At 53.5% G+C, this 70,620-nt stretch overlaps 7 protein-coding genes across 8 annotated transcripts; 2 read left to right on the top strand and 5 right to left on the bottom strand.

Moving 5' to 3' along the window:
- Positions 1-21,757: 21,757 nt before the first annotated feature.
- On the bottom strand, positions 21,758-32,811 carry IUM83_01951 (uncharacterized protein; the record flags this gene model as incomplete). The annotated part of the gene is made up of 4 exons (XM_067925845.1): positions 21,758-22,245; positions 32,447-32,498; positions 32,564-32,645; positions 32,705-32,811. The coding sequence occupies 4 exons, from the start codon at positions 32,809-32,811 to the stop codon at positions 21,758-21,760; spliced, it is 729 nt and encodes a 242-aa protein (XP_067801145.1).
- On the top strand, positions 25,563-27,095 carry IUM83_01952 (Major Facilitator Superfamily (MFS); the record flags this gene model as incomplete). Its single annotated transcript, XM_067925846.1, has 1 exon — positions 25,563-27,095. One exon carries the CDS (start codon positions 25,563-25,565, stop codon positions 27,093-27,095), a length of 1,533 nt encoding a protein of 510 aa, XP_067801144.1.
- Positions 32,812-41,353: 8,542 nt separating the features above from the next.
- Positions 41,354-43,005, bottom strand: IUM83_01950 (uncharacterized protein; the record flags this gene model as incomplete). Its single annotated transcript, XM_067925844.1, has 2 exons — positions 41,354-42,228; positions 42,312-43,005. 2 exons carry the CDS (start codon positions 43,003-43,005, stop codon positions 41,354-41,356), a joined length of 1,569 nt encoding a protein of 522 aa, XP_067801146.1.
- Positions 43,006-43,235: 230 nt separating this feature from the next.
- On the bottom strand, positions 43,236-44,693 carry IUM83_01949 (RxLR-like protein; the record flags this gene model as incomplete). Its single annotated transcript, XM_067925843.1, has 3 exons — positions 43,236-43,781; positions 44,065-44,105; positions 44,195-44,693. 3 exons carry the CDS (start codon positions 44,691-44,693, stop codon positions 43,236-43,238), a joined length of 1,086 nt encoding a protein of 361 aa, XP_067800859.1.
- Positions 44,694-45,207: 514 nt separating this feature from the next.
- IUM83_01948 (RxLR-like protein) lies at positions 45,208-46,868 on the bottom strand (the record flags this gene model as incomplete). The annotated part of the gene is made up of 2 exons (XM_067925842.1): positions 45,208-46,079; positions 46,157-46,868. 2 exons carry the CDS (start codon positions 46,866-46,868, stop codon positions 45,208-45,210), a joined length of 1,584 nt encoding a protein of 527 aa, XP_067800858.1.
- A 2,450-nt stretch (positions 46,869-49,318) lies between these two features.
- On the top strand, positions 49,319-56,927 carry IUM83_01947 (uncharacterized protein; the record flags this gene model as incomplete). Of its 2 annotated transcripts, XM_067925840.1 has the most annotated exons (5): positions 49,319-49,337; positions 49,406-49,458; positions 49,576-49,683; positions 49,773-49,791; positions 56,764-56,927. In XM_067925840.1, the coding sequence occupies 5 exons, from the start codon at positions 49,319-49,321 to the stop codon at positions 56,925-56,927; spliced, it is 363 nt and encodes a 120-aa protein (XP_067800867.1). The 2 variants fall into 2 exon arrangements, with proteins under 2 accessions (XP_067800867.1, XP_067800868.1); XM_067925841.1 differs by lacking the exon at positions 56,764-56,927 and having other exon boundaries at positions 49,576-49,687; positions 49,773-49,840.
- Positions 56,928-59,457: 2,530 nt separating this feature from the next.
- Positions 59,458-60,570, bottom strand: IUM83_01946 (pectin methylesterase; the record flags this gene model as incomplete). The annotated part of the gene is made up of 2 exons (XM_067925839.1): positions 59,458-59,955; positions 60,031-60,570. The coding sequence occupies 2 exons, from the start codon at positions 60,568-60,570 to the stop codon at positions 59,458-59,460; spliced, it is 1,038 nt and encodes a 345-aa protein (XP_067800866.1).
- Between the last annotated feature and the right edge of the window lie 10,050 nt (positions 60,571-70,620).

Raw genomic sequence — 70,620 nt, 5'->3', positions numbered from 1 at the left:
GTGCGCGAGCGTGGCCCCCAACGCGGATGGAAACCCAGTTGTTCTGGACTTATGTACGAGCATTCTTAGTGGTCGATGGGGTAAGTCAGTCCAACTTCACCCCGGATGGGAGGAGTAGACAGTGAGGAAATCGCCTTTTATCGCTCTTCCAGAACGTAAATAAAGGCACCATGTGCTACCACACCTCTGATGAGACTAACACGCGACATCAGGGGGAAGCGTCCCGAGAGGGACAGCGTGTGGAAGGGTCTGAACGGCAGCAACGAGGTGGATCAACACAGACCAAGCCCGGTCTCCGCCAGCGACAGGAGTTCTTCCCTGTAGTCGCGGGGATGTCCAGGGCCAAACCGTTGCGACAAACCTTCCGCGCGGAGCGTGGCAAGGTAGTGAAACGACTGCGGACAGCGGAACATGCCTCTTCGACAACACGATGTTTGCACTCGAATAATCTCGCCTTCAGCTGTACAACACAAAATGTGAACGGATTCGGCAGCAGCGCACACAATCTTGATGCGTGGCTCTGCAGCCTGCGGAGACAACCCAATCATGGTCGAAATGATTTACTACAAGAAACCCATGTGAACATAGAGGCCATTCTCAAGTATCAGCGACTATATGCCACGGGGAGGGACTTCCGAACTGGGTGCGGCACAGTTCCCCTCTCATATTGGTCTCCTTCGACTGAAAAGAAAGTGGTGTTGCCATCTTGGTGGATCCTTGTGGAGCTTTTAAGGATGTCACACCAGCATACGAAAGTTACTGGAGTCCGAATTTTATGGCTGTACGGGGACACTTGCACGGAAGGAGTATCTCGGTGATAAACATGTATGCTCCGCACCGGGTACCCCAGCGAGAAGAATTTTATCGTCGAATAGGTGAGCTAGAACTTCCGCGCGAGTCTCACGTGGCGCTTGGCGGTGACTTTAATTGTACGCTTGACCAACGAGCGGATCGCAGCTACTCGGTAACTGCTAGTCATGCCTCACCGGCCCTACAGGACCTTCTGATGAATTGGAGTTTGGTTGGCCCGATCGAGGAAGCTCGACCAAATGAATGGACGCCGGAGCCGCTACGTCAACACGACGTGGAGACGCACATGTATCACTACACAGTGCCGAACCGTGGCGATAGCATCCTCTCACCTGGACATAGTACACCGCTGCGACCTTGGGTAGCCGGTTGGGAGGTAGTCCACCCCGGGGTGGACTGCGGATCACAGTGGTGCCAGTATCCACTTGCAGCCAGCGGATGATCCTATACGGCGCACCAAGGCAGCCATGATTCATGCTGCCTCGAGGTATACGGAGGACGCGGTCAGATACTGCACCAAGAAGGAATTAGTTTAATTCTTACCAGGATTTCCAAGTCTGACGTTATAGCTGCAGAAAGGGTGGCATGGTGGGATCAACTGAAGACACGAATTGTTAAGCTCACGCTAGAAGAAATTCGGACCCAGCGTCGCCGCGGACGCAATACTTATCGACAAAAATTACGGCAGTTATGCAAGCAACAATAGCGCCTTGAAGAATGAGAAGTTGGGAGGTGTAACGGGGTTACACGCACAAGTGGCTACAAGTCACTTGTGATTTTAACAGATAAAATATCTGTTTAAAGTTTTAGATACTTCCCCACCTTGGTGAACGTCACACCAATCGATACATTGAAGTGGGCCACCACAATGACGGGTCCACACATACCCAAAGATACTATTGGTAGAAAGCAGCATCTTTCTACCAATTAGAGACGTGCATATTGGCAGGGCTCTGACAGCCAGCCGCTGCCAACCCCTTTCATAGATGATAAACCGTTTTAGCAGATTTTGGAGGAAGATCAATTTACAAACAATACAGTTCTCATTTTACCTAATCTAAGTCACTTGGGGTCTTATCAGATTTAAATTATATTTGATTATTCAAATATAATTAACTCAAGGAAGTACTAAGTACTTACGCTTCCTCATACACGTAGTGCAACGTGTAAGCAAACGTAGTGAGTCAAGATAGACCCACTGCATATTTCAACAATCCGTGGAAAATGTGTCTCTTCAAGATAAGGTATCTCGCCAAATGAGTCTCCGTTTCCAGCAATGAAGCGAGTGGTTGACCCAATCACCAAGTGGAGGTCGCAGCGGCGATTGAGGCGTGCAAGGATGGGAAAGCCGCTGGCCCAGATCGCCTGGACAATGGCTGGTACCGCGAATATGCGCCGGAACTTGTACCGATTTTCACTATTCTTTTGAACCAGTGGTATGCGGCAGGCATTTTCCCTCACTCGTTCCAAGAAGCAGACACATTCTGTTTGAAAAAATCCGGTGACCAGCGCAACCCGCTAAATTTTCGCCCGCTTGCCTTGCTAAGCACGGACTACAAACGGATACTGACCTCCAGGGTGAGAGCTACGTTGGCTGAGCGTATCCACCCGAACCAAATGGGTTCGTGCCTGGTCGGACCATACATGAAACCTTGCACTTGTTCGAGGCTGCTCAGGCCGCTGTCATGAGAGATAATGCTCAAGTTGATGCATTGGCGCTGCGGTTTGATTTCATGAAGGCTTATGACTCATTGGCACGGAGCTTCTTATTAAAGGTGTTACGGAACCACGGATATCCCGAGCGGTTTATCGAGACTGTCCACCTACTCCACGACGGCACGATAGTAAGGACCCAAGCCAACGGCTTCCGCTTCAGTACGATCGACGTGACGAGCGGCATCCGGCAAGGTTGTCCACTAGCCCCACTGCTCTTCATCCTGGCACTTGATACCCTCTACAGAGAGCTGGCGGGGCATCCGTATCTGAGAAGGGTCGTGATTCGGTCAACGGCTAGTGAGGTACGGGTGCGCGTCGAGGGCTACGCGGATGACACAACGGTGTAGTTGGCCTCTCCTGAACAGGTTCATGCATTGCTTACAGTCACCGCTGAGTTTGGGGGTGAGAGTGGCCTCCGGATCAACCATGAAAAAGCCACTGTGGTTGCCCTCTGTTCCTCCGGGCCGCACGGTTACCTCCACCATTACGATTTCAAGCTGCGGATCAGCAGGGGCGCTACTTGGGCGTCTATGTGGGCAGCACTCGCAGCCCAGAGCAGACTTGGGTGATCGCGGAGAAACCGCTCATCACGCGGCTCCGCTTGGCCAGCATAAAAACGCTAACCGTAGATCAGAGAACCTTGATCGCATCAGCTGTGATCGTCCCGAAACTGACCTACATAGGGCAACACGTTTGGACAACAACCACTACCATCAACAGGCTGACACGCAAACTTCGGAGTTATGTTTGACATAGTGTCTTCACGGTTGATGTAAGTAATGGCAAGGCTTGGCTGGATGCCGATCTTGCGGCTCTATCCCGAACACATGGAGGGCTAGCACTCCCTGATCTTCGAACCGAACTATTAACAATGGCTGCGGTCACAGTTTCTAACTGGGCGGCTACTGGATCCAGAACTGCGCACATCGTTGGTGACATACTGATGGCGGCCGTGGAGACCACTACCCCGAAGGCGGTGTTGGTGACCCCCAATACAGCGGCTGTATCCAAGAAAACCTTTCGACGCGAATCCACGATGTGGGCAACTGGCAAGGCGACTGTCACTGCAGCTGGACGAGTTATCGACTCCAGCTGCAGTGACAGTCGCCTTGCCAGTGCCGGCCCGGATGGAGATGATATCTGCTATGTTCACCTTGGTCCACCATTTTGGCATGTTTTCCTTGCGGTGGTCTGGTCATCGGCTATAGGCGGACGGAGCCCAGCTAAGAGTGGCAACCTGCATTTCTTTTTTGCGATGCGAGGACGACGCGTTGGGGCATCAATGGCTCGGTGGCTGCCTTACACGAACTTTGCTGATCTCCGACACTACAACGGATACACGTCTTCTATGACGACAGTGGTGTAGCAGAACGCACATATTAGTCCTTGCACACAGACACAACAATCGCCGAGCTCCTCGGCGCTTATTTGGCCTGCGCTAGGTTGTCCCCAGCGGTCCAGTCCTTCCGGGACAGCGGTGGCGGTCCTCGCCGAGACCAGGCAACCAAGCCAGTCGTTCCTCCGGAAGTCAACTGAGCTCACTGACTCCGATTCCTCAAACCCGTGCCGTCCACCAAAGGATGGACAACGGCGCGCGAGCGCTTTAACGGGCCACCGAGAGCAAAGGCTTCTCGGCTAGAAGTGTCACGGCACCTGAGCTATCCGGCGTACCGGCCCGCAGACTCGGCGGGACTTGTCCTCGGCGCGCTCGGCGAGTTCCTTGCCCTACCCGGGCCGACTTGTCTGTTGGCGCTACCTGTCAACACCCTACAAGCTATGCCTCTCGGGTGCTGACGGCAGACATAATTCAGCCCGCGCAGGGACTTACCGGGCAGTGTACGCTTATCTTAGACTTGGAAAATTCAGCTCTGTTTGTTATCTCTCCGGAGAGCCGCTAGAGCTCTTACCTACATTTCCGTGCGTCCTGTACAAATACCAAATGAAATGAAGGGGTTTCGGATATCAACTGACCCCTCACTGAGTCCTTATGTAACTATCTTGAGATCCCGTTGACTTCTTGACTAGTGAGAATTACCGTATCCGCTCTCAAATTTACAACACCGTACCTCACTGACGTTGAAACACTTTCGTCGACTTCGGTACTCGGCGGGAATTACCGTGACAGCTCTCACTCTGAGACACATAACCGCTCTCATTCTGCAACGCCTTCACTCGCCCAGACTGCTGTCACCGGAAATCGGTGTCGGGTCACCTGCCGGTCACCGAAGTTTGTGTGGCACTACACCACAACCACCCCGGTCATGATACGACCCAGCTGGCGAGTGTCTTGACCCAACTGCTGTTTCGCAGCCTGTGTCCCTTTCTGTCAGTCAGCGCTTTCACTCCACGCTCGCATTCACCCGCCAAGTCGTCTCGCATGGTTGCCGTTCGCCGCTCACGCTCCTGCCGGTACGTCGCTTCACCGACGCCTTTCTGATTTGTAATATCCTAGCTGATATAGTTGTTGTGATGCTCCAGACACTCCCATGGCCAGCTCACCTCGCGCCGACTCGGCTGGTGTTGCTACCGGGGTCCGTCGTCCAGGCGACGACCACCCTGACTCTACTCCTGCTTCGGCGAGCCCTCCTCCGACAGCTGCGGCTTCGCGTGGTGCTGGAGCTGCTCCAGTCTTGCCTCCAGCACCCGCGGTTAGCGTCGCCCCCTGCCCCCGGAGAGGACTTGCCGGCTCTGACCACCGCCGTTTCGGCGCCTTCGGGAGTGTCGCTCGCTGAGCTTGATGCTGCCCCGCCGAGTCCCCGCACGGCTTCGGCGTCCTCCGTTGATCTCGAGGAGGGTGAGTGCGAGTCGAAGACGCGTGACCTCCGCCGCGACGACACACCTCCCACCAGCCAGGTGCGTCGACTTCTTATCACATGCATCGCTGACTTGCTGCTAACCTCCGCTTCGTCTTACCGGTCTCGTCCAGCGTAGCGCCAGCGAGAATGGCTTCGGTCATCAGCAGCTCGACCATCTGTGCGCCGCTCATCGGGGTTGCTGCGGGTCCGCACTTCGCCGATGCCAAGCCTTTCGAGTCGGCAGCCGAACTCACTGAGTTCTTCCAAGACCACTCTCCGACTTCGCCGTCGACACCTCGAGTCCCGACAGCTCCGGACACTTACTCGGGCTCAGCGGCAGCTTCGCCGAGTTCGACTTCGCAGTCGGTTCGGCCCCGCTCTATCCTGAGGGTCCGCTCTGGCCAGGAAGGGTTGCCATTCGTCGAGGCCCCCTCCAAGCCGAGCTCCGACGACCGAGCTATGCGGCCCGTTTCTCCGGTCGCCGAAGCCGACTTGGCTGGGGGTGGGTCGCTATGTTCTTCGGTCGCCCACAGCGCCATCTATTCGCCACGCGGGCCCCTTCGCCGAGCCCTGCTCGCAGCCCCGTGCCTACTGGCTCCCGGCGTGATGGCTTGCTCGTCGACGGCGTGTCACCTCTTCCAGCCGCCAACTCCGATAGCTTCCTGCTGAGTTCGTCGCCTCGCCGAGTTCAAGTCGCGTCCATGGGGTCCAGAGTACCGCCTGACGCTGCCGGCCCGCCTCGGCAGACGATCGCTGAGTTGTGGACTCGGCTCATGCAATGGGACCATGCTCGCCGAGTTGAGGAGAGTGATCGAGCCCGCTTAACAGCATATACGCTCCTTCGCCATCCATCCTCGGCTGATGCTGCTCTCCGCCGGGACCTTCTCGCCAAGTCCACGCCTCGAGAGATGCTGGAATTACTCTCCTCGGAGGCTCCTTCGCTCCCGTGCTCGACCCAAGAACTCGCCGACTTGCGGGTCCATGTCGAGTCGCTGACGCGGGCAATCGGGTCTCTGGATCGCCGGATGCAAGTGGCTATCGCCGAGTTAGCTCGGTTGACCCACGAGCTCGCCGCTATTATCCGCGAGCGGGACCAGTGGAAGAGGGGGGGGGGGGGGGCTCAGTATAAAACTGAGTTTGTCTCCACTCTCCGCAAGACCGTGTGCACGCAGGAGTTGCAGCTTAGGGAGGCAACTCGGCAAACAAACCGCCGAGTTGATTCCTCGCAAGTGATGATCAATAACCTCCGCCAGATTATTCGGTAGCGCGATACGGTTCTGGGCCGCCTAGGTTATCAACTGATCGAGCGCGACGTAGCCCACTCAGCTCTCCAAGGCGTGGCTTCCTCTTACTTCGAGCGTGTCCAAGAAGCGGCTCGAGTCGTCTCGTCCGGTGGCGCTGGCCGGGCTTTGCGGTTCGCCAACCAGACAATCGAGCACCAGCGCCGAGTTATCCAGCGGCAGAAGAACATACTCCGCCACCAGGGCCAGATCTCGGTGACAGACCCGACCTTGGCCGTGGCTGCTGCTGCGGGTGTGGACGCCCCAGGACTCTCGCCGAGTGAGTTGGCGCTCAATGCTCGTCTGTGCCGTCTCCTCGAAGATCGCTGGCCGGAGCTCGCTCAGATCCCGACTGGCAAGAACAGGGATACCACCCTCTGAGTCAGCGGTGCTGGTGCGCCGGTCCACACGCCACCTTCGGATCCTTCGCCGAGTCAAGCAACGACCAGCGGATCAGGTGGCTCCGGCAGGTCAGCTGGAGGCTCCTACGAGCTGGATGAAAGCTCGCTGGACCTCGACGTTCCTTCGCTCAAGCCCCGCCGAGCTCCTGAGAGTCGATACCGTCGGGATTACTTGACTCCAGCCACCCGGCCTTCACCGCATCTTCCTCCGGTCTCAGCTGGTGCGTCGGCCGCGCCGAGTCCTTCCCGCGGCACCGTGATTAACCAGGACGGCTCATCTGACTTAGGGACTCGAGGATCCTCCTCTCCGACCGCTGACCTCGCTGTCTCGGCGATATCGGCGGCCACTGCGTCCATCTCGCTGGGTTCGAGTTCCCCCTCTTTGGCGCCTGTGTCGACGGCTAGGGCTCGTTCCGCGAGTTCTTCCTCAGCGTCCGCCGTGCCAGTGCTGGACTTGTCTGGATCGCCGAGTCCTCGCTTGTTGTCCCCTCGGGGACCGAAGTCGGCTGCACGTACTACGCCGTCTCTAGCTCGCCCGAAGTCGGCGGGTTCCAAGCACTCTGCGCCGTCCCGGAAGTCAACTACCACAACAAAGCCTCCAGCTTCCTGGGCCATGACTCCGGCTAAGACCCCGTCCGTCGCCCGCTCCAAGAAGCCCGCACCTCCTTCCAGAGCGCGATCCCTACTCCGGATGTCTGCCCAGAATGCAAGCGCGTTGCAGGCGTTGGCTCTGGAGACCTTGGAAGCTTCGGACGACGAGGTGCTGGGTCGGCCAGACGGCCCGTCGTCTCCTTCCTCGCCGAGTTCGTCGCAGGAAGTCGAGCCTTCGGATGCTACCGAGGAGCTGGCTTCCGACTCAGCTGGATCTCCCGCCGCGCCAGGATAGCCCTCGCCGCATCTTTCTCCAGTTCCCGTCAAGAAGGAGTACGAGGAGCTGGAGGACAAGCCGCCGGCTCCTTCGGCGGCCGTCGCGACAGCCGCTCCCACCGCCGCGGCTCAAGTCTCGAGCGCACCGTGGTCTCCCCCGGCTCCCAGCGGCACCAAGCGCGCTCAACCTGCTTCTCCTCGCGTGGTGGCCAAGAAAGCTCGGTCTTCTAAGCCAGCCGCCGCGACGTCGTCGGCTAAGTCCGCGACCAAGTCGGCGGCCAAGGTGACGGCCAAGTCAGCGGCCAAGACGACAGCTAAGTCAGCGGCTAAGGCAGCAATGTGCTGTAGGAAACATCAGTTTTGTGGAGCACCCAAGTGGAACAGTGTACCAAATCCGCCTAAAAGCGGAATCGACGGTACTACCCGGCTGGATGGGTACACTGTGCCAGTCTGCCAAGCTCGCCGAGCTCACAGGCTTCACGGACGCACTGCGGTCGACTGACGAGGAATCAAGAGCACCGAAGACCAAGCACGGGTGGGGCCACGCAAGGGCAAGCCGCACGTACGGCGGCCGAGTGCGGGGAGTGCTAGGAGACGCTCAGCCGAGTTCAAGGCAGTTTCCATGCCCTGATCTCGGCTAAACAGAGCCACCGGCCGCCCAGACGACGCGGGGCATGGCCAGTAGCCGCACAAAAGGTCCAAACGTGAGCCCGGCGAGCCCAGCAGCGCTCAGCCGAGTCGGCGAGACCTCCCCGTCGAGCTTCGCCGACTTATCCGGACAACTTATCCGGCTCCGCCGAGTTCGAGGCGTTGTAGTGAGGTTGAAGTTCTCCCGGTTGGGCCGAACCGCGAGAGGACTACCCCTCCGCAGGCCAACAAACGCCGACCTAACTCGGCGATTGTTGTGGTTTGTGCTAAGGAATCCACATCTGACGGTATTTGTGTGTTCTGCAACACCACAGCCACGCCCCGGTCGGCCGCTGCGTCGGCCAAACCTCGGCGTCCATCCAAGGCTGCTGCCTCAACGCCAGTGGTTCCGTCAGCTGTGATCGGGTCGGCGCCAGCTACCGCTCAGCTAGCGGATCGGGTTCGTCAGACACGGCGATTCTTGAGGTGCTGGCTTTGCCGCTCACTACCCTGCGGACCCGGGCGGCTCAAATTGTAGCTCCTGAGAACCGCGTTCCCGCTCAGATGAAGATTTGGCGGGATACGCCGTTCTTCCATCATGACTCGGCCCGATGTCGGAACAAGATCCTCCGTCGGTGCGGGGTCAACCTCATGATGGAGAGAGTCGGCGCCAAGCTATGCGTTCGTCCGACACCTTCGTCGCCCGAGGGCATTGCCACCTTCCTCGGCGTGGCGTCGACTCGGAATCCTTGTCAGCTGTTGCGGTCCAAGCTCAGCGATACCGCGTTCTTCCTGTCGCCGGATTTGCTGCGCCGAGTTCGATCCCGGACTTCTACACCCAAGTCAGCTCCGCCCGTCGAGATTGTCGACGAGTGCTGGCTCAAGTGTCGGGGTGAACGGCTTGACTTCGTGAAGGTGTTCATCGCTCTCTACGAATACATGCACTGGCTCGTGGACTCAAGCGTCGTTCTGGGACTACACCCCGACCTGAACCGTGGCCGCCCCATCGCTGAGTTAGCCCTATGCTTCCAGCTGTGGCAGCTGTATAGCCACGAGCGAAAACGCCGTGGTGACGCCCTGCGACCCATTCTCGCCGAGCTGTATGGGACACTGCACTAGGCGGCCGTCGCTTTCGACGCCACGGAAAACCAACCAGATCCTGAATTGGATCCCGAGATTTACTTCGACCCTACGGTCCCGTTCGCGACTCCGGCCAATCTCCCCTTGTTTTCAGAGAAGCCTGACTGGGCGATTGAGTCCGTCGACATCGACCAAGAAGAGCCTTGGCGTGGTTGGTGGCTTCGCGATCCGGCTACGCACCCCTACAATGAGTGCTTCCTGCCGCTGAATCAGGAGTTTCAAGTGTTCGCCTCGGCTGATTTCGCCGCGGAGCAGGTCCAGCCGACTACTGTCGAGGACGTGGACTCAGCTCTACCTGTCTGCTTCCCGAACGCGCCGAGTCCAGCCAATCGCGGGGAGCTCGTCATCGTTGCCAACGTTCACGACGACTCCGACAGTGACCATGACGCCACAGACGATACCGGCGAACTCGCATCTTGTGATTTCTTCCAATAACCCTGCTGAGCGGTAGTATAGTCGCGAATAGCGTATATGAACTCAGCTGAGTCTGTACTCCAGTCATTTCTTCCAATATACATCATGCAATTTCAACAGTCGCTTATCCATTCCGCCGAGCCTGTTTATCACTCGGCGGTGGTCAACATGTGGTGCAGTAACTTAGTCCTCGTCTGCAACCTGCACCATTTACAGACGATTTTCACGCTTGTTGTTCCGCAAGTAATCATACAGCAGGCCTCCGCACGACAGATTTGCAAGGGGTTCCCACGTCGGTTCATCATAGCCGACCCACTTAACTTTAAACAACCGCTGAGCTTGGCTGGTACTCGTCGATCTGGGCATTTCTTCATCCAATATAGCCCCCACTTCGTATCTTTCTGAGTCCTCACCGAGTTCAATGCTGTCTTCGGTAAGTAGTTCCTCATCGTTGGTCCTCGCTGAGTTCATCGACCAGTGGGACTGACGGCCGTTGACCTAAGTCAGTGACTTTCTTCAGCCGAGACATATGCACTACCGGGTAAAACCGGTAGCCGCTCTTGTCTGGCAACTCGAGCTCGTAGGCAACATCCTCGATTTTTCTCTTCACTCGGAAAGCCCATTCCAGCGATAGGCAAGTTTCTTCTTCAGACCTGGCTTCACTCGCTCCATGAACAACCAGACTTGGTCTCCGGCTTTGTGCAATGAAGCCGCGGACTCAGCGACCTCTGCAGTTTCCTCATTAGCCTCTCCAGCTGCCTCCGCCGAGTTGGGAAGGTCTTTCCTTTCTTTCCCTCTGAGTCGAGCGTTATGTTCCTCAGCTCGGCGAGTCTTTTCGGCTAGCTGATATTCCTTTGCGAACTGAAGGGCAATCTCTCGTTGTCGGTTGGCTTCTCGGCGCCACTGGGCGGCATCCGCCGAGTTAGTTGAGTCCTTCCTTATTGTCGAAGTCATCGCTTTGAGAGTCGACTGGGCGTCCCAGCCGTGTACGAGATAGAATGGAGTCTCTCGCCGAGTTGAGTATCGTGGGTTGTTGATAGCGTGCACCGTCTTATAAGCGATGTCATCCCAGTCAGCTTGAAGTGGGTCTTCGACATAAACCCGTATATTCTGGATCATCGTCTTGACGTTGGCCATTGGCTTGCGGCCTGTAACTCAGCGTGGCTCGGGATCTCGACTGCAATAACTCGGCGAACGCCTGGAACACTTCACTCATAAACCGAGGATCTCGGTCAGGTCGGATGAAGGAAGGTGTTCCATACCTCCGGAACACGCATTCTTCGAAAGCCTTGGCTACATCTAATAATGTCGTCTCACTCATCGCCTTGGCGATGACATAACCTGTGAAGTGATCTTGGAAGAGCAGTGACACGGTGTTGCATCGCCGAGTTAGTGGGAGCAGAATAACGAAATACATTGACACCATTTGGAACGGGAACTCGGATGCCACATTGCCAGGTGAGTACCCTCTCAGCTGAGGTTTGCTCTTACTGGTACTGCAGTCTTCGCAGGATTGGATATGTTTAGCCACATCCGCATACAATCCGACCCAGTAGAACACGTCTTTCACTCTATTGAAGGTTCGCACAATGCCTTGGTGCCCTCCTTCGATCGAGTTGTGACAACAGTGGAGTATATCCTTAATCATAGTCGTCGATGCTACCAATCGGAGAGCAAGGTCCGCCGAGTTAGACTCCGCAACGCGTCTCCGTTAACCTTGGCAGTACAGCAACTCATCCTCACTGAGCACGAAATTATCGGAGAGTTTGTTCGCGTTTTGAGCTCAGCGATGTGTGAGCCCGCCGAGTTCTCCTCGTAGAAACGCCTTCAAATCGGCCCATTTCGGCTCCTCATCCTGGGCCTTCAAAATGCGTCGACACCGTACTGCCTGCCCCACAGCCGGGTCGATGCCAGCTGAGTCCGGTACGCGGTCTTTATTGACTTCAACTTCCGCTTGGCCCTCAACTCGGCAGATTCGCGGAGGGGCTTTTTTCGATTCGTATTCGTTGTTCCCGCCTTCTGGACTCAGCGAGAGGGTATTTTCGCCTGCTTCTTCCATTGTGGACGACCTCTGGTTGCTTCTGATTCGACGTCATCTTCAAAATGGACTCGGGGAGTTGGTTCCTTGTCATTACCGCAATCTTGGCTTTGGTTCCATCGAGTCAGCTTCAACATATAGGACCTCTAATATTCGATTCAGGACCTTGAGCTCGGCATTTCGCTCACCTCTAAGTACTACTCGGCCTGACTGAGTTTCTAGGGCTTTCGTTGCCAGGGAGTCGGCTGCCGCGTTATAGTGCCACACTACATGCAAGTAGCGAACTGAGCTCGACTGACTGGTCAATTTCTTATGGCGCGCTAACTCCATTTACAACGTCTCCTTCTTGCACGCGATCACTCCCATTGATTGCTGGATCGCAAGCAGTGAGTCGCCTACAATAATCAAGTCGGCGATTCCTTTGATACTTTAGCCGCAACGATTCTTTCCTGCTTCGAAGCAATTGCAACCAGTGACGACAAAACCCGTAGCGGCTTTTGCATGGGTTGAACGCCTGTCATTAGTTCTGGTACTACGGAAACGCCCACAGTCGTCGAAATCATAGACCTTGCCGGACGAGACCTTCTGGTACTTGACTTGGAGGAGCTGAGTGACCCCTACACTTTACTCGGCATCAAGCAATGCGTTGCTAGTAGACCCGAATGGGAGCCACCCGAGCACATGTACGATCTCAAACTCGTGTACACCGAGGAAAGTTTAATTTTCTTGAATTATGGCTAACAACTTGAATGAGCAACTCACATTTGGTTGGGCGGGTTAAGGTGGCGAGGCGACCAGGTTCCCAAACTCTAGGAGAGCGACGTGAAGCATGTCGATTTGCCCGTGGTTGTTATGGACTGCGATGCCGCTTCCAAAGACGACCGGATGGGTCATTTTCAGGGGGGACTTGCAGCGATGTAAAACTGCGTTTGTCACAGGCTTCTTTGAAAGCCAACTCCAGGTCGAATGGAAAAGTAATCGACCATGCACGCCATTCCTCGGGTGGCCAAACCTACGTCCGTTCCGGGTGAAGATAATTGAAGCAAGCTAACTATGCCATTCTTCACGTTGAATGACATTTTGTACGACATCGATGTTTTCGTTCATCGTCGACCACATCCAATGTGCTCTGCGTGTACCGCAGCCAATAACGGCGGAGATATTAACCCTTTCGCGAGCCACATATATTTTGTATAGTATACTACATCAAGTACTATAATGCTAAAAGGTCGCATTTTTCGCCCTTTTAAAAAGTCACGGTACTACCTCTACGTGTACCCATCTCCTTGAGGATTGTAAGTAGAAGAGCACCACCCCTCCGGAGCGGTGTTTGGGAAAGACGGGAGCTCTTAACCCTTTCACTACCAGAGATTTCTTACGGGTCTCCTTGGACCTATGGCTCTAGCAAATCAATTCAACGCACAGGGAAAAAAACGACCAATCAAAAACACCAATTTTTACACGTGGCGACGCTGGTTTACTTCACGGTACTTCCAATCAAAAGTTTGAGAGGTCAAGCTACATGCCGTCGCGCCCTGGTCAGTGTCGCTACAACGGCAATGGTCTACGGAAGTAGGAGCCGTTTGGGGTGGACATCACGGCAAGCCCACTGAGGATGCTGACCTCCGAGCGGCGGTGTCGCAGCCCGCGCGCTCTCAGCTCAGCGTCATTTCGTTATAGCATTACCTCAAGTATGCGTGCTTAGCCGAGCACCCCATGTAGTATCAGTTTCCAATCTACATCCGCCAACCGCTCGCACTCCTGCACATGAAATCCTGTGTAATATTCACATTGGCTTGCTATGACGCTATCACTGTAAGCTCATCTAGTTTGGTTAGGATTCTGTAGCGTTGCCTGATGTATGAATTTGAATATTAGCTGGTATACATTCGAACCTGCTCCGCACCCTTCCAGGCCAGGGTCCGTGTCGGTCTCCCAGTCTCACGTGTCGTCGTCGGCTACATTGAACAACGCATCTAAGTCCTTTTGGCCACGAAGTGGAGGCGGGGCTGCTAGCTAGACGAGAAAACAACTATGGCAGGTCACACGAACTGTTTGTGGCTCCTGCGGTAATGCATTTTACAGGTCCATGGAGACCTGTTAGGTTGTACAGTGCTTTGCCGTCGTCTCGTAGCTTTTAGTTTTGTCCAATCGCATCTTGCGATTAGACCTCTCATGGGTCCCTATGGACCTATAAATCACTCCATCTGGCTGGTAGTCAAAGGGTTAAAGGGCAAATATTTCGCCCTTTGACGATTGCACGGTACTAGTCGTAAAAGAAGCAGATTGGCAAATATAAAAATAAAATTGTGCTACTAGTGCAACTTATCTTACAAGGCTATTTTCTTAAATGAGGTAATTACGATGCGCACAATCGTGCGAACCTGCCGTGAGTGTTCCGCGCAAAGGTGAATGAACGAGATGCCTAGTGCGTACTGAAAATGGGGGGCTCCTTCCCTGGGTTGAGTTCTTCTGGCTGCTTCTCTGCCACCAAAGACTACCAATATGAATTATAGGCTGAATTACCTGCTCGCACTCGCAGTTGCCGCAGTCTGTGATGGTTAGCACCACAATTGATCGTGACCAAGGTGAAAGCGGACGGCTTCCTCGCGCGTGCACAGACACGCTGGGCGAGCGTAGAACATGAACCTGTGCGGCTGGACGGTGCTGCTGCCGACACTGAAGAACGAGGACAATCTGACGCAGTGGTTCTTCACTCCCCCGTATAGGTGCACTAAACTTCTATTCTGTATGGTACTTGTATGGTTCTGAATGAATTGGTAGCAGTGTGTGTATTGTTTTTGCTCTGACTATAGGGTGGTCACAATGGGTGCATCCATATAGGAAATTGAATGTGACGCTTACCGCGCTAAGAGAAATTGGGGTAACACCTGTTAGACTATAGAAACGTATAACCCAGGATTCGCGCTGGCGATGCCGTCTAATATCTTGAGGTAATACTCAATTATGGCACCTGCATAAACTTATCACGATTCGACGACCCCCAGATTCCCTTCCCGCCCCCTATCAGAAATAAACTGCGGCGCTGGCACGATCGATGTCAAAGCGCAAGACCGATGAGGGGTTTGCGGGTGCTCAGGAGAACAAGCGCCTAAGACGAGGTGCCAATGGCGCAGCAAGTGCTTCGGATGCGGCGGGTCGCGGCGTAGTGCTTGAGTTCCGACAGCTGTGGCTCCAGTTGCGCAAGGAAGGGTGGACCTCAAAGCGACCGCTGGGGGGTCGATGTCTTGATTCGCGTTACCGCTACGTCCGGCCTGGGGGAAATCCGCGCGGGATTGAAGGAGACGATTACCTACTTGGCGAAGACGCCGTGCTGCATTACGTCTATACAAAAGGTGCTCAGCTTCAGCTAATATAGAACCATCAAGGGTTTGCTATTCTTCCTGTACAGACGAGGGCGTGAATAAGGAACGCCTGAAATATAACAACTTTCAAGTGGTATGAGCCAATTAGAGGGCATAAATTGCCATTGATGTGGACAAAATACTTGATTTAGTTAATTATGTCACTAATCTGTGTCCGGTCCACGTATAATCCGGCGTGGCGCCAACAAGATTTGATGGTGTCGGCCTCCAGCGCATTCCACGCGTTGCTGCACCACGTGACTGCGTCCGATGGCTCGATAAAAAAGGCACAAAGGGGTCCAGCTCGCAGCACAGTCTCCAGACTGCCTCTTCGCCGCAGTCTTGCAGTACACGCCGCTTGATCCACGCGATCACACCTTGGTCCATGGGTTGGATCGCTGGAGTCCAGGGCCACCATAGACGCCTGCGGCACCTTGTTGCGGCAGCGAAAGTCGACCGCAATGCGCTTGAGCGAGCTCTCGTTGTCCAGGATCCTCTTGACGGATGATTTGCCCGGCGCCTTGTCCAGCGCAAACTTCTCCCGAGCCCATTCCCCTAGCGTCGCGAGGCTCCACGTGGGCTCGCGGGTGCGCGTTGCACAGAGGGCTGCTTGGTGAGGCGCATTCTCCGTGCTTGCCGCTCCATCTTGTTCGTGACAAATTCGAATTTCCCGCCCAGATTCAAAACCCAGCTCTGCGAGCAGGCCCAGCTGGCGATGGCCAATGTCAGTGCTTCAAGCTCTTCCCTCTATAATTGCATAACATTAGGTTTTGGAGGTTATAGGATGACACCCGTTCCTTATTCACGCCCTCGTCTGTACTCTGTATAAATCCTGTCAATAGCCACTGTGGACTCGAAGATGAGCAATAATCCCGTGCGCCACGATGGACAAAGGCGCACCACAAGGCGTTCTGTCGCTGAGGGTGGTGGCGTAGTCGGCGACGGATTGGAAGAGGACGGTGCCAACATCGTCTTCGTGGCAGGTGCGTTGGCAACGATATTACAATATGGGGCAGCAGCTACTGACAATTCGACTGCATGGTGTGTGCTGTATTACTGGCTACCGTTGGCTCAGCTGGCCCCGAAGATGGCGCAGGTGGACGCGGTCGTGGTCGTGGTGTAGCAGCTCGAGGTCGCGGGCGTGGACGCGCTCATACATGTACTCATGCTCGTGGCCAAGCTGGCGGCCGGGGCCGTGGCGACCAAGCTGCAACAGCATCCACCGCCGAAGGTGGCGACGACGTCGGCGACAGGTTGGAGAAGGTCGACGACGCCGACGTCGTCTTCGTGGCAGGTGTGTTGGCAACGATATGATAATGTGGGGCAGCAGCTACTGGCCATACTGCTGCGTGTGGGTTGGCTTATTAGATACCACAGGCGGGGACGTTCTGAGACGTGGAAATACAGAATCAGATGTTAGTCATGGAGTTGATAGTGGCAATGATCGAGGCCCCGGTATTGTTCGGGTACGCCAAACGACAGAGTGTGTCAGTGGACGTATATTGGCTGCATTCAATGATCGAGTGCGAACGGCTGGAACACGAACGCCACCCCGTCTTCTTCAACATGTGTATATTGACGAATTGGTGGCCTTCTCTCCAGCGTGAGCCTTGGATAAAAAAGTTTATCGACATGCTGGCACGGCATATGTCATTGGTAGAGTCTGCCGTCCTTGCAAAAAAATGCAAGGGCAACCTTCAGATGCGATGGCTCGACACTGAGTTCCAAGGCAGCATTGAGAACCTTAGTGTCGGCATCATCCAGTGTGGAATCGATAACTACAGGGTGTTGGCGAAAGACCAGTGCAATCAAGACTGGCATGAGCTACTGGAATGTGAATCTGAGCAAATCCGAATGGAGGTTGAACATGAACTCCAAGAAGCAGAAGGGTATGAAGCCTACGACCGTACTGATCTCCTCCCCACTACCCTGGGAGAAGTCGAGGCCGTTCGTAATATGCGTTTCGAGCCTTCACAAACCATGGATGCCCCTCGGGACCTGTATGAGCACGACGATGGATCAACCAGTATATACCTTCGACCCGAGTATCGTCATATATTTGAGCACTCAGCCTGTTCCAGCTTTTCTGCGTACGTCCCTCTGTACTTTTGGCGCCTGGTGCTGCATGAGACCAACGAATATGCAGTAATCAATGATATCAAGATCACGAAACAGTTCACGATGACTGAATTGATGGGCTTTCTGGGTATTTTATTCTTCATGGCTCTAAACGACAAAGGGGAATACGCAAACTACTGGGGGGCTCAGCCTGAGGATACATTTTTTGGCGGCTCCACGACTTCACTAGACAGTATTATGTCCCTGAATCGATCCAAGCTACTGCGGCGATGCCTAAGCGTCAATGCAGCTCCTGCGACAATGGCCCAGGACGCTGCAGCTCGCATCCGGCCTCTACTAAACTTGTTGAAGATTATAGGCGACAAGTACGTCGTCGTTGGGAGGAACGTCGCGCTAGATGAATCAAATGTGGCTTGCCGTTCGCGCCAAGGTCGACATATGATTGTGTTCAATCCGACCAAGCCCACGGGGAAGTACCACTTTAGACTTTGCATGGTATGTTGATCATCAACGTGGATTGCTCTTAATTACAAGTTGCATTGCAATCGAAATGACACTGCCGATCGCCTCGAGGGTGTTCTTAACGTCGACGAGGTGCAGGCTCTGAGCGAGGAGCTCGCAAAAGTGTCGAAGGTCTGCCAGCATGTTCTCGAAGTGGCGAGACCTCTCTTTGGATCACGTCAAGTGGTGAATATGGATAACTACTACGCTTCAGTACAACTACTGAAGGGGCTGCGTCGAAAGGGTTTGTAAGGACGTGGCACCATCCGCATGAATAGTAAGCACTTCCCTGGCCACACCATGCTAGACAAGGACGACAAATGTTTCCGGGGCGAGATGCGCCAGGCTGTCTCACAAGAGCACATAATGCTAGCTGCATCCTTGTAGTGAGTCTAACTTGACTCACTACTTTTGCTTACACGTTGCGCTACGTGTATGAGGAAGCGTAAGTACTTAGTAATTACTTAGGTTAATTATATTTGAATACACAAATATAAGTTAAATCAGATAAGACTCCAAGTTACTTAGAATAGGTAAAATGAGAACTGTATTGTTTGTAAATTGATCTTCCTCTTAAAACTGCTAAAACTGTTTATCATCTATGAAAGGGGTTGACAGCGGCTGGCTGTCAGAGCCCTGCCAATATGCACGTCTCTAATTGGTAGAAAGATGCTGCTTTCTACCAATAGTATCTTTGGGTATGTGTGGACCACTCATTGTGGTGGCCCACTTCAATGTATCCATTGGTGTGACTTACACCAAGGTGAGGAAGTATCTAAAACTTTAAACAGATATTTTATCTGTTAAAATCACAAGTGACTTGTAGCCACTTGTGCGTGTAACCCCGTTACAATCCTGGTGTGATGGCAGTATCGTTCATATGGTATCGAGCGCGGACGCCTCCACGGTATCATCGGTGACGCGAACAGTCGGGAATTCCCGGCGACTCCCTGCATTAAAGAGTACAACCCCAATATGCAAGGGGTTGGCAGATTGGACCAAATAAGAGGGAGATTCTCATTTGCTGATGGCCATAGCTGCAAGCGCTGGCACAAGAAATTAGCGTTAACTCTGATCGACATTGCGCGCTCTAACGCATTTCTAACCTGGCGATTGGCAACACCGGAATCCACTACTGCACGCGATCCCCACAGACAGTTCATGACGTACTTGGTCAGCGCGCTTATAAGTGGACGGTGGATGAATTCTCCAAGCGAAGGCTGCATGTTCTACGGCCGCAAAACGCCTGGTGATGGCGTCGCAAGTGGTGGTGTTGCGACCCCTTCTCGTCTGAACGGTTGTCAAGTGATGAAAAGCCCAGAACCAGTGTGTCCATCTGTGTCGGCGACGTAAATCTATGCTGCCAAGAACCGCAAGCGAAGACGCTGCATAATATGCAGCTGGGAAGGGCGCTCCCTACGGAAGTAACCAATTACCGTCACACGCATTTCGTGTGCTTTTGCCGCGTTGTGTACACGGAAGACGCAAAAGCTTGGTGCTGCCCGAATGTTACATGGACCTGCTGGCAGACGTTTCACAACTTCTACCTGCCGGCCGGCCTGTTTACCGTGAAGGGAACCTTTGACGAAGTTCTAAACACGCTCTACTACGAAATGAAGTGTTGTCGTCCTCGGCAACGCCGGCTGGTTCAGAGGACCCGAGTGCACAAATCCGTGCGGGCGACCGCCATTCAGAGTCGAGAGGATATGTAGTGTGGTGTCGAGAAATGCAGTCGAGACAGGGTGCGCAGAAGACTCGAGGCGCCGGCGCCAACTGGCAAGTCACAACCCATCGCCAGTCATTGGACCAAACTCCCCGATCGTTGATTGGCCTAAATAGGCCGGTGACGATGACTCGTCGACGGTCCCAGGTCAAGCGCGGGCGGTTGCAGCTCGCTAAGTACGGTGCGAACCTACTGGCAAGATCCGAACTTATGAGTCATCGGCGCCTGTCCCCAGTCGTCGGTGGCGTTTTAGCGGCCGTTTGAGTCGTCGGTAACGCCGCCACGTCGCAGAGAAAGCGCCGAAGAGTCGTGAGTTACAATTGGCGGTCCAAAACGGACGCGTTTATACTTGATATTTGTATTGATCGATAGGAAACTTAAGAGAAGACAAGATAAACCTTCGGGCAACAATAACAGAACAGCTTTTCCTCCCAACCACGCAAGGGCGACACCGGTGCCTGCAGTGAACGACCTGCAGCTCAAGGTAAACCTGGTAGGTAGGATTATGACTGTCGGTGTGCACATCTACTAGTGTAGCGTGTGTTCATCCCTGGCAGGGCCAATAGTTAGTGGCCGGTGTATTGGTAGCGACGATTTGTCGCCAGGAACTGGAGGAGCGAGAGTGCACTCCATTTATTTCTTCCCGCCGGAGTATAGCTCCGGCACCCTCGTATCACGCCGTAAAAGGCCGGGACCCTTCCTTCTGAGGGCCTGCGAGGTATATTTTGTGTGTGAGAGCGTGCTAGCCTTTGCTCGTGGCTAGTGACGCTGAGTCTTCCGTCGGTCGACTAGCGGAAGCTCGGTGCACAGAGGAAACACCAACCCGGTGCAAGGGAAAGTTCCTGGGCCTTCAGGTTCTAACCCTAACAAGCCCATTGAGTCTTCCGTGACTTGGTGGGTGTTGTTGGTGGGGAAAGTGTGCCATATATAAATTAGCGCGTGTTTCTACACGACAGTAGCAACTGTGGCCGTTGGGATTGATGAGGTAACAAGGGTATTGGCCACGGAACTCGATATGGTAATGGATGTGGACACCGATGAGGACGTGGCGCTGGATCCTCCCCCCCCCCCCCCCTCCCCCCCAGGAGAAACACAGCTCTGACTCTGAGTTATCGCCACAGAGAGAGATATCGTCACCAGCATCGGCGCCACCAGCGCGTGCTGCGTTGGAACCGACATCAGAAGCAGCAGTTTCAACTGCACCACCAAAAGCAGTTTCACCGGGTGCTGCAGCATTGTCTAGCCCAACACCTGCATCACCGACGAACGAGATTATGATCTAGCCGAGTCCCTTTACGATACTATCGTTGTATTGAGGTCTTAGCATGTACGTCTATAGATAAAAAGGAGCTGCGTTCCTGACTTCCAACTAACTGCGACTTCTAGCTCTCTTGTGAATTCCCACTTGCCACAAAAAGGTTGTAGACATGTCGTTCGATGTCTTGGACAAACAAGACAACTCACCACAACTACGCGAGCGTTCGGCATGTTGCAGAGTTCTCTTGACAATAATAATTTGGCATCTTCCTCAAACAAAAAGTTGTTCGCAAACACGATCGTTGCCTGGCACATCGGTGCTTTCGACGATAGAGCCGCATCTCGTGCGTCTCCTGCTAGCATGACCACTTTGCGTAGGATGGGGTAGTCTCGTAAAGACCGCCGGATACACTCCTCACCAACTTCACATAATTTCGCCCGCAGCTCAATTCCAATGCACGCACTGACGTTGGTGGTGAGCGCCATCTGCGCTACTACATTGCCAATCCCCGGCCCTACATCAAGGAACACATCAGTGGCATCTAGGGTACCCAAAGCTTCCGCTAGCTCGAAGACATCGACTGGGAGAACTTCACCGGCATTTCCATGCATTCGACCAGCTTGCCTTACTGCATCCGCGCTAACATCACCAAAAAAATGCTCGCCATTGCTCGAACTACTTCCTGCAGGGAAAGCAGCTCCGGTCGATATCCTGCCCCCCTCACTGCTGGCGAAAACGCAGGGTTAGGGCTCGACGGCGATGCCGAAGCTCTCGGACTCGGCGGAGGCACCTCTCTTGTACTCGATGACGGCGATGGAGCCGCTCGTGGACTTGGTGCTGTCGCTGCCCCCGCTGACACTGGAGGCGAGGATGCTAATACTGTTAGTGCCGTCAGTGGCGGTACTGCCACCGGGCGCGGTGCGGCTTCTGCTGCTGCCGGAGGTGATGGCGGGCGGCTTGATCTCGCCGCAGAACTTGCTGTTGTCGCTGGTGACAGCTGCGCCTCTCTCGGACTTGGCGAGGGCGACGCGCGTGGGCTTGGTGGTGTTGCAGTTACTGGCGATGACAAAGCCGGCCTTGGTGCTGCCGTCGGTGGCGGCAACGGCGCTCTGGGGATCGTCACTCGTGGCGGCAGCGTTGATTCCGCCCTTGAAGGCGCCGTCGACGGCGGCGTGCAGACAGCCCCTCCCCTCGCTGGAGGTCTTGGTAGGGAAGAGGTCGTCCAGATTGACTGGTGCGCATCAATGCCGAAGAAACAGGGTGGGAAATCGCTGGTATTTCTACTGTAGGTCCGCTTGAGGCTTTTCAAGCGTAGACGAAGTTCACGTGCGGTCCGTTTCGCTCTAGCCATGCGGCGTTCGACGTAGTCCCATGTTATGCGTATCCCCTCTCTTTCGAACTGCAGCGCAATTTGGACGAACTGTTTGTCTTCCCAGTCTTGGAAGCTAGTACGCATGACAATTCAGAAATTCATGAATCTACTTGTTTGTATGGATGTTGTCGACCTCTAGGGTGCATTTACCTACAATGATTTACCATGGACAACGGTTGGTTGTGGAGGCGGTGGAGGCGTGTAAGATAAGACTAAGATATGCATTTCGCGATTTATGTCACGTAAGATAAATTCAAGATAGGAAAAATCACGTTCTATGGCGAAAAAAATCCAGAACGTGGCACGGTATTTTTCGACTACGGAACACAACCAACGACCCCTTTCAGTCCTGGAAAGTAACAACACAGGGTAGATAAAATCAGCTGTAACGCTTAAAGGGCACATTTTTCGCCCTTTAAACTGGCATTTTCCAACCGTGTTTTGTGAAACCACTAAAAGGGCGAAAAATGCGCCCTCTCATCGCGAAAGGGTTTACGTTCATTCAAAAGCCACTCGAGAATTACTGCTACTCAGTCAAGGTTACGGGTAACAAACTGTGTAGGGATGCCTCGTTCAGTCGCAGTAGTTTGCTTGACTCTTCCTGTCGATTTTGTGTTTTTCTCCACGCGTAACCTCGTATTGTTGCGTGAAATGCAGGTGTACTGATTATCTAACTAGATGGCTGTATCTGGCTATGGTCCCCGCGGCAACGGCTGAAGTTTATGCAAAACAATCATACCGAACAATGATCTATGGTATTTATTAGCCTTCAAACCCTATCCTTGCTCTATTCAATCTTTTATGAGGTCTTTCGGCGCTCAGCTCGACGAAGTTCACAGCTTCTACCGCGCAATGACACATAGGAGGGAGGATCTCTACACCTGGAGCTTACTGTAAACATTCGGTAATGTGTACGCTTTAATTTACTTCCAATAGTTGATCTAAACCTGACGACACTCTAGGAGTGCTGGCGCGATCTTCAAACGCATTTGGTCCAGTTTTTCTTCAAGTGGGGGCATCGACGGAGAATGGAGTGGGAGAATCCTGGAAGAATTTACGGTCACGGACTACTTTCGGTAGTCGTGAACTCGGTTCCGGTGAAAGATATAACCGAGGGGATAGACCTGTAGAATACGTGATATACGCATCCTGATGTCTACTCTAGTAGCAAGGCATCGCCTACCACCCCTAGCTGCGCTACTTAAGTGACGTCATATCTGTACTCGGCGGAGCTGAGCTCAGAGACACGTCGTACTTCACTGCGGTGCGCCTTGGTCAGCAAAGATGAAGGGTTTCGGTCGATCGAGCTAAAGCAGCCAACTTCCAAAACACGTCATATAATTTCTTATCCGTCATTCCTTAAGGCCCCAACATTTTTTTTTTAATCTGACAAGCGGAAAGAGAAAAGCAATCGATCCTCGAGGCAAATAGCTCTCGTTGACGTTTTCGTGTCTACCCAAGGATCTACGATGAAAACAACGTCGGTAGCGGATGCGTAGCTACCAACCAAGGTGACACACATGTTTCTTCGTCGAAGTCTATATAACACGCTTTGGCTATTTCTCCTAAAACGACATGTGTACCGAGTCAACATAGCCAACATTGCTGGAAGTGGCGATTTTGGAACTGTCGTATCCAATGATACGCGCGAATGCAGTCGTGTGACGCACTGACGTGGGCTCAGAGTCTTAGATGCAGGGTGCACTTCCCTCGGCTACCATCAAGCCCAATGCATCTAGACATATAAACCCAAACCCATGCCATGTCACTTCTATAGTACCATTTCGAGTTGAGGTTTGAGTGAGAATTACCGCTGGAAATTGCACATATGTAGAAACATTACGTTTGTTTTAACTTCTTCTACAGTACAGCAGTTGCTGCTGCGTCAACTGGGGGTTAGTAGACCAAATGCGAACACATCGAATTTGGTGATTTTCGGCTCGCTGCCGCACATCTTGACAACGCGGGGTCGAACTGCATCCACGTAGGACTAGAGTTCCAGGAAGAAACTTCAAGTTCCGACTAGATCCTTTCAACTTGAACTTGATCAGATCAGTCAACAACCAAGCTTAACGGTCGAGAGAGATTTTGGCGGTCTAACCTGGAAGTTCCATCGTTGAACTTCGCTTCTGGAACTATCACCCGTGCACGCAACCCAGTTGAAGTTTGATGCTTGGCCTGGCTCAAGTTTGATGAGTGTGCCCCTCCCTCCCTGCCTCAGCGGAGACTGCTTATACCTCCTGGGTGGTAAAGAGGGGGTTATCAAGGCTTGGTGAAGAGTTAAACAGCATAAGTGAAAGGAGCCTGCTAAGTATCCCCCCCCCTCCCCCCCCCAAAAAAAAATACTTTGCTCGTGATTGACTGCAATGAAGGCTCATAAGTTCAATCCTGGAAGCGATCGCAGCACAAGAACGAGCAGCTTTCGGTCTTCCAGAATGACAAAACAAGTGTTCTTACTGCATGATGAGTAGTTGAAGATGATCGCTTTACCACTGGTAGAGTAGACTATCACTGCAGCTGTCACGTAGTTGCTGTACTGTACAGTCCTGCGATCCGATGCGGCAATTGGTATGCTTTGATTATCTCTGGTTGATACGTGTGCGTTCCCTGAAAGCTTAAAGGACAGCAGAACGATTGACTAGCACCCCAAGCGCCGCGCAACAAAGCGCTGGACGTTCAGCTTGGTTCGAAGCACCCGATACGTATCCGTGATCGTGGCCCCGCAAACAAAAGCGACCTTCCCGCTCCACATCCAGGATCTGTAAAGCCATCCCCATCTCACTGAGCACGGTCACCTGAGCACGATCTTCTGAGCCGTGCAGGCTGCCATCCCACGAACTACCTATAGGCTCGTTTCTGGCTCCAGTACCTTACCGCTTTAATTTCTTTAGTAGGCAATTAGACTAACCAACTAATTATTAGTTGATTAGTAAAGATGAATGCTCCAAAGTACAACATCAGTGGCCACGAATCCCCTTTTGTATCGTTGAAGGCTTCTAGCAAAGACCAGGTGGGCGTGAGAGGCTGCGCGCTTTTAATCCCTCGCCGGCACCACGTCATCTCGCGGTCGGCAGCGCGGTGCGCTCACGAGCTCGACTCTCACTTTCGAATTCGCCTTCCAGTGCCGACACGGTCTTCCAGTCCAAGCCCCAAATCTCCAAAGTCCTCCAACTGAGATGCCTCGCTCCCCGGGCCCCGACCAAGCAACGGACTACGCGATCGCGATGTCGCCGGCGGTGAACAACACCAACGAGCCGTTCTTGAGCCTCGAAGGGCGAGCCATTGGCGCGCGGTGGATTGTGTACACGTCTGCGGCCGTCGCTATGCTGGAGGCCTTCCACTACGGTTGGTCGAGTCACCAGATCAACCTGCACAAGTTCAACAACACCGAGGACTGCAATGCTCGCCCCGTCGAGGAGGGCACCTGCATCATGTTCCCGGGTCACACCAAGACGACGTGGACACTGCTGTCTAACGCATGGATCGTTGGTGGCATGCTTGGGAGTTTTCTGTCTGGAATCCCGTCCAACAAGTACGGTCGTCGCATGACGCTGCGCTTCAACACGGTCATCATGGTGGTTGCGTCGATGATCCAAGTCCTGGCGCCCACCGCCTTTTGGTTCGGCTTTGGTCGGTTCGTCGCCGGAATCGCCAACGGTATCGCCATGGCTGTGGTCAACACGTTCCTGAGCGAGATCTCCACCCCGCACAACCGCCACGCTCTCGGAACCAATACGCACCTGGCTGCCACGCTCGGCATCTTAGGCGTTGCAACAACCTTCTGGTACTGGAACACGACGTCGGGCTTCCGCTGGATCGCCGGCATTCCGATTGTACTCGCCGCGGGTTACCTCGTGTTCTCCTACTTCTTCATGGTCGAGAGTCCGGTGTGGCTTGTTTCTAAAGGCCGTGAGCACGAAGCCGAGCGCGAAATCGCTCGCCTCTACGGCAAAGAGCACGTCGAGGCCATGATGAGCTGGATCCAGGCGCGCGACACCCGCAACAAACTGCCGTCGACACTGAGTGGAGAGTTCGTGGAGGTGGAGGCCGAAAGTCCGTGGACGATTCTGACCAAGCCCAAATTCCGCAAGCAGCTTGTTGTGGCTCTCGGACTGACCTGCATCAACCAGCTCGTCGGAATCAACGCCGTGTTCTGGTACTCGTCTTCGATCTTGACTGCAGCCGGCATCCCGGATGCGCGCTTGGGTGTTGTTATCATTGATATCCTCAATGTCGTTCCGGTGCCAATCGCGGCGTACGCGACGCAGTTCCTGCCCAAGCGTGCGATGTTGCTTTGGGGAATCGCTCTGATGGCGCTGTGCTGCATCGGAATGACGTTCTCCATGGTCTACAGCGTGGGTTGGCTCTCCGTCACTATGCTCGGCATCTACGTTGTTGGCTACGACGTGAGCATCGGTCCGCTGCTCTGGCCCATGATCGCAGAGTTCTTCCCCGACTCCGCACGCGGCGCCGCTGTAGGCATCTGTGTCTTCCTGAAGTGGACGTGCGCGCTTATCATCGGCATCGCATTCCCGTACGTCCAGGACGCCATCACCGACTACAGCTTCACGCCGTTCCTGGGCACGACGATTCTGTCCATCATCTTCATCTACTTCATGGTGCCGGAGACGTCGGACTTGACGATCGCCGAGATCCAGGACGGCTTCCGTGGCGACCAGAACCTGCACTCGGTCAAGAGCCAGCAGTGAAGCTAGAATGGTGACGAAGGACGAACCAGTTCAGCCTGTAAGCTCCACTAGCTGGCCGAGGTGTTTGCATATTGTGAATGAAAAATGAGTTGTTCATTGAGGCTGCGTGTGCCAATCTGTTGGCTGTGTTATCCTGGTCGAATTGAGAAGGGCGATTCGAGAGCAAAGTCGCAAACACGCACACTTCATTTAAGTAGTGAAAGAGTTAAGACACACATTACTCTAGCTTTGGCTTTTGGAGGAAGGCGACGTTGCACCACTTCTAAACCCATCTTGGATCTCCGCGATGGTCATGTCAGATGTCTCGGGCACCATAAAATAAATGAAAATGATCGACAGTGCCGTGGTGGCCAGGAACGGCGTGAAGCTGTAGTTCGTGATGGCCTCCTCGATGTACGGGAACGCAATACCGATTGCAAGCGTGGCCAGCCACTTCACAGTAATGCAGATGCCGACAGCAGCGCCACGGGCAGAATCAGGGAACAACTCGGCGATAATCGGCCACAGAAGCGGACCAATGCTCAGGTCATAGCCCACCACGAACACTCCCAAGAATACAATGGAGAGCCAGCCGACGCTGTAGACCAGCGAGAAGGTCATACCAACACAGCACAGCACCATCACGAAGATGCCCGACATGAGCATTGTCCGCTTACGCATGACCTTCGTCAGAACGGCAGCAATGGGCACTGGAATCACGTTCAGAATATCGATGATCATCAACCCAGCGCGCGAGTCGGAGATACCTGCGTCCTTGAGAATGGACGACGAGTAGAAAAACACAGCGTTGATGCCCACGAGTTGGTTGATGCAGGTGAGACCGAGCGCAATGACCAACTGCTTGCGGAACTTGGGCTTCGTCATGATAGACCAGTTGGTCTCGTGCTCAGTCTCCTTGGCATTTCCACTGACAGTCGACGGCAGCTTCGTTCGGCGGTCGTTGGCTTGGATCCATCCCATCATAACGTTGACGTTCTCCTTGCCATACAGGCGCGCCAACTCGTTTTCAGCGTCTTCCTCTCTGCCCTTGGACACGAGCCACACCGGGCTCTCCACCATGAAGAAGAAGGACATCACCACGAAACCCGCAGCGAACACGATTGGCATACCGGCGATCCAACGGAAGCCCGGCGTCGTGTTCCAGTACCAGAAGGTTGTCACCACACCGAATATGCCCAATGTAGCTGCCAAGTGTGTGTTCGTGCCCAGCGCGTGGCGGTTGTGCGGCGTCGAGATCTCGTTCAGGAACGTGTTGACCACCGCCATGGCCACGCCGTTCGCCACGCCCGTCACGAAGCGGCCCACCGAGAACCACGTCGGGTTGTTGGCCACCACTTGAATCACCGAGCCCAGCACCATGATGATCGCGTTGAAGCGCAGTGTGGTGCGGCGACCCCACTTGTTGGACGGGAAGCCGGACAACAGACTGCCGAACATGCCGCCGACGATCCAGGCGTTGACGAGCAGCGTCCACGTCGTCTTGGTGTGTCCGGGGAACATGAGGCAGGTGCCTTCCTGGACGGGTCTTGCCTTGCAGTCGTCGGTGTTGTTGAAGGTGCTGAGGTTGACTTGCGAGTTGGACCATCCGTAGTGGAAGGCCTCGAGCATGGAGATGGCCACGGACGTGTACAGGATCCACGTCGGCCGCAGCGAGCGCTCCGCAATGGTCAGTGCAGAATCCGCATCATCCTTCGCGGTAGGGGTCACCACCACGTTAAACTCGGTTCGACGAGAGACCGACATCTTGATCTGCAGCGAAGACTTCAACGATTTGGGAACTTCCGCTCGAAGGAGCAGAATGGGAAGTGGCAGCGGATACTCTGAGCACTAAGCAACCATAATGCCGGCTTCAGCGCCTTGCTCGCTGAGAAGGGGGCTCGCTCGCTGCAATGCATGGGCGTCCCGGGTTTTTGTGGCCGCCTTTTCTTGTGGGAGGCACATGTACGTGTACCTCGCCCGTTGCGGCTGAAGTTGCCCTGCTCATCTCCGATTTGCTGGTCGCGCACAGTGGGATCCGTCAGTATATCGCTGGGATACATAGGGGGTTTGTATGGGCTGTCGTCGCGTCGCTCCTGCATCCATCACCAAGCACCACCGATCGACGGGTGCAATTGGGCAGGAGCAGCTCCTTTGCGGTGGTTCGAGTTCAAGGCGATTAATTCGAGGCTCGGCCTGGACTGGATTAGCACTCGATAGACAGTCCCCTCGGGCGCTCCAGAGGCTGAACCAGCATCATCGCTTCCATGCAGCAGGGGGTTGTCCCGTGAATTTTTTTCGAGGGTCTGGACTGGATCACGGCGTAAATTATTGGTGAGCCACCCTGGTACTCGGCTCACCCAACTGGTGAGTTGCGCTGCAGACTGTCTCGCAGTATCCTGTGCGGGAAGCTCTTGGTGCTCACAGCCTGGAACCTGGAAGGCGAGTCTTGAGCGGTGCTACATGGGGCGCGCAAGACAATGCGGCATTTGCAGCAGGAGGTACATGTATGCTAGACATGTCGCTTCATGAGCAATCGATCCATTTCGTTCCATTCAATAACAGCATACACTACATGTACTTCTCCCTCGCTCGCTTCCTACACTTGACTCTTGCTCGACGACTGCACACTGCGGTCGCTGCGGAGGCCGTCCTGGATCTCGGCGATGGTCATGTCCGACGTCTCTGGCACCATGAAGTAGATAAAGATGATGGACAGGATGGTCGTGCCCAGGAACGGCGTGAAGCTGTAGTTCGTGATGGCGTCTTCGACGTACGGGAAGCCGATGCCGACGATGAGCGAGCAGATCCACTTCATGGTGATGCAGATGCCGACCGCGGCTCCACGGGCCGAGTCGGCGAACAGCTCGGCGACGATGGGCCAGAGCAGCGGGCCGATACTCAGGTCGTAGCCCACCACGAAGAGGCCGAGGAAGACGATCGATAGCCAGCCGACGCTGTAGACCAGCGAGAAGGTCATGCCGATGCAGCACAGCACCATCACGAAGATGCCGGATATCAACATCGTGCGCTTGCGCATGACCTTCGTCAGTGCCGCGGCAATGGGGACCGGAACAACGTTGAGGATGTCGATGATCATGAGGCCAGCTCGTGAGTCGGAGATACCAGCGTCCTTGAGGATCGACGATGAGTAGAAGAACACCGCGTTAATGCCCACAAGCTGGTTGATACAGGTCAGGCCAAGCGCAATGATTAGCGGCTTGCGGAACTTCTTCTTGGTCAAGATGGTCCAGTTGGTCTCCGTATGGCCCTTGTCGGAGCCATTGCTCAGCATCGACGGCAGCTTCGTTCGGCGGTCGTTGGCTTGGATCCATCCCATCATAACGTTGACGTTCTCCTTGCCATACAGGCGCGCCAGCTCCTTCTCGGCCTCCTCATCCTTGCCATTAGAGACCAGCCACACTGGACTCTCTACCATGAAGAAGAAGGACATCACCACGAAACCCGCAGCGAACACGATCGGCATACCGGCAATCCAACGGAAGCCCGGCGTCGTGTTCCAGTACCAGAACGTCGTCGCCACACCGAATATGCCCAGAGTAGCAGCCAAGTGTGTGTTCGTGCCCAGCGCGTGGCGGTTGTGCGGCGTCGAGATCTCGTTCAGGAACGTGTTGACCACCGCCATGGCCACGCCGTTCGCCACGCCCGTCACGAAGCGGCCCACCGAGAACCACGTCGGGTTGTTGGCCACCACTTGAATCACCGAGCCCAGCACCATGATGATCGCGTTGAAGCGCAGTGTGGTGCGGCGACCCCACTTGTTGGACGGGAAGCCGGACAACAGACTGCCGAACATGCCGCCGACGATCCAGGCGTTGACGAGCAGCGTCCACGTCGTCTTGGTGTGTCCGGGGAACATGAGGCAGGTGCCTTCCTTGACAGGTCGAGCATTGCACGCTTCCGTGTTGTTGAAGGTGCTGAGGTTGACTTGCGAGTTGGACCATCCGTAGTGGAAGGCCTCGAGCATGGAGATGGCCACGGACGTGTACAGGATCCACTTCGGCCGCAGCGAGCGCTCCTCGATGTTGAGCACTGGGGCTTCGTCATGGAAGGCCGTGGGTGGGGTCTGCACCCCGGCGTATCCGTTGCGCGGGGACTCGTTGGGAGCCATCAGGTCGACTAGAACTGGGTGGGGCTTCCGGCGCTGCGAGCAAATTCGAAAGTGAGCGATCGCCGGTGCCGACACGCACGAGACCGAGACCGTCGGGAAAGGATCACGAAGGACAGGACAGGACAACGCAGCGGGTGACCTGACATGCAGGCGCTCGCCCAGGCTCTGTGAAGACAAGACGACATATTTGTACATGTAAGCGATGGCTTCCTCAAATCTCGCTCGGAAGCTCCCGCCGTTCCTGTGCAGCGCCAGTGCTGTCCGTGTCACTGCGTGGTGCTGTACGGTGCAGTATTATTCTTGCTGAGAGCTGCCAAGCCATGTAGTGATGGAGAGCCCCGTGCATACAGCACATGTTGTTGACTGGGCTTGTAGGTTGTAGCCTCCCAATTTGCATTGAGATCTGCAACCACGCATCAGCCCGACTTCAACTTCAGAATCGGTCGTCCGGCTCAATCGCGCCGTCTCTACCCGGTTCAACAAGGCCTGGCTCACTGATGAGTTTACAGTATCAACCGGCAACGCGGGGTACTCAGGATTGGCAATGGTGTGTACATTATGGACTTTCGGGCACAACGCAGGCTCTTCAGATTAAATTTGGTTAATAACTACTTGGGAGCTTGAGCTCACCCCGTAATTCGCACTACCGTAAGGTATGAGACGAAGCCCCGAGCTAGCACGGTGTTAGCGCAGACGACAGCAAGTTGCGCTTCCTTCTCCAGACGTACAATGCACAACAGCGAGGTGCTTGTTTGGTGTCTTGGAACAACGTTTGTCGTGTGTTCCGAGTCGATGCGAGCAACGCCAGTTGTTGCACGCTGAATCTCAGTTCCGTTAATACGCAGCGAAATTGACCCAGCGCCTCGATTCCGCGGCACGTGGTTTACAATAACCGCTAGCGCGTACAGGCCCGGGACACGAACCTCGATTAAATTTCTCTTGTTGTTGACCAAGTCGAAGTGGTCGTTCTTGAACGCCTTCCACATCAGCTTCGACTCATTAAGTTGGGCGTCACTTTCCGCGCTTAAGTGCACTTGGCAAAGAGAGCGCGTGTTGACACGAGCACCAAATTCGTTCAGTGCTTCTTGATGGTCTCTCATCTTCGCCTCAAGAATTTGAATACGGTCAACAGCCACTGGGTGGAGGTCAAATTCGTATCGAATACTGCGCGCTGAATTGAGAAGGCGAATCGTTGTGCAAAATTCCAGCCGAAGGGCATCGTCTTGGAGGCAAGTGATCTTACGCTGAACATCACCCACTTCATCCAGGGAGCAGCCCAGGGATTGCTTGAATAACTGCACAATATAGCGAATAAAATGTTAGCCACTAATTTCAGTGACACTACTACGGTCCATCTAACCGATGCGTAGTCTGCCGAGGTGGCATCCACGAAAGCATTCGCAGCCGTCACGTAATCGTCCTTGCTAATATACGAAGTTTGCCTATATAGCAATGGTTAATCGAATAAACAACACGCAGTCGACAGATATACTTTTCGTACCATTGTCTTTTGCTTGAACGATCCTCAAGCCAAATCTTCAATTTTTCATGCTTTACGAATATGGCGTAGCGGTAACTAGCTGTTCCCCCGGATTGACTGCGAAACATCGTCACGCCTTCCGTTCTGGTTGCTCGTTGAGTAGCCATCACGCTAAACGTTCTTATCAGCTGCAGGGTGAATGCCAAATGCCAACTGAGTTAGTTGAGAACTCTCGTGTCCCTTTTCGTAGAATTTACGATGATGATTCTTTCGGACTTTTCTTTATGGGAGCGTGAATGCGATTCTTTCAGAGAACTGTAATGTCAATCAATAATGATACGACGCTGGAGTGCAGTGCTAGGGTCTTTTCGTGAAAAATCAGCCACAATTCAAAATTCTCGACGCCCAAGAGTTCTCAGCGATGCCCGATGCAGTTGACCTCGAGATCAAAGGGGTAACGACGTTTCTATCACGACCTGGCGATACGTTTCGCTATCAACTCCATCTTCAAGATGAAAAAGTGAATATCTGGATGGAAGACCGCTCCAGCAAAAAACAATGGTGAGCTAAACATCGATCCGATTTATGTAGATGATAATATCCGAGCATAATTTCCGCTGCATGTATCTGTAGGCAATCCGGTTTTTTGAGCAAGGAACAGTACGTGACAGCTACAAATATTTTCGTTAATGCTACGGCAGCAGACTACGTTTCGGTAAGGCTGACTTGAGATAGAGAAAAGGAATATCTAGCTAACGGTGTCGCTCTTTTTTTTAACAGTGCTTTCAGCAGTCTTTGGATTGTTCTGTTGACAAAACCGACGAATCACAGCGTAAGCTGACCCCCCTCAAGGGTGGGGAACTGCAACTTGTGATAAGCGGCAAGCTCCGTTTGCTTCAATCTGCTCGAGATGTGAGCTACGTGTTCAAACTAGAGCCAGTTGCCGTGGAGCGAATTGATATTCTAGAATCGAAGTTGAAGGATCAACAAGAACAGCTGGAAAAGCTTCGTGCTCGTGTTGACCAGCAAATATTGTTGTGCGCTGAAAGTCAAGCGTGGGTTTCGTCGAAACTACAGTGGAAATCCCTGAAGTCCGATTTGTTCACGTTGACCGCGGACTCAACGTCGATCGCAGTTCTCCATCCGGGCTTGTATGCCTTTGGAGTACTCGTGAATCATCTACCAGCTGAAGAAAATGGGTCTATTTCGTTACAGAAGAATGCGTTGCAGCTGCAATGCGCTGCAACAGGCGCAGCTCAATTCTCCCATTACAATAACTTCTCCGGCCGCACTGGATTAACGACCTCAAGCCACCACACCAGTACTTCGCTGATGTGCATTGCTCAGGTTGAAAAAGGCGAGCTAATTTCCGTTGTTTGCACGGGAACCTCTGCCATTTCGAGCTGCATTTCGTATTTGACGGCGGTACCCATTGCGTAAGTATGGGTCTGTCCAGACAAGCGGCGAGGCGAAGGTAATGCGCTGCCTGCTACTTCTTTTTTTCTTCAGAATCCACTTTTTATACCTTAAATATGTTTTTTTTCTACACGTGGGTGAATACACATTAGCAGTGTGTCTCCGGTCTTCGATGATACCGTCGCTGCATCACCCTCATCCGTCTGACCCTCAAGCCCGACAAACGTAAGGTTTTATTATACGCTAGGATTTCAGAAGCCTCGACCGTATCCATATGCTTGCACAGTAGCGTTAACGTGCAAGAAAAGTTCCAGAATACGAAGTTCAAGGATGGAACTTCCAGACTAGCCGAATTGCTTCTCGAGCACGCAACAGCACTGGTTGCCTGATCCATCAAGTTCAAGTTGAGTGAATCCAGTCTCTCCTTGAAGTTAGCCCTGAAAGTATCAACCTGGGACTCGAAGCCGGCTTCCAACTAGAGGTGGACTTTGTTAGCTGGACACCTTGAACCTATTGTTTTTCTCGAAGTGCAGAGTAATTCTGTTCCATACACGCGACTGAAGGTGTTGTTTGATGCTGTGTTGAAACCACGCATTCCTACAGTAGCGCGTCGGGGTAGAGTCTACGTGTATATCTCCCTGGCTCCTATGATACAAGCAGCCAAGGCAAACGTGGACTTTGCTAATAGTGAGCTGTACAACATTGTTTCAATGGGTGACCTGACGTAGGTCTTCCCAACACCGTGTCTCGGGATTGGCAGTCGTTTACTTAAATGACTTGCACTGTGGGCTAAAGCCAAACTGTCACAATAAATTTTCAAACAAGCTCTCCAAGTGATCAACAAGGTTGTGGAGCCTTCGAAGGACTCATTTTTACTGACGTGGTAGTGAACCTTTTGCTAACTGGTCATACTACTTTCAAGGGGTAAGCAAGTCATCAGCTTCATTCGGCGCTAAACATAAACGAAGATTCATGTAGACCCATGAACACCACTTGACTATGGGATTGAAATTCGACACACTTTAAGGGATTGCGTGGAGTCTAGGTCGGTGTAAATGGACGTAACACAATATATACGGGGCTACCATAATATCCAGTATCCCGTGAGTTAAACATGAGCTTCACGAACTTCTAAGCTGTAGCTCCAGCTCGGAACCCTTCACACGATCGATTTTACAACGGATAGACGCTGGGGATGCTGGGGATTCTTGTTGCCGTGGTGTCAGGTGCTTAATGGAAGGATTAGGTACTAGTTACCAAACAATGAAGGGGTACTTTGGGATGCCCAGCGTCACCATCTTTATGTTTGTCTTCCAGCGCGCGGGCGTCTTGACGAGGAAGACCATCAACTAACCCAAGTTATCCTGCCGCGAGGATTCAAGATCAGAGACGAAAACGCAGGGAAAGCCCGGATCTCTAAGCCGATGGAAGCAAACTTCAGCTATATTGATAGCTCTGCAAAGGTGGATAGGATGAATTACGAACCAGAAGACAACAAGCCAGCGGCGAAAAGCTGTACGCCAACCTCATCACTGATAGTCTTCATTAATGTCCGTCGCCCGACCGACGGGACGGTCTACTACGACAATATGAATTCTGCCGACCAAGATATCCAGCGACTTCAGCTCGGCGCTGTGTATCTCGATTGCCGAATGTGTACAAATTCAAGGTTCGAGGCGTTTTGCTCGGCGATGGTCATGAACCAGACAACCAGCACGCTGTCGATCAAGCTCAAGCTCAAGCCTAAGCTTGCGCCGAGCGGCCCGATGAGAACGCGGCGCTGGTGGAAGTGGATCGCCTACGCGTTCTTCTCGAATCGAGCGCGGGCGTGCTCCTCTTTGATGTCGCTGGCGTTTATGCGTACCGGAAACATGAGTATCGAGGACATTGAGGCGTTTACTGCCGTCGTGAACTCAGACCACCCGGAGCCAGAGCTGTTCGATCGACCCTGTGGGCTCAACAAGGCACGAGATGCTGCAGTGAAGCGTGGATCTCCAATCCGGTGGAAGTTTAACAAGGAAGGTGAGCCACTTTTGGAATGGGGTCCGATCACATTTGAATCTGCCATCCCGTTCGTACGCACCTTTAGTGACGATGATTCGAGTACGTGGGTGGACGCGACCATTCCTGGACTAGGCCGATGCCACGTCCAACGTGACGATTTGGAGTTTCAAACTATTAGCGCTGACGGAACTGGAGATTTTGAAGGTGGAGTGACATCACTGCAGATAGGTTTTGTGAAATGGAGGTATCTGGGATGGTTTGTCCATGTTTCTCGCTGCGGATAGGATCGCCGCTGACATTTTTGGGACTTGGCTACTACCACGAGGGAGACTTTCTTCAAAACTGCCCCAGCGTCCAAGAGCTGACGTTCTCTCTGCGACGGATTCGCATTCTTCATATCTAACCTTAGGGAATACGACGGCGATGTGGACCAGTTCGACTACGATTAGCCCTATTGGGAAGACCTTACAGAAGCTCTAGCAGAAATCGGCGGATCTTTTGCGAGTTTTTTGTTTTTCCGTTTGCGTGTCAAGGTGGGCTCTATGGAACGAAAGAGGCGAAAACAGTCTGCGACCCGTGCATCGAAACGTTTATTGAGGCACTTGAGCAAATGCTGGGAGCAAACCAGCGCCTCGAGTATCGTGATGTGCACCTGCCGCCTCCGTACCACGAGCACACCGACAAACTTCGAGAACACCACCTCGAGGCAATTAAGTATCCACGCCAGGCGCCTTGGCGCGAGTGCAAGCTGTCGTTTCTCAGCGCAATCTCACCGCGAAAAGCGCCGCTAGCTACAGGTGGGGCAGACTGTGACAACAACGCGCGGGATGGACTTGACCAGTTTATTTCGTCTAAGATTCTCGAGTTTGCCGCACCTACCACCCTTCGCCAGGTTTGCATTTGAAAAAACCCTGAAGGCGAACGCCGAGATTGTCGCCAAGATGAGATCATCTAGCTGCTATACAATCCCATCGCCGTAATTTTGCCATGAACGCTTTCGCTGCTCCAACCATTATTAACGAGATCCTAGGTACGAGTATCTATACTAACAAAGCAACAATGAATCATACAACACACCAAACGTGTTATTTGTTTAGTGCGCACTGATACAGCGAGCATGTCCACATTGATAGCACCTGGCCACTTGGGGGGTGGGGATCAGAGAACCTCTATTTTGTGAAGAATTAACTATAGAGTCCTGGAATTTCTGTAGGCTTTGCCCAATTGATGCGTTGTCTGGTGGCCATCTTGGGCTAAATTCTCGAATACAACGCCGACTTAATTTTTCAGTAAGCCTTGGAGGTAAGCTGTTGGACCCATATATCCCCGGGGTAACTGTACCTCGTCGCGACAGTTTGATTATGTTCGCTGGGCCTGAAACCTCTTGAATTCTGGTTGTCTCCCACATATATGAATTGAACTTGTTGAAGATGCTTGGATCATCTGGGCGTTGGGTCGCCGGCGCAGCACCTTGAATCATGACATGTACTGTGCTGGAGAGTGTGATTTGACGGAGCTGCTGCAGGGCTACTTTAAGGATTTCACCTATCCTCTCCTGCGTCGAACAGTAAACACGTCGTTCTTGTATTCCAATGACATTGATTGTGATCCTGTTCACTTGGCTGGGTCCTATGAGTATCCAGGCCCCGCGATATGCATTCGGCTGTTTTACTATGTGATACTGAATGATCCGTGTTTGTAGAAATGTCGCTTGCTGCAAAGGTGATACTCCCTTGAATACACTGTAGCGTTGGGCAAGTCTAAATCCTTGATTATAGGTTGCCGTACTGGATGTCCACGCCAGAATTACGGCTGTTGTCTGAAAGTCTGCTGCCTTCTATACTATCTAACCGGCTTCTTTCTGATGTATCTGGGCTTTTTCAAAGATTTCCTTGTTACGTATTCTCCATAACATGCATTGTGTGCTTGTCGTCCAAATACGCCACAGTGTTTGCATCGCCTCGGTAAGCTCGTGCGACCATTCAGAGATTGAGCTTCTTGCAGCTGCCAAACAGTCTGGAGTGATTGCTGGAGTCGATCTATCAGCCGTAAAGGTTCGCAACTCGGTCATCTACTGATGCGTTGGATGGTGGCCTAGCCATGATGGACTCCAGGCTAGCCAAACCCCTTGCGCTCTTGCACAATCCCAGAGGATGTGTTCGATAGTCTCCGGTGATATTGTGCAGTGTTCATACGAACAACGTCGATTACTGGGCCATCCGGCATGAAGGACGTCCAAAGTTATAGTGCAAATTCTGTAGATCGTCCATCGCTGGTAGTCTGTCAAAATACCATCATGTTTCCAAATTGCGGCTGGGCTTTGCCGCTGTGTAGCTTCTATCCATGGGTGTTTTCCCGCGGCATCGCTCATTCGATTGAGGATATGTTGTACAGAGAATTTGGGTTTTCGCCGAAGGCGTTTAGCTCGGATTTTTCGGGTAGTTTGACGTAGATTTCGAGCCAAGGTTTGTGGCGGGGCTGCCCATGGTGTTGAATAGAGACTTGGGTTGTCTTGGAAGGCAATCCCGCCAGTTCTCTCGACATACCGCAGCGTTGCGAAATCTTCATCAAATCGAGTGTCATGGTTTCGCTCTGTAATTTTCCATGTCCATCCATCGTTGTATTGACAAAGTTGTAAAGTTTCTTCTCCTGGTACTGTGAGAGAAAATGCCATCACCTTGTGATACCACGTTGACACCCATTGATACTCTTTTGTCAAGTGGGGAGATGCCATGGGGTTACTGGATTTGGTAGTTGGGACCAAACCTTATCGGGAATACTCGAAAATATGCTGCACACCACTTACGAATTTGACGATGGTGGTGTATCTTGAATGGGCGGAAGCGATTAGGTGGAATCAGAATATTCGCCAGGTCCTAAGTTTGATATTTGGAGATGTAATAAGGAGCATGGGTATATCAGCGGAAAATCTCTTGCTTGCAGTGGTTTTCCTTTGTGATCAACAACACACGCATTGTCGCACCAGCTTTCTGCTCGTAGAAACCCGACAGTCCCGCCTTCCGGTTCCCCCGGAGTAGGTGCCTGTAGCGCACATTGGAGAACTCCACTGTGATGCCAATAGCTGATCATAGTATCTTTGTTGCTTGCGGCTCTATCAGCAGTTCCTGAAGGTGGATGATGTTGCAGCCGTTCTGTTTGATCTGCCCAAACTCCATATCGTCCCAGTTCTTGGACATTTGTTCTAGTTCCTTTATTCCTCTTTCTTTGACAAGAACGTATCCGATTCCTCAACGTAGGTGTAAATACACAGCAGTCGGGCGAGTTGATTTGGTCGGGATGAGCAAGGGAGTGCCACGCCGCTGTGTAGCTATCTGGTATAGATTGCATCCAATATTCTGCCTGATTCATACGTGTGATTTGGAGCGCCAATTCGATGTTTTGTAGACCCAATCCGCCTTATTCTTCAGGAGCAAATACCCATCTGGGGGATAACTTATGTCGAGCTTGTTCCTCTCCTATTGTTCCTTTCCAAATGAATCGTTTCTGGAGCTGTTCTAGTTGGCGAAGCATTTCTGAAGTGATCAAAATGTGCTGCCCTGTAAATTGGATCGCTGGCAGTTCTATCGTTTTAAATAAAACCACTCGTTGTTTAACAGAGTTGGTTACACTTGCAGTCGTTTTTCAATGTTTTTCACTCGAAGCTCCCAATTAAGGTCAGTAGTATCTTACACTCCGAAATGGTACTCCAATATTCGTGTTGTAGCCGTTTGAGCCAGTACTGGATATCCGTGGCATTTAGTCTGATGCCAAGCTGTATTGAGCGGTATCAATACACTTTTGCTCGGTTGGACTTTCATATAGCACCTGGCCACTACCCACACTATGGCTATTGAGTCCATGGCCTTTCACCGTGTCTGACCCAGTCGCACGGCTGCCTGTCCACCACGTACTGCCAATACTTGCCTCCATCCACTCACGCGCCGAGAATCGTCTGGGCTAATACTCTCGTTGGCCACCCAGAGCGATACTAGCGGCACTCCAGCAGATTAAGCCGAGTCAACTGGGGTCCCCACGTGCAGGTGAGCCAAACCTGCTGCTGGTGCTCACCCGATCCGGTCCAGACTGCCTTTTACACATCTGCTGCAGCTTTCGCTATGGTCGGAGCTCAGCCAGATGGCGTCGCCGCCGGAGACTTTCGCCGATCGCCGACTCACGGAATCCCGTGTCGACGAAAGCGTCAACGATCGGCGCGGTGCCACCAGTCAAGAGCCACGCCACCTGGCCACGCAGAACTGGGATCCGATACGACGTGATCGGGTGGCATGCCAGTCGCGCGTGGCGTCATGACTCTAGGGGAACCAGCAGCAGCCTGTTGGCAACAGCAGCCAGTCCAGCCAAGTGCCCTCGACCTGCTGAGCGAGCGGACAAGCTCGAAGTTATCTTCATCATCTCTCACTTGTCAATTGGCCTCGGTCTCCACACCCGCCTCCACTGCAACAACAACCAACACATCCACTCCGCACCAGCCATGAAGGTGTTCACGTTCCTCGCTTCCGTTGCTGCTCTTGTCGCTCTCAGCTCGATGACCGACGCCCAGCGACTTCTGCGCTCGGAGGCGTCGACGCACACGGACTCCACCGTCACCACGGACTTCACGACGCTCGGCTCCGGCGGCTCCAGCTTCACGCCCGGCAACGTCGCGGCCGGAAGCAGCTTCGGCGCTCTGGACAAGGACGGCTCCACGGGCAGCCACCGACCGGCCGGATCCATGCACGGCGGCGCCGGTCGCGGCGGCTTCGGCTCGGGCCACGGCCACGGCATGCACAACGTCGGATCGGGCGACGGCTTCGCCCACGGCAGCGGCTCGTTCGGCGGTCGCGGCGGATTCGGCGGCCACGGAGGTCACGGCATGGGCGGCGGCTCCTTCTCGGGCGCCAACTTCCCCGGTTCGTTCGGTGGCCACGGAGGCTTTGGAGGCTCCGGTGTCGGAGGTGGCCACGTCGGTGGCTCTTTCGGCGGCGGCAATGGCCCCTCCATCGGGTCGGGCGAGGCCCCGACGGAAGGTTCACAAGCTCCTGCTACCAACTCGGTGGCTGCGTCCGGTTCGGCGTGATCTTGAGGTCTCGCATGGTCGAGTAACCAAGTTTTGGATGTGACAGACGAATTGGTGTTCCAAGCTCGAGAAGAAGAGCTGATCGTGTGGATGCGTGAGATGTTTAGTTAGAGAAGAGATTGAGTTATGTGAGAGGCAAGAAAATATACCATAGTTGTTCGAGCACATCACTAAGCCTAAGCCTTCGCTGTTGCGTTCGCTCCATCTCCATCTTTCAGCGGGCAGGGCAGGAATCGGCTGGTGATGTTCCTCCACTTGGGGATGCCAATCACGCGGTTCCCTGCTGCGATGTCCTTAGCGATCAAGTAGCAGCGCGGGTGGCCCTCGATCTGGAAGCTCTTGCGATAGATGTCGGAGTAATCGTTGGCAGGCCCGATACACTCGACGTAGCGCTGGCACATGACCATCTCCACCTGCGCGCGGGCGGCCCAGGGCTCGAAACCGAAGAGCTTCGCAGCCTCGAAGAGCGCGATGTTCACGCGCTTGATGGCGTCGTCTTCGTCGGTGCCATTGACAACGGTGTGGCAAAGCGACTTTTTCGGTGTCGGTGGAGGAGGATTGCTAGTCACTGTCGCTTGCGGGTCGTCCGCAAGTAGCGACGACGAGACGGCGCTCAGCGTGTTGGCGCCCGAGCAGTTCTGGTACAAGTTGGCCAGCCCGCCGCTGATGTTGTACGTGTAGCTGTAGTTCCCGATATCCTTGGCATCCACGTAGGCTGCGTAAGTGTACGGCAGGTCTTTGAAGAACGGGTACAGGATGTTGCTCGGGTTCTGCCACGCGTTCACATACGTCTGGCCGTCGAAGGCAGACACCTGCATGGTGATGTTGTCCGAACCGCTGAAGACGCCGCCGTCACTCCGGGCACTCGACGTCCAGAAGCGAGGGTCGCTGCCTTTGCTGTCTGCCGAGAGATAGCTCTGATCGTCTCCGAGCTTGCACTTGAGGTAAATGGTCTGCAGCAGGTCGATGAGGCCATGGTGCGAGTAAAACACCGGATCCAGCGGGGCTTGCATGAACGCCATCATCCCGCTCAACGCATTGTGCACCGTGTCTGTGAAATGTCCATCGACAGACACAGAGCAGTCAGTAAGTATCATACGCCCCGAAAGCAGCTAGAAAGCTGTTGCAACGCACTGTGCACTCCGTTCTCAATGGCCGCGCTGACGTTGACCCAGTCGCTGTACGTGAAGAGCTGCTGGGCGACGGAGCTGAAGGCCGCCTCGTCCGGGTACGCCGGCATGTACTTGCTGCGCTGGCGCAGGATGCAGTTGGCGCACGTCGAGGTGTTGCCGCAGAAGAGGCTCACCACGCCCTGGTTCACGCACGTGAGCTTGGTCGTGTACGAGTAGGACACGTTGTAGATCTTGATGCTCTTGCTCACGCCCGTGGTGGCGCCGGTGTCTGCGATGATCGGCGAGCAATTTTCGATGGTGGAGCAGGTGCCGCTGCCCTGCTGGGCGGAGCCTGAGAGGTGGTCCCAGTACGGCACCGTGACGCACGCGTACGACGAGTCGAGGCTGCGCAACATGTTCTCGTAGCCCAGCAGCAGCATCCGGTGCCAGTAGACGAACACCGACGTCTTGTGCGCCTCGAGGCCGCTGAAGTAGGTCGTGTGGAGCTGCACGAACTTCTGGTGGAAGCCGGCCTTGATGGCGGCGCCCACGGCGTCCAGGTACAGTGTCTTCTCCGCGGCTTCGAGCGCGTCCCAGGACTTGCGCACTCGAGGCTGCGTGCACGACGTCCCGACTTGTTGGCCATCGATTGGAGAGCGGGAAACAAGCAGCAGCGCAGTCACCAGCGCCAAGACAAGAGCTCTGAGCACCGCCATCTCGCTTTCGAGATGATCCGAGAATGAACACGCACAAGGGCATTTTGAAAGGCATGGCGATCCTTGTGAAAGGCGAACGCTGACCGCACGTTACAAGATCTCGGCGAGCGGTCACGTTGAAGATCTCTGCAACCGCTCAAGATCGCAGGCGGTATCATCGTACGGCATTGCGAGCGGACACCGAAGTTGCAAGTGGTGGGAAGCCACTGGTACCCCTACAACCGTAAAACTTAGGACCTGGTGCTCGAGTACTTGCCCACCGCCTTCTCAAGTGCAGTCTTGGCCCTCGTCTTGTACGCGGCGCAAGGCAGGAAGCGGGACGTGATCTCCTTCCAATGTGGAATGCCGATAACTCGATCCCCGGACTTCAAGTACTGCATCAGAGTGAAGCAGCGCGGGTGCCCTTCGAAGCCGAAGTTGGCTCGGAACAAAGCTGTGTAGTCCGGAACGCCTCCGAGACAGTCTTGTTGGTACTGGCACAGGGCCATCTCCATCTGCTCTCGTGCTGCTGACTCGCTGTAGCCCACGATTCGGGCGGACTCGAAGAGGGCAATGGACCAACGCTTGACGGTGTCGTCCCCAGCCGTCCCTGGCTTAGTGATCGGGCGAAGACGCTCCCCACGCGCTCGTGTCTCGTTCTGGTCTGCCAGTAAACTCGTGCTTGTGTTCGCAGCAGTCAGAGATGTGGAGGAGCCGCAGTACTTGTAGCAGGTGTCCATCCCGCCGCTAATGGTGTACGTGTAGCTGTAGTTCCCGAGGTCCTTGGCGTCCACGGTCTACAAACCGAGACGGCAGGTCCTTGAAAAACGGATACAGCATGTGGCCGGGGTCTTGTACAGGCTTCACGTCGTATCCACGCATCGTGATGCTGTCTGCAACCGTGTAATTCTTGGTACTATTGAATCGCCTAGCACATGTGCTGTACCAGCGTGGGTCGCTCCCTTTTGCTGTGGCGGAGAGGTACACGCTATCACTCCCAGTCTGACATTTGAGGTAGATGACTTGCAGTAGGTCGATCAAGCCGTGGTGGAGGTAAAAAATTGGGTCCACTGGAGCTACCAAATAGGCCATGGTGCCGCCAAGTGTGCTGTGGATGATGTCTAGCAACAGCGGCACGTACACATAAATGTAGTTAGACAACATCGACAATTTTCACTCTAGTAAATAGAACAGCTTGCTCAGGACTTACTGTGCACGCCTCGCTCGATGTTCGTGAAGAAATTGGTGAAGTTGCTGGTTGCGAACTGGTTCGCCACACTGCCGAACGTGGCCGATGGTGGATACTGGTATGCGGCCAAACGCGTCGCTGTCCTGCGAGTGACACAACCAGCACACTGCGTGTTGTTCCCGCAGAAATGCGACAGCGGCTCTCGATTCACACACGTGTTGTTGACCAAGGTGATAGTGACGTTGTAGACGACCAAGCTTTTGCTCACACCCGCATTGCCGCCAGTCTCGCCGATGACAGGGGCGCAGTCCGCGAAATTCTTGCAGCTACCAGTAATTGACTGAGCCGAGTTGGAGAGGTGGTCCCAGTACGGCAGCGTCACACAGCGGTACTTGGGGTCCAGGCTGCGCAGCATGTTCTCGTAGCCGAGCAGCATCATCCGGTGCCAGTAGATGAACATGCAGTTTCCGTGGGCCTCCATCTCTGACATGTACTCGGTGTGGACCTGGGTGAACTTCATGTGGTACCGGCCACCCCCACCGCTTCCAGGTACAAGGCCTTCTACTTTGCGTTGTAAGTATCCCAGGATCGACGGATGCGAGCGTCCGAGCAGTTGGTGCCCACTTGTTGTGCATCGCAAGTCCAAATTGCGGCCCACAGAACCGCAATGACCAGCCATTCCACCACCGACTTGAGCTTCCAATGCGCCATTTTCGCCGCGTAAACCAAGAATTGAGATCAACGTGGGGCACTCGTTGCCAACGACTCGTTGACAAGCAAGAGGATCGCCGAGTGACAACCTCCAAGCGTCGCGATGGAGAGCAAGAAGATCGCAGAATGACAACCTCGAAGTGTCACGATGGACACTGAAATTTTAGGTTCGTCGTCCTTAGCTAAAGCGAGGTAAGAGGGGCTTCATCTTCTCGTTTCGACTTCGCAGTAGCATCACGAGGAAGTACTACTACATTGTGAATCTCTGGTTGAACTGGGCGCGAAAAACTGCACATACCGCTCATCATCACTCAAGTCTTCTGTTACGACGACGTCGCGTCCGCGTACTTCTCCACCGCCTTCTCAAACGCAGTCTTGGCCCTCGTCTTGTACGCGGCACAGGGCAGGAAGCGGGCGGTGATCTCCTTCCACTTCGGAATGCCGATGACCCGGTCTCCTGAGTTCAGGTACTGCATCACCGTGTAGCAGCGCGGGTGGCCGTCCACACCGAAGTTGGTTCGGAAGAGGTCGGTGTAGTCTTGAACACCGCCGAGGCAGTCGTCTTGGTATCGGCACGCGACCATCTCCATCTGCTCGGTCGCCGCTGCCTCGCTGTAGCCCACGATTCGGGCGGCCTCGTACAGTGCAATGGTCCAGCGTCTCACGGTGTCATCGTCAGCAGTCCCAGGCTCGATGATCGGGCGCAGGGAATCCGGGCCGCCGCCGCGTGCTTCGTTCTCGCTCTCGTCCGCCAGTAGAGAAGTAGCAGCACTCAGCGTGGTTGACGAACCGCAGTTCTGGTACATGGTTCCCAGCCCACCGCTCATTGTGTACGTGTAGCTGTAGTTCCCGAGGTCCTTGGCGTCCACGTAGTCCACGAATCGGTACGGCAGGTCCTTGAAAAACGGGTACAACGGGTGACTGGGGTCTTGCACAGGTTTGCCATCAGCCCCGTGCAGCGTAACGTTGTCTGCCGTGGTGTAACTCACCGAGGAGCTCCGTCGCAAGCATGTGGCGAACCAGCGCGGGTCGCTGCCCTTCGCGGTGGCGGAGAGGAGCACGCTGTCGCTCCCGAGCTGGCACTTGAGGTAGATGACCTGCAGCAGGTCGACGAGCGCGTGGTGAAGGTAGAAGATCGGGTCTGCTGGGGACACCAAGTAGGCCATGACCCCGCCCAGAACGCTGTGAATCATGTCTAGCAGTGCCAAGAACAAGCAAAACCGTTTGGTGAGAAGCACTGTCCGCAAGGTACATGACATGGAGATAGCGTACTGTGGATATCCTGCTCGATCTTGTTGGTAAAAGTGGCGTACGAGTTGGAAGACATGACGTCGGAGGACACCGTGGCGAACATGGCCGCTGACGGGTAGGGGGTGCTGCTCAGAGCGCTCTGCGTCTTGCGAATGATGCACTGGGCGCATGTCCGCGTATTCGTGCCGCAGAAGTGCGAGAGCGGGGCTTGGGTGTAACACGTCGTGGTGGACGAGGTTGAAATGGTGGAGTTGTAGATCGTCAGCGTTTTAGTCACGCCCAGCGTGCCGCCAGTCTCGGTGATGACGGGGGCGCACGTCCGCAGACTACTGCAGCTCTTGACCGTCTGACGCGCCGAGTTGGAGAGGTGGTCCCAGTACGGCAGCGTCACACAGCTGTACTTGGGGTCCAGGCTGCGCAGCATGTTCTCGTAGCCGAGCAGCATCATCCGGTGCCAGTAGATGAACATGCAGTTTCCGTGGGCCTCCCTCTCCGACATCATCTCGGTGTGGATTTCGATGAACTTGGCGTGGAATCCCTTGTCCATGGCCACCCCCACCGCTTCCAGGTACAAGGCCTTCTCGGTCGCGTTGTAGGTGTCCCAGGAGCGCCGAATGCGAGCGTTCGAGCAGTTGGTGCCCACTTGTTGCCCGTCGGTGGTGGAAACCACGACTCCAAGTAGCAAAATGACCAGCCACAACGACCCCAACGCCTTGAGCTTCCCACACGCCATTTTTGCCTCGCCTCGATGCGAAAGGCACTGGTTGACAAGCAAGAAAGATCGCTAAATGACACGCATCAACCAAAGGATCCGATGCCAAACGTGCGGCGGAGAGTCGTCCGAAGATCCGGATGCTCCTCAAGAGTCGCCATGGATCTTGCTGCCTTGGGTCGGAAAGTTGCTGGGAAAAAGAAAAAAAAAAAAACAATAGGGTGGTAGACCGCCATGCAGGCACGAAGACGATAGCAACTCCAGCAGTGATGACAAGGTGATGCCCGGAGTCTTGGCAGCACCGTCAGCAGCTGCAACGTCAAAACTATTAGACGTAGCAGTTATCTTATCCTGTGAGCGATAATAAATAGGGTCATCACTTGAGAACTTCTCAACGAAAAGTGGCCTCGCCCGTGATACCAACCCCTTATTTGGGCCAAAGAGTCCTCCGCTGCACGATGCTTCTCCTCAACTTGCTGGCCTTGCCGTGAGCCTACTCCCAGTCACTGGAGCAATGATCTCACCAAACCCTTTCTGTGAGAAGCTCTCGCATTGCCGCGTTCCTGTCAGTCCCGCGCCATCGGTTGTAGTTGGTCTACACCGTCATCCAGTCCACCAGCACCTCGAGAGAGCCCTCCCTCTCTTCCATCCCCACTCCCATAAAGCCATAACGATGAAGTTCATGTTCGCGCCTCATTGGCTGCTGGAAGCTCGTGGTTTCACGCTAAGTTCACGCTTGAATTGGGGAGATGCTGCCGTGTTTTGTGTGATCTCCATTTCAGACGCTCATGGGGGCGGTCGGGGCTACCCCTTGGGCTTCTGCAACGCAGACACGCGTGGATCAAGCAGTGAGCAGAGTCACTCATTTTTTTGTTTCTGCATCTGTCTGCAACTCTGGCTACCCCTAGTGGCTTCGCATGACCAGAGCCACAGCAGAAATAGACAACAACAACAGAAGATGGCGGCCATAAATACTCAGCAGCAACAATAAACGAGAGTTAGATCAGTTGGATCGTGCTGAAGACGAATACTATTTGCAGTTTTGCCTTGCTTGGACGCCAGGGTAGATAGGTCCCCTCTCAGTAAAAATGCGAAAATCACCTCTTCTCGCCATCGGCCACGCTTGGGACGCAGTGCACATCAGCCACAAAGGCGCTTTCTCAGCAGAGCGGCTGCAGCGGCTGCACGCTTTCATCCTCTGGGACAAAACAACTTGTCGGTCTTCTTGGCTTCGGACAGCAGCCGTGACATTACTGACACCGCTTCCATGTCTTCTCTTGGTTCTGCTCTCCGAAGCGCTGCCGCTGGCCTCCCCGCTGGCCGGGCCAAAAGCGAACGGTGCTTTCTGGATTCGGGTCTGGCTGGTTCAAGGCTGCTATACGTACGCATTTTTCATGCTGGTGCTGTACTGCAATCCGGAACTCCCGCAGCGGTTTAGACTGCTCGTACCCATTTCAGCTGCAATTTCGGCAGCGCACACAGCAGTTCACTTCGGAATAGCGTCGACTCTGGGCTTCCCTGTGCCATTTTCAACCATTTTGCTCGCCACACCCTGGTTTATTTTCATCGTTGTAGCGCTGTGGATCTACATCGGACCTGCTTGCCGCTCAAATTTGTTGGTGCGCTTGAAGCTCAAGAGGTTCACGGTGATGATATACGCGGGATCGAGTCTGTCCATAGTGTATCCGCTGTTTTATTACGGATTTCTGATGGCGAAGAAGTATCCTTTTGTCCAAGTTCTTCTCACAGTACTAGTTCTCCCCATGATCAAGATTCTTGAAAAGCTTCTACTCTATCAAGTCACTTATCACCTCCCAGACACCCAGCCAGTATATATCGCGTTCAACGTGGAAATTTTCAACGGCCTTTTCACGGCGAGCTGCATGCGCAACACGATATCAACAATGGTCACCGTCGTGCTGATGATTGTCGATTTTTTAAGCTGCACCGCCGCGCTGTATGGACTACAAAACCGCTTCATCCGAGTAGATGAGATGAACATCAAGGTGGGGCCTGAATTTACACGAGCGACAATGATAGAAGTTGCGCTGTTGATTCTTTCAGATGAAAGTTGTTCAGCGTTTACAACTGATGTTATGGAGCCACTGAAGATTAAAAGGTTTTCGGCAACAATCGTACCTCTATCGCTGTTATCGTCGGTGGAGAGTTGGGGCTATCGCAAGCCCGTCTCGGGTAGGAGGACCTTTAAGAATATTGTTCTGGAAACTGTGCCACCTGTGGCAGCACCACCTCCACGACTGAAGAAAAAAGTGTCAACCAACAGCGCTGTTGAGCGGCCGAAATCTGCAGTTTCGTGGTCCCAGTCACGAGGGCACTTCCTGGAAAATAAACTCCATGCTTCAACCATACTGAAAGCGCTGTCGGTTGACGAACGACAACGTTTTGTGCTCGAGACCTGCCGTGTATTGCGCCGCGTCGAGAGTTTACTGATCGTCGAATATATTGAAGTTATGGTGCCCGTGTTATACGGTACGCCTGTATTGCGGGTTTGTTGATAAAAAAAAAACCTGCTAACATTTCTGTTTTTGTGTTCTAAGCAATTTATTTAGCCGCGATCTATCATTTGCCGAATCGAGCGTACTTTTCGAATGTGCGCGATTTATCCGAGACTGAGCTTGCCACTACCATCCAAAGTGTTATGATCTACGGAATACTACAGCTCCTATCATTGATATTGCTGATATCGCAACTTTCGCGCCGTTTCCAGCTTGAACCGTGGGTGCAACTACATTTCGTCCTGCGGAACGCATACGCAATAGTGCAGTCGACGCTCACGTTGTGGGTTATGTACGTGCTACAGACGTCTCTCGAACATGTAGGTGCGTGCAATTCGTATTTTTTTCTGCGCGATGAGCAAGTGGATACTTAAATAATTATATGTTTTTTAACCCCGGCTCTCTTCAGGCACCGATTATACTTTCAGGTTCGCATGGCTGGATAAAAACAAAACGAAATTGCACGAGCGCGGTTAAAAATTTGTACCCGATGTTCTGGCAGCACTCTATACTTCGATGAAGAGTACTAAGCAGGGATTGGTAGTAATATCGATTTCACCCCTATAATAATATTAATAACTCGGGAGATGATTTTGATTTGACTAACCATAATAATATTACTGATAGGGTGCGTGGGAACTGTAATATTAAAAAAATATAGTTTCTAATAGTAAAAATCAAACTACTAAAAGCCCTTACCACAGATTCCGCTCGAATTTCCTCATCCGCTCAATCTCTACGTCGTTGCGATGAAGAATTAGCTGGCGCTGGGCTCGCTCATCGCCCGTGCTTGTGCGGAGAGGGATCAATACAAACGAACCTGTCGAAAAGACTCATGAAAAGCTGTTGAGGAGCAACGGGCGTCCCGAGCTCGGGAGGGTTTGCAATGGCCAATATCAGCCGGAATCCCAACACCAGATTTACGACTCACTGTCGTTTGCGTACGGCTGTCAGATTCCGCGAGAGAAGCTTCATCCGCCTCCGTAGCCTGACTCGACACAGATATCCCTTGACTGCTTCCTGGGGAGGCTCACCGTCCGGTTGATCTATATTCGTGAAGGTTAGGACGCACACTGGACTGCAAACTCTACGCATAGAAGTGGCCGCTTTAGATGCTAGCAAACCATGGACCCTTGCTGTACTAGCCGTAACGTTTGAAAAGCTCAGCCTCACCCCAGAGCTTATTGCTGCAAATATGATGAACAGAATGACTGCAGATGCAACACAGCACCGTTTCCGTCATATCAGGCAAACAGCAATCGGCCTTGGAGCACCTCATCGGACCTGGTTGCGATTTTCAAGGAGGAAACGTAAAAGCGGGGGAATACGACAGAGCAGGTCGGCAACCACCCGTTTGCCGCCCATTGCGCGCGTCCTTTGAAGATATTGATTGACCTTGAACTTCAACCTGTTATTTAGTAGGATATTTAGTAGTTTTTTAGTACTAATATTGTGATTTTTTCTACTAACTTTATGTTACTACTAACGGCTGTACTTGGAATTTGTAAAATTACCATTACTAATAATGTAGTACAATTAGTAGTGTGTTGTACTGATCTGGTACGAAGTTTACATACATATCTTCTCTGTCAAAGTTAAGCCGAAGGAACAACTATGGTATATTTTCTTGCATTTCTAGTGCAGACACTCAACTCAATCCGTGATCTAACCATATCGACTGCAAAACGCAGGTATGTAGTCTTCGATAAGCTCTTCAACTCGAGCCTGGAACGCCACTTCTTCGAACAAACTCGCTTCTATCACATCCAAAACTTGGTTACTCGACCATGCGAGATCTCAAGATCACGCCGAACCGGACGCAGCCACCGAGTTGGTAGCAGGAGCTTGCGAACCTCCCGTCGGGGCCTCGCCCGACCCGATGGAGGGGCCATTGCCGCCGCCGAAAGAGCCACCGACGTGGCCACCTCCGACACCGGAGCCTCCAAAGCCTCCGTGGCCACCGAACGAACCGGGGAAGTTGGCGCCCGAGAAGGAGCCGCCGCCCATGCCGTGACCTCCGTGGCCGCCGAATCCGCCGCGACCGCCGAACGAGCCGCTGCCGTGGGCGAAGCCGTCGCCCGATCCGACGTTGTGCATGCCGTGGCCGTGGCCCGAGCCGAAGCCGCCGCGACCGGCGCCGCCGTGCATGGATCCGGTCGGTCGGTGGCCTCCCGTGGAGCCGTCCTTGTCCAGAGCGCCGAAGCTGCTTCCGGCCGCGACGTTGCCGGGCGTGAAGCTGGAGCCGCCGGAGCCGAGCGTCGTGAAGTCCGTGGTGACGGTGGAGTCCGTGTGCGTCGACGCCTCCGAGCGCAGAAGTCGCTGGGCGTCGGTCGTCGAGCTGAGAGCGAGGATGGCAGCAACGGAAGCGAGGAACGTGAACACCTTCATGGCTGGTGCGAAGTGGATGTGTTGGTTGTTGTTGCAGTGGAGGCGGGTATGGAGACCGAGGCCAATTGACAAGTGAGAGATGATGAAGATAACTTCGAGCTTGTCCGCTCGCTCAGTCGGTCGAGGGCACTTGGCTGGACTGGCTGCCGTTGCCAACAGGCTGCTGCTGGTTCCCCTAGAGTCATGACGCCACGCGCGACTGGCATGCCACCCGATCACGTCGTATCGGATCCCAGTTCTGCGTGGCCAGGTGGCGTGGCTTTTGACTGGCGGCACCGCGCCGATCGTTGACGCTTTCGTCGACACGGGATTCCGTGGGTCGGCGATCGGCGAAAGTCTCTGGCAGCGACGCCATCTGGCTGGGTCCCGACCATAGCGGAAGCTGCAGCAGATGTGTAAAAGGCAGTCGGGACCGGATCGGGTGAGCACCAGCAGCAGGTTTGGCTCACCTGCACGTGGCGACCCCAGTTGACTCGGCTTAATCTGCTGGAGTTCCTCTAGTATCGTCCTAAGTGGCCAACGAGAGTATTAGCCCAGACGATTCTCGGCACGTGAGTGGATGGAGGCAAGTATTGGCAGTACGTGGTGGACAGGCAGCCGCGCGCTATGGAATCGATAGCATGGAAAGCGGCCAGGTGTTATCACTGTGGTCATGCTCGCTGTATCAGTGCGCACTGAACAAATAACACGTTTGGTGTGTTGTATGATTCATTGTTGCTTTGCTAGTATAGATACTCGTAGCTAGGAGTTTGTTAATAATGGTTGGAGCAGCGAAAGCGTTCATGGCAAAATTACGGCGATGGGATTGTATAGCAGCTAGATGATCTCATCTTGGCGACAATCTCGGCGTTCGCCTTCAGGGGTTTTTCAAATGCAAACCTGGCGAAGGGTGGTAGGTGCGGCAAACTCGAGAATCTTAGACGAAATAAACTGGTCAAGTCCATCCTGCGCGTTGTTGTCATAGTCTGCCCCACCTGTAGCTAGCGGCGCTTTTCGCGGTGAGATTGCGCTGAGAAACGACAGCTTGCACTCGCGCCAAGGCGCCTGGAGTGGATACTTAATTGCCTCGAGGTGGTGTTCTCGAAGTTTGTCGGTGTACTCGTGGTACGGAGGCGGCAGGTGCACATCACGATACTCGAGGCGCTGGTTTGCTCCCAGCATTTGCTCAAGTGCCTCAATAAACGTTTCGATGCACGGGTCGTAGACTTTTACACCGTTTTCGTCTCTTTCATTCCATAGAGCCCACCTTGACACGCAAACGGAAAAAAAAAACTCGCAAAAGATCCGCCGATTTCTGCTAGAGCTTCTGTAAGGTCTTCCCAATAGGGCTAATCGTAGTCGAACTGGTCCACATCGCCGTCGTATTCCCTAAGGTTAGATATGAAGAATGCGAATCCGTCGCAGAGAGAACGTCAGCTCTTGGACGCTGGGGCAGTTTTGAAGAAAGTCTCCCTCGTGGTAGTAGCCAAGTCCCAAAAATGTCAGCGGCGATCCTACCGCAGCGAGAAACACGGACAAACCATCCCAGATACCTCCATTTCACAAAACCTATCTGCAGTGATGTCACTCCACCTTCAAAATTCCCAGTTCCGTCAGCGCTAATAGTTTGAAACTCAAAATCGTCACGTTGGACGTGGCATCGGCCAAGTCCAGGAATGGTCGCGTCCACCCACGTACTCGAATCATCGTCACTAAAGGTGCGTACGAACGGGATGGCAGATTCAAATGTGATCGGACCCCATTCCAAAAGTGGCTCACCTTCCTTGTTAAACTTCCACCGGATTGGAGATCCACGCTTCACTGCAGCATCTCGTGCCTTGTTGAGCCCACAGGGTCGATCGAACGGCTCTGGCTCCGGGTGGTCTGAGTTCACGACAGCAGTAAACGCCTCCATGTCCTCGATACTCATGCTTACGGTACGCATAAACGCCAGCGACATCAAAGAGGAGCACGCCCGCGCTCGATTCGAGAAGAACGCGTAGGCGATCCACTTCCACCAGCGCCGCGTCTCACCGGATCGCTCGATGCAAACTTGGCTTGAGCTTAATCGACAGCGTGCTGGTTGTCTGATTCATGACCATCGCCGAGCAAAACGCCTCGAACCTTGAACTTGTACACATTCGGCAATCGAGGTGCACAGCGCCGAGGTGAAGCCGTTCGATATCTTGGTCGGCAGAATTCATATCGTCGTCGTAGATTGTCCCGTAGGTCGGCGGACATTACCGAAGACTGGAGTGATGAGGTTGGCGTACAACTTCTTCGCCACTGGCTTGTCGTCTTCAACCTCGTAATCCATCCCCACCTAGAGAGAAAATTGCGAGAACCGAAGATTACTCGCCATCAATGCACCGAGCAGATTCACCACTCTAGGGCTGGCACATCGGCTAAAGTTTGCTTCCATCGGTTCCAGCTCGAACTTGCACGTTAGAGATCCGGGGGTCACAGGGCTTTCCTTACATTTTCGCCTCTGATCTTGAATCCTCTGTTCCACTCGCCAAATATCTTTTAAGCGATGAATATATCCTTCCCAACCCACCCTTACAGGAACTTTGACGTCCACAAGAGGTCCACCAGGCGTCAATTTAACATCAAACGCTGCAATCGTTGCCAGCGCATTGGCGTATTCATCACTGGCACTGTCATGCAAACGTTCCACAGAACTGGACAAGGTCCGAATTGAAAGGTTCTTCCGTGGTCGTGGTTGCACTCACGCGAATGTCCAGCTCAATCGCGGCAGAATAACATTGCCATACATCGCTTCCTCCTTCTGCCCAATGTCCGATTCATTTCGTTGAAGGTCCGCATCGTAGAGGCCACAGTGAGTTTTTTCCAGCAGGTATCTCCACGCTTCATAGCCTGCATAAACTACCACCGACAGTAGTGCCAGCACTTGTCGGAACTGTTTCTGAACTTGATCTCGTCTTCTGCAGCCAAGTCATTGTTTGGAAACAAATATCTGATCCTCCCCTTAAGCTCCTCGCACCATGGCGCTAAGAAGCCCCACGTTCCTCCATCGACCCCTCAAAATCGGTTGTGTGGGTGGTGTAGTATGCAGTTTCCCTTTGTATTGATGACCTTCACTTATGATATTACTATTTTGTTTAGTGCTACTCGTACAGTGGTAAGTTAGGTTTGAATAATGTCATATATTAAAACCTTTTAATATATCTAAAGAATAGTATAATGATACAAACACGAAGTAGTATGGAAGCTTGTGCTAACAACAACGAAGACGGTGGTCAAGACACAAAATTCTCACGTGTCATACTAGTGGTTCTCGACGGTCCAATAGTACTAATAGAGTTTCGTTACAGTAAAATATATTATTGGTTCCTGATCAAGATGCAGTTTTTTTTTTTATTTGTATTGTAGTCACTTAGTTACTCAACGACATCAAGATGGAGTTCAAGTGTAATGTAATCGCTTTGATATCCAAAGGGAATGCAGCATGGCGCCAAAGGAAGAAGGCGCAGAAGACAATACAGAACATCTCAGTTACATTTCGCATCCCTCTATCAGTTACTAAACACCACATACATCTCACGACACGCTCTTCAACTCGAGCCTGGAACGCCACTTCTTCGAACAAACCCGCTTCTATCACATCCAAAACTTGGTTACTCGACCATGCGAGCCCTCAAGATCACGCCGAACCGGACGCAGCCACCGAGTTGGTAGCAGGAGCTTGCGAACCTCCCGTCGGGGCCTCGCCCGACCCGATGGAGGGGCCATTGCCGCCGCCGAAAGAGCCACCGACGTGGCCACCTCCGACACCGGAGCCTCCAAAGCCTCCGTGGCCACCGAACGAACCGGGGAAGTTGGCGCCCGAGAAGGAGCCGCCGCCCATGCCGTGACCTCCGTGGCCGCCGAACGAGCCGCTGCCGTGGGCGAAGCCGTCGCCCGATCCGACGTTGTGCATGCCGTGGCCGTGGCCCGAGCCGAAGCCGCCGCGACCGGCGCCGCCGTGCATGGATCCGGTCGGTCGGTGGCCTCCCGTGGAGCCGTCCTTGTCCAGAGCGCCGAAGCTGCTTCCGGCCGCGACGTTGCCGGGCGTGAAGCTGGAGCCGCCGGAGCCGAGCGTCGTGAAGTCCGTGGTGACGGTGGAGTCCGTGTGCGTCGACGCCTCCGAGCGCAGAAGTCGCTGGGCGTCGGTCGTCGAGCTGAGAGCGAGGATGGCAGCAACGGAAGCGAGGAACGTGAACACCTTCATGGCTGGTGCGAAGTGGATGTGTTGGTTGTTGTTGCAGTGGAGGCGGGTATGGAGACCGAGGCCAATTGACAAGTGAGAGATGATGAAGATAACTTCGAGCTTGTCCGCTCGCTCAGTCGGTCGAGGGCACTTGGCTGGACTGGCTGCCGTTGCCAACAGGCTGCTGCTGGTTCCCCTAGAGTCATGACGCCACGCGCGACTGGCATGCCACCCGATCACGTCGTATCGGATCCCAGTTCTGCGTGGCCAGGTGGCGTGGCTTTTGACTGGCGGCACCGCGCCGATCGTTGACGCTTTCGTCGACACGGGATTCCGTGGGTCGGCGATCGGCGAAAGTCTCCGGCGGCGACGCCATCTGGCTGGGTCCCGACCATAGCGGAAGCTGCAGCAGATGTGTAAAAGGCAGTCTGGACCGGATCGGGTGAGCACCAGCAGCAGGTTTGGCTCACCTGCACGTGGCGACCCCAGTTGACTCCGCTCAACCTGCTGGAGTTCCTCTAGTATCGCCCTGGGTGGCCAACAAGAGTATTAGCCGGACGATACATGGCACGTGGGTGAATCAATCGTCATGCGCGGATCACAATGTGTGGTGAATTGGGTGAGACTGACACTGACAAAGTGTTCAACGTCTCAATACGTGTAATTTAGTACGACGGGACTGAGAGGTTGAGTGGGGCCCAACGTCCAGATGTGGTCGATGTGGGCACGTAGTGTTTGCAACCCTCTGTTGTCATTGCCATTAACCTCTCTGACCTGCGTCCTGTTGTCTACTCAATGTGATCTTTATCTTCGATTGACCCAGAATCCTTGGACGCGACAACAGCACCTCCTGAAATTACCCATCGTCAGATTCGACGGCGCAACGGAGCTGACGGAGGTTTCTTCGCAAGTGATGCTGATGTGGACGCCTTCGCCGACATGGAAGATGCCCATGAGTGTGTGGCTGGTCTCGTGAGAGCACAGTGACAAGTTGTACAGAGATTTGTAGTCAGCGCGTCCAGTAGCTGCGTGTTGGACAGTGACTCCGTTCACCTCCAACACAATCGATCCATTCTCGCAGTCCATGACTTGTGGGCCATGAGGGGCAGATGGTTCACGAGCGCAGAGATCTCAGACAGACCTGGAACCAGAATCGTAACGGAGGCCTTGTCGTCGCTCAAGCCGAAGTCCTTTGCGCTCACCTCCTTCCACATTTACGTTAACGAAGCCCAGTCGTCACTCTCCACATACAGACAGTCGCATCAACGCGGCCACAAAGCTTGTCGAGCTCCTCTTGCTGATTTTTTTTTAACTGTGACGCACGAATGTTGACCCGATCAGTTTGAGCTCAAAAACGTACTTCACATTGCATACCGACCGGAGGAGACGAAGCTGAAAACTCAACTCGAGTTGAAGCTGTCCGCTGTGGAGAGGGATCAGCGTACGCTGGGCATCCTCGCTGTTATCGACTGGATAGTCCAAACACTGTTTGAAACACTACAGTCAGAGCCACAGTATTCGAATGAATAATTCAGGCTCGCATATAAGCCAGCGACCAACTTACAGTGACATAGTGCTGAGCGGATGCATCCACAACATTTTTCCGGCTTTCTTCAGCGTTCAAGTTTCCCTAAAAACGAATTAGTTCACAGCTCTAGGGGCTTAGAATTAAAGGGACGACGACAGACCCTTCGAGACATACCATTGCTTTTTTGCTGGAGCGGTCTTCTAGCCAGATATTCACCTTCGCGCTCTCGCGCGAGATGCTGTAACGGTAGTTGACTGAAGCACTCGACGAGAACTTCGTCACGCCTTGCACCTGGCTATCAAGCGATGAAGCAATAGCTGAAGAACCACGTATCTTGCGTGGCGGCTAGGGAGAGAAAGGGATTGTCGCTCTCTACCCACGTCCCAATTGTCTATCTCAAATTATGGGTTCTACCAGTTGGGAAGAGAGAGGAGGCTCGTTTCCTGCCCGTTAAGATGCTCACTAGGGAGATGCCGGTCACAATTGATCTCAGTTTCTGCGTTCTAGACGAGCTATGACGGTCGCGGTGATAGCAACGCTAAAATGTCACGTTGTCTGTCAAAAGCTTTATTAACTTTGTTTCGACGATGGATATGCCATCAAAATATTGCACGTAAAGGTGAAGTGAGCTTCAATCCTACGTGAAACTACGAAGCACAACTTTGAATCTCCGTATCTGCATACCAGCTAAATCCCGACTCGTAGCGAAGCTTCTCTTTTTGTTATCCTACCCACCTGCAGAGCTCGCAGCCGTTGCGGTTGTTCGTGGTATTCGTAACTGCCTTCTTCATTGACCAAGATGCACCGCGCTCAGGTATGCAGGTCCAGTGGGGGAAGTTCCGCAGAATGAACGTGAGATTTGGTCGCCTCAGTGACACACAACAGAGTGGAGGTCACACGGGAGGAAGGAGTACGAAAAGAACACTTCCCAGGTTTTTGCTCATGTTCACCACCGACTGCAATCGACTGGATCTCCGCACCACTCCTGTAGAGGCTTATCGATCCTCGAGCGTCATTTTGCAAATAGTTTACTACCAAGCCAACGGAAAATAGTCCAGAAGTATGCCACTGGACGGCGATTCCGCCTTCATCCACCATGAAGTTGTTCGCGTGTAGCTCATGCTACTGTAACTTGTTTTCTGAGGGCGACAGTTCGACTTGAGACTCCAGGTAGAGCCAATCGTCAGCTCGAGACGCACGCGCTTGTTGCTCTTGCAAGTCCCGCAGTTTCGATTCCAACACGTCAACTTTCTCGACGGAGAGCGGAAGGAGATCAAACACGTACATGGCCTTACGCACTGTGGCAAATAGACGTGCACTCACCGTCAGCTTAAGCTGGAGCTTGTCTTGCTTCATCGAAGTCAGCTCGCGTTGTGAGTTTTAGGACTCGCGTAGCCCAGAATCCAGCACCTGCTTGAAATACTGGAATAAGCATAAGCATTACGCAGAATAATAATTTGGCAAAGAATCCATCGTACCGACAAGTATTTGGCAGGCGTGGCATCCAGAAACGCGTTTGTAGAATGAATGAAGTCTGACCTGCTTAGAGTTCCCGAGTTCCTGAGCAAGTGCGTGAACAAGGATTTAGATGGAACTGCGTCTTGAGTTTAATGCTTACGTCGTGCGATTCTTCGTTACCATTGCTTTTTGTTCTCTCGATTTTCCAGCCAGATACTTAGCGTATCGTCCTTCAATTGGAGCACATATCGATAGGAACCCGCGTGGCCAAAGCTTGTTACGCCGTCGATCTCGATGTCGCTCATCGTAGCCATCAACGCTCGACTGCTTGGTGCCCACTGAGGAAAAGCGATAATGGGAAATTGACTACTCCAACCAGCCTTTTTGTCAAACTGGTACGGCCTAACCGCCACAGCTTTCTCTCAGGGATGCGAAAATTCCTGCCTTTTTCGTTTAAAAATCCGGATAATTACTTCGAAGCATCGAGTTAATTGTAGATGAAGTACGAGTATACCCCATCTAGATAATTCTCTACAGGTAGGCGGTGTCGACCCACCACTCGGACTCAAAGTCGTCGCCGAGGATTTTCGCCATAGGGACGGGTTTCTTGAGCTCGAGGCTAAACTCGACACGTTCGTCCGTGGCCGCACCGTCGCCGGTGTTGTTGAACTCCCTGAAGTAGACGTCGTCCGTGCTAGAAGTGGAGTCCCAGGCAGACCAGCCCTCGGGGTTGATAATGTCATCGATCTCGCTGTTCTGCCACATCACGCGGGCGAACAGCCTCCACGGGCGCCCGAGGTAGGCCGATCCCTTGGCGCCGGAGCCGAACACCCGCGCGTCGTTGAAGACGTAGAAGGACGGGCTGTCCTCGGAGGAGCGGCCGTTGGCGGTGATGCAGCCCCGACCCACCGACTCGATGTCGCAGCTCTCGAACCACGCCGTCGCCTTGGACCCGAAGATGAAGTCGATGGCGCCGCTGATGTACGACTGGGCGTAGAGCTGGCGGCCCTTGTTGGCGTATAACGTATCCTGACAATGAAAAAAAAAATCGCCTTTTAAGTGACAACAATGAACCGCAATTCAACAGCAACAACAAATACAAACCTGATAACCGGTGAAGTTACAGCCGTAGAACCCGTAGTCAGTGCCGTCGACCGTAGCGGCCACCGCCTGGCCAACGTTTCCGGCCGTGTTGGCGATGTTGAGGTTGTACACGGTCACGTTACTGGACTTGAACCGCACCGTGCTGGTCAGATCGTTCCTGCCCTTCATCACGTGGACCGGGAGATCCTTCTGCGCCATGGCGTGGGTGATGGTCACCTCGTTGTCCTCGTAGGACATGGCGTCGCACGTCGACCCCTGCAGCACTAGGGCTCCCGCCAATACCGGGACAAGCACCTGCTCCTCGTAAACGCCAGGCATGACGAAGACAGTCTGCACATCCGTCGTGGTGACGTCCAGGTTCTCCATGCCTTCCGATACGGTCAGGAAACTGCCGTCGTAGTCACCCGTGGCATCAACGACTATAGCACCGGCCGGGGGTTCGATGCGAGCATTCCGTCCACCGCACGTGTCTTCGGCGGCGGATACTGAACCTGCGGTGAGACCGACAATCGCCACGAGAGGGAAAACACAGGTCTTCATGCTTCGGTTGAGTTAGCGACTGCCGTGAACTGAGTCGCAAATTAGAATGTGAGCTCCATTGGGAGCCCGCTTCAGATTCATCTTCGCGCTGTTCGTGGTCGTAGTCGGATTGTGTAGCCACGCAAAGCATTAGTCGACCTGCACAAAACTGTGCTCGAATCATGGGATTGGGCCTGGCATAATGCACATGGTATATCTGTGCAGCAGTGATGTTGCGCTTGCGCTCTATGTAAGGATAAAATTATCCTTGCATAGACCACAGGCATTTGTAACGCGCTGTGAAGCGATGCGTTCAAGCATTTGGATCCGAGCGCCTTGGAGTCGCCGTCATGGCACTGGAGTTGTCCTTGCCATAATAATAATAATAATAATAATAATAATAATAATAATAATAATAATAATAATAATAATAATAATAATAATAATAATATCCACTACCTAATAAAAGTTCTAGCGTTTGCTGTACAGCTAGGGTCTGTGCGAACACTAATGCGGGGACTTCGGCGTGAATATATTGACTGGGGATATTTAAACGTAGATCAAACTATCTACATGTTACTTGATGCTACAGACAACTCCTGACAAGACTGGTATTTCCTACAGATCTTGTATTCGGGAACCTCTTTATCTTGTTGGACGGCGTATGAGGTTCTCGTCCTCAGAATCTATTGATTTCAGAAGAATGACCGTGACGAGTCAATCTACGAGTCCTTTGTTCACGCGTAGTATACTAGATAGCTACTCGGCCCGCCTCTCCCTGAAACTCATCAAACAAAACAATTTACAAGGAACTATGCTGGAACGAAGTACTGTGTCACTCGGCAGTGACCGCTTCCGCGGGATCAGGTGAAAGTCATCGACGAGTTTTTTTTAGAGTCGCCGCAAGGCAGGACATGTGCGCGAGAGCATCTCGCCGCACTCGAGTCCAACCTTCTGCGTGAAGAAGACCACGGGCGGGTGGCGCATTGTCAACGCGGTCAACAAGTTGAACGATACCGCCATCCCCGCGCAGACACCAATCCCACGGAGGGACATGGTGCTGGACTCCATGGCGGGTAGCGCGATCTACAGTGCCATCGACCTGACCGATGGGTTCTACCAGATCCTGAGGAGAGAGTGCGATATTCCTATCACCGCAGTGAGCACGCTGTGCGGTATGCTCTGGGAGTGGTTGGTAATGCCCCAAGGATGAAAGAACGCGCCAGCAATATGTAATCACATGGTCTTCCACGTGTTGTGCCCACTTCGCGACTTCGCACCGAGTTACTTCGGTGATATCTTCGTACACAGTCGCGCTGAGGGCAAGCTCAGCGCCGTGGAAGTCCACCTGAAACACCTTCGGCAAGCATCAACACGACGCACAGTATGCTGCCATCGTGACACACCTTCGCTCACCCAGCAATGCGACACTGAAGGCTCTATCGCGCTCAATTCAAAGTCACATCGAGCGTTATAGTCTCGATGGCTCTCTACTGATGTACGCCATCGACCACTTCGCTGCCCCGAGAATCGTGGTGCCGAACGACGGAGACCTTCGTGGGCGGATCATCTACGAGTATCATGATGCTCCTGTCCAAGGTCACTAGGGACTCGAAAAGACTTTCGCGGCGGTGGCGCGAGATTTCTACTGGCCACACTTGTACAAGTGAGTACGCAAGTGAGTGCGCACTTGCGAAATTTGCCAGAGAGTGAAGCCGTCACCGTCCTCACAGGCCCCGCTGCGCCCACTCCCTATCCCCACCGAGGTGTGGCGCTCGGTGTCGATGGACTTTGTCTTGGGGCTACATCCCGATGAGCATGGCCGCACTGGTGTCCTCGTGTTCGTGGACCGGTTCAGTAAGATGGTCCACCTCACGCCGGTGTCCGACACCGTCACCGTGGAAGAAACCGAGGTGCTCTTACTGGATGCGGTGTTTACACACCATTGGTTGCCTGAATAGATCGCCTCCGATCGAGACCCCCGTTTCACCGCCACATTCTGGTCCAAGCTCTTCGAATGCCTGGGCACAAAGCTGAAAATATCAACCGCGGCACATCCGGAGACGGATGGTCAGACTGAACGTACCAACCGCGTCGTTGAAGACGTGTTCCGGAGCTACGCGACATCATTCCCGAGCTGGAGTGCATTCTTGCCGTTGGCCAAGTTCGCCTTGAACAACGCTGAGCACTCGTTGACGGGTCTGACTCCATTCTTCATTAACTCCGCGCAGCACCCGCGCGTCCCCGCTATGCTTGCGTTGGGCCTCCCCATGGGATCACGTACCTCCACTTTTGGTGGGGGAGGAGCTGCCGCTGTGGACTTATCGCCGACAGAGACGCCGGCGGGACAGTGTGGCGAGGCTGGTGAAACCTGAATCGCCCAGGCGTACGGTGGTCAGCCCGGAGAAGTGGTTGTAGGCACTTCTCGGGAAGGTAAACCCTTGAACGCAGTCCCTTAAGCCTTAAACGCAGGTTATGGGGGTCCGCGGACGAGGGTGGCGTGTCACCTTGTGAGTCCCTGTCGGTGTCGTTTATCTTCGGGGAGCCTGGATAAGTCACCGGGTGAGTTGTTTAATGGTTTGGAGGCCTTGACCAGTCGGGCGTGATGTTCACTGACTCGAACGCACTATCCAAATGGTCGGGAGGTCGGAGCAGGAAGCAAGACCGGAATACTACCACGAGTTAGAACCCCAGAATATACACTCATCCAGATAACCAATGCAAATACAGAGTTATACACGAACAAATAGCCGCCACTTATTCTTAGACCCTCGAGCGGCGGGTCGTACGCCAGTCAACCATCGACGTTCCAGGCACTGGTCAACCTGAAACGCACTTCCTTCACGCGCACCACTCTCCGAAGAGAGAGATACACAAACCAAATACACTTCGTTCCTTGTACGCAGTCGATCAAACTATTCCCGGGGGTGACTGCTAACTAACCACCCGAGATAACCTTGTGAACTCGAAATGGGTAACCACTCTTACCTACACGCAGTGGGACCAACTGGGATATGGAATACGTGGATCACTTAGGCGCCGGAGCCACCGATCCCCACGTAATTTGACTTGAGTGAGTGTGTGGGGAGCTCCGCGCTGACCTTGTCCTTGGTGATCAGCGGACCCGATTCCTGGCTGGTACTTGCTTCCACTTGCGCAGTAGGGGGTAAACCGAACTCTCTGTTTGTTATCTACTAGACTATCGCTAACGGTATGTAAAAGTATCCTTCGTTGCTGTTCTTCTATGATCGTCGTCGTGCGTCTGGCGAAAAACTTGCCTTGATTATACTTGGGGTAGTTTGTCCTGACTTGAATATACCAGCCGTTTTTGCCTTGATTTGATTATACCCTCCTTGGCTTGATTATACTGGCCAGCTGTTGATGTCGACATTCCGGGCTGGATCTTGCACAGCTTCAAGGTGCATATCTTTGTGGCTGACTGACTTCTCGGGGCCCTCGAACACAACTGCGGGCAAGGTCCCACGAGTCCGCACATACTTGATACTGAATTTCATGGTCAGCCGTCCTTCTACGCAAGCATATCCGAGATCTCCGTTCAGGGATAGCTTCCACTCAGGGGTTTTGACTTTGCCTGAGGTTCTGCGGTCGAAGGTAGGATGAATCCACTCGGTAGTGGGACGCTTGTCTGGGCACTGTGGACTTGTCTTCACGGCAATCTCTGGGCTCCGTGTGTACGAAATCAGTGTGCGTTCAAGACCTAGGAGAGGCGGGACACCATACACGATACGTTCGTGCAGGCGTTTTCGACGTTCCTCTTTGTGTCAACCCGCTTAAGGACGGGGGCGGCTTGGACGGAGATCCGTGCTCAGGGTTTTCGTCTCAGCGCTGTCTTGCAAACCTCAAGGGCCCATCCTAGGTTTCTTCGCACTTCATTTTGCGGAACACTGCCGAATTCCGGCTCAGAGCTTGTCGCACGGTGCACACAGGCGGGTCCGGGGACAATCTCAGCCAATCCGAATGGCGGATTTAGCCACGTCACCGACCGGGTCAGTAAGCAATTGGTGGCTTTTGGGGAAATCCTTTTCAGCCTCGTGTCACTTCGGGGAGTGATTCCCAGCCCATCGCGAGATCATGGCGGCCCACACGTTGGCTGGCCCAATCACATGCTCCACCATGTGGATATTCATCAGCTTCATCGACCATCTGAACATTTTGCCCTTCATGTGCTTCTTGACACTGTATGCGGGGAGTAAAATTACGATGGTCGCAGTACATTGGGAATGGCTTCGGCCGCGGTAGCAAGAAATCGGGGTTTTCACACGCGATTACCATAGACAGCGCTTCCCTGAGTGGCCGTAGCATCACACAGACGTTTGCGCTCAGCCTGCTCGTCTGCATCCACCTGCAAGTCGAACGTCACCCAGCGCCCCGCGAGCCAGAACCACGACGCATTCCTCTGCATGAAGTTGACCGTGTCGTCCAGGATATGCAGGACGTCATCGTCCAGGTCGTCCCCGATCATAGAACAGGAGTTGGGCAGTCCTGAGCCGAAACATCTTCCTGAATTCTTGATGGCCTTGTACTGTGCGGAGTCGTAGCGCTTCTTAAGTGGCCCGGACCCACTGTTCTTGTTGGAGGCGCAGTCTGGAAAGCATGGAGACTGGTCGATCGCGTGTGTTCTGCTGGGTGCGAAGGTGGTCAGAATGCCCTTGTGCAGCCATGAATTGATGCCGGGACCCGGGACTTCGATAGGCTTCATCTGGGTGGACACGCAAGTTTTATCTGCGGCAGGTGTCTGCAGGCAGGTTGTGGTTCGTTGCTTCATCTTAAACATGTTCTCGAGCTCATCAATATGCGGACGACGCCTGACTAGAGCGCGGACGAAAGTTCAGCTGCCAACGATGGATAATATCCTTATATTATATGCACCCAGGGATTGATAATAATAAAACCACGATTACTACTACACACTACTAATAATGTAGTACTATAAGTAATAATATTATTACATATCCAAGGAGTAGCCGTTAATACTAATAAAAACTTAGTAAGATAATCACGATATTAGCACTAACAAAACTACTAAAAAATCCTTCTAAAGTCAAGGATAAATTCAAGGTCAATATCTTCGAAGGACGCGCGCAATCGGTGGCAAACGGGTGGTTGCCGAGCTGCTCCATCGCAATCTCCCGCTCATTTTGTGTTTTCCTCCCTGAAGATGACAACCAGGTTCGATGAGGTGCAGCAAAGCCGGTTACAGTTTGCCTAATGTCGCGGAAATGACGCCGTTTCTGCATCAATGAACGTTGGGGTGATATTGATCTTTCCAAACCGTGCGACTAGCACTACTAGGGTCCATAGTTTACTAGCTTCTAACGCTGTAACCTCTATGCTTAGATTGTGCTGTCCTGTGTGCGTTGTAACCTTCAGGAATAACGATCAACCGGACGGTGATCCATCCTCAGAAAGCAGTAAAGGGATATATGTGTCGATTCGGGCTATGGAGGTGGATGAAGGTACTCTCGCGGGATCAGAGCTTCCAGAAGCTGATGTCCGCCATGCAGTCAGCCCTCCAGACGTGCCGTTAGGCATACCGATTCCAAGTAAAGGAAGGAGCAGATATTGGCTTCCTGACGAGCCATACGAATATACAAACAAGCTCAGCCGGAGCTGTCGGACACAGATTGTGATGACTCTCTGGGGCACGTGTAGTCAGTAGCATACTGGAACCAAGCTATAACGCCTGCCATTCTCTACACTGTCCCTGAAGCTTGGTTCTACACTCCTTCCTTCGGAAATTGTGCTGGGCTTCGGCTCCGGCATCGTAGAAGTTCAGCAACTTCACACTTGAGATATTACTCAGCCACAGCATTACGCGTCTTGCGATGACGTCTGCGCCATCGTGGTTGCTGCTGCTGTGCACTAAGTTGTCCTCGTACAGGCTTTGCCTTTGGAGCATTCACATTGCAGTCACCGATCTGGTATGGCGGCCTAGAGACCAGTTATTCTCACCTAGGGCCAGCCGTACCCGTCGAGCACCTGGAGGCAACGCTCCAGTCTCGTTGGTTTCAAAGTCACCACCTTGCTCATGGACATTGGTGGCAGCTCCCCGGGCAGCTCTGCGTCGACGCTTCATGCCACAAAGCTGGCTTCGCGTCACCCGGCGGCACCCGCGGTTCAGTTGCAGTCGATTGTTCTGGGGTGGCAGTCTCAGTTCGTTGTCCGCGATTCCCACCGAGCTCTTGTAAATACTTCGTCAGCTGGGGATCTCCAGGTTGCTCACCGTAGTTGGCTAACGGTGCGCGAATGTCCGTCGCCGGGCCTTGCATGGGCTTGCATGAGTCCTTAATGCTTCTAACTCACCCGCACTTCAAACGCATTAATCTCGATGTTCCAGCGGTGATCCTTTAGCTTGTCCAGGACGAGCAGGATTCTTGCCCTACCACATGCTCCATCAGCTCCTCTCTGCCCCCACGGCGGTACTGCGCCCGGTTGGCCAAACCAAATACACTTCGTTCCTTGTACGCAGTCGATCAAACTATTCCCGGGGGTGACTGCTAACTAACCACCCGAGATAACCTTGTGAACTCGAAATGGGTAACCACTCTTACCTACACGCAGTGGGACCAACTGGGATATGGAATACGTGGATCACTTAGGCGCCGGAGCCACCGATCCCCACGTAATTTGACTTGAGTGAGTGTGTGGGGAGCTCCGCGTTGACCTTGTCCTTGGTGATCAGCGGACCCAATTCCTGGCTGGTACTTGCTTCCACTTGCGCAGTAGGGGGTAAAACGAACTCTCTGTTTGTTATCAGCTAGACTATCGCTAACGGTTTGTAAAGGTATCCTTCTTTGGTGTTCTTCTATGTTCGTTGTGGTGCGTCTGGCGAAAGACTTGCCTTGATTATACTTGGGGTAGTTTGTCCTGACTTGAATATACCAGCCGTTTTTGCCTTGATTTGATTATACCCTCCTTGGCTTGATTATACTGGCCAGCTGTTGATGTCGACATTCCGGGCTGGATCTTGCACAGCTTCAAGGTGCATATCTTTGTGGCTGACTGGCTTCTCAGGGGGCCTCGTACACAACTGCGGTCAAGGTCATCCATACGTGATACTGAGTTTCATGGTCAGCCGGCCTTCTACGCAAGTGTATCCGGTATCTGCGTTCAGGGATTGCTTCCACGCAGGGGCATTGTCGTTGCCTGAGGCTCTGCGGCCAAAGGTAGGATGACTCCTGTGGTGAGGCGGGTGAGCGCCTTTTGCCGCCCAGGTGTATAGCACGTAGCCACGGGGCTGTCCTTCCGGAGAAATACTCCTCCTTCCGGATTTCCCAATGGGGTCAGACCTCGGAAGCAGCACTAGGTACTGCAAACCGAGGTTGGCGTGTGACCTGTGAATCCCTGTAGGTGGCGTTTACTGTCGGTGGGACGGAATTCACCGGTTGAGTCATTTTCACTATGAAGAGGCCTTGAGTGTAGAGCGCTTACGTTACTTCAAACGTGAGTCTCCACGACTGGTGGCGAAATCACAGGTAAACCTACCTAGATAACCAAAAATACAGAGAGTTAATATGCAAATATACAGCCGCTACTTATTCTTTTGGACCCTTGAGCGGGGGGTCCGTACATCAGTCTACTTGAGTTTCTTCCGGATTACTGGTCAAACCCGGAAGCACCCTTTACTCACGCGCATCAGCTTCCACAAGGAGATAATTAACTCCAAGCGGAAGACTTTAGAAAGCTCAACTCCAAAAGGAGGACAACCTTCAGTCAAACAATATACAGTCCTATCACAAAGTAGTCAATCGATGGGATCCAGGGGAAACTACACACAACCTCCTAGAAACGCAGTTAATATGAAATATGAGGTCTCCAGAAGGAGAACCAACAACTGGAATATGAAATAGGACAGGTCACTTCAGGCGTGCGTCGCCCGATCACCGCCTAACTTGGTCTTAGCCTTTGGGATATTTCCACGGCGGTAATCGCGGTCACGACGCGTCCAGACGCAGGCCTCGCAGCTTAAGGCCGCCGCCAGGGTTGGTTCCTCCGGGCAACGCTTGTTCCTCTCACTGCTTGACAGCACCACTTCGTCCCTAAGGACTCCGCAGCACTTGCGCTCTACTTGGCAAATTGAACTCCCTGATTTTATAGTCTGTTAGGCGTGTGTACCTACAATCTCTCTGGAAGCAGTCATTTTATCTTGAATTCACTATGGTCGGGCGTGGCGTAATCACGTCGCACGTCGAGTGGGTATGGATCGGGCAGAAATCTGGTCGGTGCATAACATATCATGGTCGGTCGTCTTGGTCGGTCGTTAACTTCTTGGATGGACTATACTTGAAACTTGGAAGGACTTTCTGGGTACATCTCCGGACTTTCTGGGTACATCTCCGGTACAAATCAGGCGGCTACTGGTCGCATGGGGTCGCTCCGTCGGGAGGTCGGCATCCGGAGCCTGGCGTTCGGAGTTTCTGCGTCTGGAGTCGGGAGACTGGGGATCTGGAGACGACTCGGGTTCAATATGCTTCATCATCGAGCGTTCTCGGGCAGCCTCCTTCTGCACTCCGCCTCCGCTGGCTTGGGCTGTCAGCTTGTGAATCCCCTGCTCTCCGCCATGGCTGATGATCTCCAGCGTCGCATGTATTTATCTGGACCCATCGCAGGCAGGGTTACTATATAGGCACTTGGGCAATTTCTGAGTTGCCCGTTCATGTCACTGAGCGAGCGGTGGATCGCGCCTGGTACGCTGAACGCGTGACACCCGGACTTTAGCAGACCAGTCGCGAGTCGCTGACGCGTCTACGGAACTTGGAGAGTCGCGTTTCGGGTCAGCTCAACCTGGGTCACGTCCGCGCGAGCGGGCGCCTGGTTCAGATGGTTCGATGGCTCGTGAGGCACGTTCAGCCAGGGGTTCCTGGTGAATCAAACACGGGATCTCGGCCGGTCGGTAACGCTGGAGGCGCCGACGTAGAACGTTGGATGGAGGCACAACGAGAACGCGATGTTGTGGTGTAGTGCCACACCAAGTTTCGGTGACCGGTATATGACCCGACACCGACTTCCGGTGACAGCAGCCTGGGCGAGCAAAGGCGTTGCAGACTGAGAGCGATCGGGTGTCTCAGAGTCAGATCGGCTACGGTACTGGCAAGGTGTCTCAGAGTGAGAGCGGTATCGTATCTCAGAGTGGGAGCGGTTTCGTATCTCATAGTGGGAGGGGATACGGTAATTCTCGCCGAGTACCGAAGTCGGTGAAGTGTTTCAAAGTTAGCGCGGTCCGGTGTTGCAAATTGAGAGCGGATACGGTAATTCCCACTGAGTCAAGAAGTCAGCGGCATCCCAAGATAGTTACATAGGGACTCAGTGGGGGGTCGGTTGAGATCCGAAACCCCTTCATATTATTAGGTATTTGTATAGGACGCAAGGAAAAGTAGGTTACAGCCCTAGCGGCTCTTCGGAGAGATAACAAGTACACAGAGCGAAATTTTCCAAGTCCAAGACAAGCGTACACTGTCCGGTAAGTCCCTGCGCGGGCTGGATTATGTCTGCTGTCAGCACCCGAGAGGCATAACTTGTAGGGTGTTGACAGGTAGCGCCAAAAGACAAGTCGGCCGGGGTAGGGCAAGGAACTCGCCGAGCGCGCCGAGGACAAGTCCCGCCGAGTCTGCGGGCCGGTACGCCGGATAGCCCGGGTGCCGTGACACTTCTAGCCGAGAAGCCTTTGCTCGCGGTGGCCCGTAAAAGCGTTCGCGCACCGTTGTCCATCCTTTGCTAGACGGCACGGGTTTGTGGAGTGGGAGTCAGTGAGCTCAGCTGACTTCCGGAGGAACGACTGGCTCGGTTGCATGGTCTCGGCGAGGACCGCCACCGCTGTCCCGGAAGGGCCGGACCGCTGGGGACAACCTAGCGCAGGACAATAAGCGCCGATTAGCTCGGCGATTGTTGTGGCTGTGTGCAAGGACTAATTTGTGCGTTCTGCTACACCACAATGTCCAGCGTGTATGCATCGCCGATGGACTTCAAGATCTTGAAGTGGCCGATGAAGCGTGGTGCAAGTTTGTTTGCGCCGAGGTTTGTCACGGCGGAGGATCGGATACCTTCAGCAGA

Source organism: Phytophthora cinnamomi (genome assembly GCF_018691715.1).
Source record: "Phytophthora cinnamomi strain GKB4 chromosome Unknown Contig0, whole genome shotgun sequence".
Classification (NCBI taxonomy): domain Eukaryota; phylum Oomycota; class Peronosporomycetes; order Peronosporales; family Peronosporaceae; genus Phytophthora; species Phytophthora cinnamomi.
The sequence above is the reverse complement of the archived record's forward strand: the minus strand, read 5'-3'. Positions and strand labels throughout refer to the sequence as shown.